Raw genomic sequence first — 63,046 nt, 5'->3', positions numbered from 1 at the left:
TATATATTCATATCTATCATGGAAAGCACAGCTACCTTGGTTATGAAATTCCCTCTGCAGCAGTAATGATAGGTGACATACATCAGTCTTCTCATAGGGATCCTTGCAGTTCCAGGCAAATGGCAGGCAGGCCACGGGGATTTGGTTCGTTGTGCTTCTCTTTCATGCCTTCACGCTGACGGGAAAAGTGTACTAAACAAACAAACAACACAACACAACAACAAAAAAAAACAATGAGAATTCATCGTATTAGTTTTCTGTGTGGACCTGCATACATGTCCCACTCCAGTTTTTGAAGCGATCTGGAGGTTTCCAAAGCTTCTCTACTATGTCTAGGCATACAAATGCATTTTACTGTATTTGTATATGTTTTAAAGTTTTTTATTTTTTGGTTTAATCTCTTTTTAGGACTCAATTGTTTTTATGTTAGGGGGGATTTTGGAATTTTAATGCTTTCTCTTTTAATTGTTGTTAATGAACTGCTGTAATCTGCTTGGATTCCCTGAGATTAAGCAGTATATAAATAATAATAATAATAATATTAATTATTATTATTATTATTTTGTTGGGCCTAATAATAAAAGTGTTCCTTGGCTTCGGTTTTTGTTTTTCAGAGAGCAGCCCCGAGAAAAAAGCCAGCCTGAGATAACCTTCGAATTTGCAATGAGTTAGTTATGTTATCCTCTTGCAACACAACCCACAAAGAATCTTGTGTGAGAAACCATGGCAAAAGCTCTCTGGATCCATGTTTTCTTTGCCACAGGGATGTAGCCAGGGGGGGGGGATCTGGGGGTCCGGACCCCCCTTCCATTAGAAAAATGAATGGTGTGTGCTGCTGCGCCACTGCACTCAAGCCCCATTATAATGGTGGCACTTAGTCTGGACCCCCCCCCTTCCTAAAATCCTAGCTATGTCCCTGTTTGCCAAATACACAACATCATCTAAAAGCCAGTGTGATGCAGTGATTTCAGTACTGGGCTATGGGAGACCAATGCTCGAATCTAAGGCATGGAAAACAACTGGATGGCTTTGGGCAAGTCACACTCTCTCAGCCACAGAGGACAGAAACCTTCTCTGCACCCGCACTGGAGATAATCCAGTTTGAGACCACTTTAACTGCCGGCTCAATGAAGGGACTCCTAGGAACTGGAGTATTGTGAGACATTTCGCTTTCTCTATCAGAGAACTCTGGTGCCACAATGTACTACAGTTCCCAGGATTCCCTAAGTGTCTCTTTCAAAGCGGTTTCAAACCGGATTAATGTGCAGGTGTTTTGGACCTTGGCTCTTCCAAAGCTGCCTCTGACTGAGGGTCAGTATTGGAGACATGCTAAAACAAATGACAATACTTGCCCACAGGGAAACATTAGAAAATATGTGCCCATAGGGAAGCATTGGGGAATACATGCCCATAAAGATAAATGGGGAAATACTTGCCATAGGAAGCCTAGGAGAATGTGCGTCATGGGGGATACATGGGGGAACACTTGGCCATAGTGAAACGTTGGGATGATAACTTGGCCTTAGGGAAATATAGAGGGAACCCTGCCCATGGGAAACTAGGAGAATACGTGCTCATAAGAATCACTGGAGAATACTTGCCCCTAGGGAATCATAGGTCAATCATATGAGTCACCTAGGTTTCTCTAGGGGCAAGTATTCTGTAATGATTCTCTAGGGGCAGTATTCTTCTATGTTTTTCTATTGTAAAGTATTCCCCAATGATTCTCTATGGGATGGAAAGCTATTCTGCAATGAATCTCTATGGGGAAATATCCCCCATGATTCCCTATGGGGCTAATATTCCCCCATGATTTCCCTATGGGGCTATATTCCCCATGATTCCCTATGGGGCCAATACCCCCATGATTTCCCTATGGGGCTAATATTCCCCATGATTCCCTCTGGGGCGGGGGCTAATATTCCCCAGATTCCCTTATGGGGCTATATTCCCATTGATTCCCTATGTGGCGAATATCCATGATTCCCTATGGGGCTAATATTCCCCATGATTCCCTATGGGGCCAATACCCCCATGATTCCCTATGGGGCTAATATTCCCCATGATTCCCTATGGGGCTAATATTCCCCATGATTCCCTATGGGGCTAATATTCCCCATGATTCCCTATGGGGCTAATATTCCCCATGATTCCCTATGGGGCCAATATCCTGTCATGATTCCCTCTAATGTTGTGGTGATTGTGTATTTTTGTGTCACTTTCTGAGGCCTCCCTTTCCTCCCTGAGGGCTGCTGCTACTCCTAGCTAGGCCCAGCCCCTCCCCTCCGCTCCGCTCCCCTCCGTCGCGGGTTGATGACGTCAAAAGGCCTGCGCCGCGCCGGGGGCGTGGAAGGATGGTGTCGGTCTGCCGGCGTCGGAGGCCTCAGAGTCAGTCTGAGAGCGAGAGCGAGGACGCGCTGAGGCAAAAGGAAGGCCCCGCTCGGGCTCTGAGGGCCGGAGGAGAAGAGAGGAAGAAGCGCCTTTCGTGGCCGCCATGTCGACGACGACGCCTGGCTCCCCGTGGAGCGCCGTGTCGGATCCCCAGCACCCTTCGCGGCTCCTGCGGGCCCTGAGCTCCTTCCGAGAAGAAGGGCGCTTCTGCGACGCTCACCTGGTCCTCGAAGGGCACGAAATCCCCGTCCAGACCAACATCCTCGCCGCAGCCAGCCCTTACATCAGGTACAGCAAGGCTAGCCTTAGCCTTAGCAGCAGCGTCTCAGTAGAGCCATTAAGGTTTTAGTATCAGCATCATCATCATCATCATCATCCCATTGTTGTTAGTAGGATCTCAGTTTTATTATTATTACTTTATTAACATCTCATTATTACTATCTTAATATTATTATTATCTCATTATTATTGTTATTGTTAACTCGTTATTATCATTATTATCTTATTAATCTTAACTTATTATTATCATCTCATTATTGTCACATTATTATTAACTCATGGCTATTACTATCTTATTATCTCATTATTATTGTTATTATCTTACTATCATGTCATTATTATTACTATCTTATTATTATTATTAAATTATTAATTGATGTTAATTAATTAATTCATTGTGTTTGTTTATATTTCCCCCCAAAACTGGGACTACGCAGCTTCGACTTTTGCAGTTTCCACGATTCACGGATTCAATTCCTCTCTAGGAATATCTAGGTCCTCCAGCGCAACTCTATGGTCCACTTGAACCCAAAGCCACACGGAAGGAGCTAGAGATTGATTCCTAGAGAGGACACTTCGCTAGGCCTTTGTAGCTCCTCCGGCACAACTCTATGGTCATTGTCTGGCAGATGTCAACCACAGAGTTGCACTGGAGGACCTAGAGATTCCTAGAGAGGACACTCCACTAGGCATTTGTTGCCACAGAGCAGGTCCAAGTGGTTCTGAAATCGGTTTCTAGGTACCTCAAGCTGGATTGCTCTGCTGTGTGTTTTGGATCATAGACTTCAGTCTGCTTCCTCGGATGCACTTGGATGTGCTTAAGTCTAGGAAAGCGCATGCTGCCAACTTCTTCCTTTCAGTCAGTCTCAAAGGTGCTGCTGCAAGATCTCCTCACATACTGGTTTTACAGACTGGCACGGCTATGTCTTTGAGTGCTCTCCTTAATAGAGTCCATTCATCTGGTGTGCGGTCTTCCTCTCTTTCTACTCCCCTCCGCCTTTCCCAGCGTCATCGTCTTTTCCGGTGTGTCCTTCCTTCTCGTGATGTGTCACGTTGGCTTCTTCCAGGGAGGTTTCCAGCTTGATCTGTTCAGGTACCCTTTTGTTTGTCCTTCTGGCTCTCCATGGGATCCTCAGCACTCTGCTCCAGCCCCATATCTGAAATGCATTGGTTTTCTTCCTATCTTCTTTCTTAACTGTCCATGATAACAGGGAATACAATGGCTTATATGGTTCTAACTTTTGTGCTCAGTTGTATATCTTGGCATTTTAAGAGCTTTTCTAGTCCTTTCGTAGCCCACCCTCCCCATTCTTGATCTTTCTCTGATTTCCTGCCTGCAGGAGCCCATTTCTATCAATGTTTGATCCCAAGTATAAGAGATCTTTTGCTATTTCTCCTCCCTCGTTGTCTAGGTTCACTTTGTTTAAATTCTCCTTGGTCCTCATTTTTGTTTTCTTTATGTTCACCGGTAAGACTGCCTTTACACTTTCTTCCTCGATCTTCCTTAGTCGCTCTTTGAGGCCTGTGACGTTTTCTGCTAGCATTGTGGTGTCGTCTTCATATCTTAGATTGTGGATATTCCTTCCTCCTATTTCCATTCCTCCTCCTTCTGTCTCCAAGCCTGCTATTCGTATAATACGTTCTGCATGCAAGTCGAACAGATAGCGTGAAAGGACACAGCCCTGTACAGTATATGTGTACCTCTTGTCCTTTTAAAGCAACGTGCATTTTAACGGATGTGTTTTAACTGATGTGGTGTGCCTGTTAATTGTTGTTGTACACCACATCAATCCATGGGGAGAGGCGGGTAAGAAATAAATGTTATTATTATTCTTTCATTTTTCCCAAGATATCTAATGCTGTGGCAAGCTAAGGCACCTTCTCTGGCGCAGACGGCTCCGCTCATGCCAGCGAGGACCAAGCACTTCCTCCTCATGCCAAGGAGGACAAAGCACATATGCCAAGGAGGACAGGCACTTCCTCCTCAATGCCAAGCAGGACAAGGCCAAAAAAACATAATTGCCAAGGGAACAAGGCACTTCCAATGCCAAGGAGGACAAGGCACTTCCTCCTCAATGCCAAGGAGGACAAGGCACATAATGCCAAGGAGAACAAGGCACTTCCTCCTCAATGCCAAGGAGGACAAGGCACTTCCTCCTTAATGCCAAGGAGGACAAGGCACCACAAAATAGAGGGCCTTCAAGGGAAATGAAGGACATGACCAAATATAAAACTATAAACACTCATAGAAACATGAAGTTCATGCTAGTGTTATATAATAGTTTGAGTGTTGGGCTGCGCCATGTACGGATCTGAGAGCTGGATGGTGAAGAAAACCAATTCATCTGAGATGTGGTGCTGGAGAAGAGTACTGAGGGTATCATGAATGGCCAAAAAGACAAACAGATGGGTCCCAGAACAGATCAAGTCTATGTCCCTCGAATCCAAGACAACTGAGGCTGTTGTGCTTTGATCGTATAAGAAGAAGACATGACTCATTAGAAAAGACAGTGATGCTAGGAAAGGTAAAGGATAGTAGAAGAAGAGGAAGATGACGCGCCAAATGGATGGAGTCAATCAGGGAGGCCATGGGCCTGAGTTTGTAGGGCTTGAGCAGAGCAGTGGAGGGCAGGGGTCTTGGAGATGTCTCATCCACAGGGTTGCCATGAATCAGGATTGACTTGAGGGCAGTTATGCTGGGCTACGCATATACATCTTGTGTCATCCAGTATCCATCATCAGATGTTTCTCATTAATGGTGCCTCTAGGCACCACTTCTGGTGACCAAGAAGGTCTACATCCTAGATAGGCTGTTTCTGTAGGATGACCTTCACCAACCAGCGACCATTAACTAGTTCCCTCCATCTCTAGCCACCATGGCAGTGCTACCCAAGGATGATGTAAAATGTGGTCCAACTTCAGAAAGGTGTCAGATTGAGGAAGATTGTTTATGCCAAGATCTGGCTTAGAAATTGTGCTCATCTTGCAGTTAAAAAATAAATGTCTTTCTGAATTGTACTGTACTACATTCAAGCATACTGAACTATATTGTCTATTTTAGGGTAAACCACTTTTAAATCCAAAGGTTAACCAGGTGTCATTCCTATTACAAACAAAAGGGAGCCTTGGCATCATCCAGCAGGGCCTTTAAAAATACATTCTTAGTCAAATTGCCTTAGACCCAACAGGTCAAGACTGGGATTTTAAAACGAGTTCTTACTTGTGAATTTCAGAGTCACAACAGAGCTTCTGTCTCTAAGATGAAATAGCAACAGCCATTCTTTATGGTTTGTCCTCAGCCTCTGGATATAAACTACCTTTGTAAACATGAAGAAAAGGTTTATACAACATGTGTAGGTTTGTGTCACAGTCCTGATAAATTGTGCCTCAGCCTCCTGGCCATCTTTAGGATTAAGGAACTGAGACTTCCAGTTAGGCCTGAGGCTTACCATCTTTCGTTGTACAAATTAAGCACTGTGTGCCATGACCAAAGCCCAGGATTTTTTGGCAGTACCAAGACTCATTCTTGAAGCTGGTTTACCACCTTGTTTTTATGGCAGGCGACCAATACCTTTCAGACTTGTGTGACAGGCGGATTGCTTTTCTTGGCTTCCTTCCCCACAAACAGTTCATGTCCAAGGCCCAAGGTTTAAATTGGAGACTGGGGAAACTGTATATCCCTCAAGATGTTGGTCTCCCGCAACTACTGAGTACAGCCAACATAAGAATTTAGGGGAAACCAAATCAGAAATGCATACAGGTGACTTTAAAAAGATAAAGCTTTATATTACAAGAGCAAGAATAGTGAATAGCAACCACATCTTGGATTCAGGTGTCTCTTCCTCTGCTTTCGTGAATTCTCTCATTTCTGGCTGGCCCAGTTGTTAAGCCAGATGTTTACCTTCTCCCTCCCTTTTCTCTTTTCTTTTCCCTGCCCCACCCTGCCCTGGCTGGCTGTTTTCCTTTCCTTACATATTTATTGAAACGTGTAAAGACAATAGATTTACAACATGCAGATGAGGCACACAACCCAAATGAGACTTCTAAGAAGACATAAAATAGGTCCACAGACAAAGAAACAGGGTTGGATGGCAAAAGCTGTATGCTGTCGTTACAGTGCTGGCTTGTATATATTATCTTTTGACTCCCTGAGCTCCTTAAAAGCACATTGTACTATGAGCAGGCAAAACCATATGTGTGATGATGATTCAGAGGCAAGAAGAAGCCAGACTAACATGTAGCGTCAGCGTGAGTGTTGTGCTGGCTAAGTTCCCTTCCTGCTCATGCTCCCAGCTCCCACACTGCCTGGGTTGCCTTTCCCTTTGCAAAGTGATCTAGGAAGTCTCATAATTTGTTTACCAACATTATGCACTGAGGTCACTGTCAGCAATTCCTAGCGCAATGGGACAAATGCAGGCTCATTTACAAAGATCAGAAGTGGCAGTTTTTATGGTGAGAGGAAAGTGTGAAATAGAATCGGCCACAGAGTTGGAAGAGACCCCAAAGGCCATCCAGTCCAACCCCAATCTGCCATGCAGGAACTCACAATTAAAGCATCCCTGACAGATGGCCATCCAGCCTCTGTTTAAAGACCTCCAAAGAAGGAGGCTCCACCAGAACTTCCTCTGTATCTGCTGCGGTTTGGGTCCAGGACCTGCTGTACATGCAAAAATCAGTGGATACTCAAGACCATTAGATACAATGGCACAGTAAAATGATGTCCCTTATATAAAATGGCAAAATCCAGGATTGCTTTTTTGGAATTTAAATATTTTTCCCCCCAATGTTTTCAAGCCGTGGATGCTTGAATCTGTGGATAAAGAATCCGTGGATATGGAGAGCGGGCTGAAATTGGCTGGCAATTAATTGAAAGAGTTGTGCTTTGTATACTATGATGTTTAGCCCACATTCAGGGAGGTGGGTCATTTCGGTCCCTGAGAGCCATGTTGTCTTGCAGAATCGAGCAGATCTAGAACTATAAAATAGGAATTATTTTATCCCCTGAAGAGCAGAGTTTCCAAATTTTAGCCAACAGATAGATAGATAGATTCTAAGAAAAAGTGGTTTTTTTATCTACATGGTATTTAGACGGAAGAAACATTTTGCTTTATGTGAATGTCTCTTCTGCCTCTCTGTGGAATACCATTAATCCCATACTTACAAACACTGCTGTTGACATGGGACATTCAATGGAATTCTCTTTGGTGTCAGAAGGTATCCAGATTCAGCCACTTCAGGCAGTTTTTTTAATCTGCCAAAATGAAGGTTAAGGAATGGTTGCAAACAGCTGAGATGGGAGTTTCACAACCTGTTGCATAAACATTGAAAAAATATCATTAAAATATGAAACGAAAGGAGCTGTGTAATTTTAATTCTGTACTTCCTCTCTAGCTCCTTGCTTCATATTAAATACATGTTTTAAATGTGCTTTAAACTAAAGCAAGGCAACCTACACCTATCTAAATGCTGAGTGGACATCTTAAGTTTTAAAAGATCCCCATTATTACAGGATGCAGTTTTGTGTTTGCTGTCACACCCGTGAGAAAAGAGTGATGGCTTGTTTCCTCCTTATGAGGAACTAAATGCATAAATTGAACTTATCATCACAGTAGGGAGGCCTGGCATCAACATTTCGGGATTTGTTTTCTTTCTGTTTTGATTGTAAGTCTCTGATTGCAGTCTGTGTGCGTTGATCTATCAGATAGTTTTGATAGTCAGTCTTTATTCATTGAATAACCTGCATTATAATGGACTTCGTCCCTTTCAAAGGTTTTATGACAAAGAAGCTCGGTTAAATATTGGTTGTTTGACAACTATCATTTCATCAGTTTATGGTTTTTGCAAGTTTGTAGGGTAGTTATTAACCACAAGTGCCTGGCTTTAAAATGGTTTTTAGGATTGTTTCAAGTACCTTTGATGTCCACTATTAGGCAACTACTTATGGATACGTAAAAGCTTGGAAAGGGCCTAGTCTTGGACATTATCAGGCCTCTTCTAAAACCTCAACTAAATTATAGCTTTAAGATTCAAAACTATCTTGTATCGTTCTTGTATATCATTTGGAGCCACTGGAAATAATCAAACTTTTTATTCCCATTATAGCTTCCCTTTAGTTAGTAGATAGTGGGTCCAACAGCACATAGAAATCAATATTGTTTATGACACCGCCACCTATATGTATGTAGAGAGAACATTTTCATTATAATTAGTATGAATTCAGAAAACGTAAATTGTCTAGTTTATCCAGTGGGATTTGACCGACCTTTGCCTTTGCCGTCTCATAATGAAGCTTAATGAGATAATGATCTTCCAAGTTCTCAGTTGGCAAAAAACATACAGTATAATCGATTTAGTCCACAAGAAGAACAAATGAAGTATTTTCAGATGATGTAGTCATAGGCTCTATTTCAGAGGCAGGAACTGGCAAAACCACCTCTGAGGATTCATTGCCTAAGCAAGCCCTATGAAAAGTTGCCCTTCCTCCAGTCCATCTGCCTTGGTCCAGGCCTCGGAGGTGGAGAAAAACTGCTGGACCTGATCCCCTTCCCCACAACCATTCCTTCTCCCTTTGTGTTGTGTCTTTTTAGATTGTAAGCCCGAGGGCAGGGAACCGTCTAACTAAAAGTTTGTATGGACAGCGCTGTGTAAATTTACAGCGCTTTATAAATAAAGGTTAATAATAATAATAATAATAATAATAATAATAATGAGGTCACCAAACTGACAGATAACTTGAAGGCATACACACACACACACACACACACACATTCAAATCTGGGACAGAGGTTTGTTTTACCATTTGTAGGACTAGACCTTAAATGCAGCTGGGTTGTAAAGCTGGTGGATCATATGATGAATGTTGCTAAATTGTGAGGAAGGTTTTGATTGAAATACTGAGTGAATTCTGGTAAGGCTGGTCTAGCAAGGTTAGCAGCCCATAATCTTACATTAAGTAAAGTAGCTTGAGACTGGAATCCGTTCTACATAAGCATCCTATTAATAGTATCCTATTAATATATCAGAATTCTGTATAAGGAGACTCCTCTTGCTGAAGGTATGCTTTATAATAGGGCAGTTTGCTAGTGTATGTAATGCACCCAGGATAGAATGGGGAAATGGAAATGCTGATGTAAAAGAATGTCAGCCCTCATGACTAATTACGAAAGGGAGAGGCCCGAACCAGACTAAAAAGCCTGTTGCCATAAGCAGCAAGGAAATGAGAAAGAGATTTAAAATGGCTGGACAATTCCTAGCTGAACAATTGTAGGAAATATAAACTCATTTGTGATGTCTGTTATATAATATTGTGATAGCTGTTACTCTCCATTGTCTTCCAGAGCAATCCTGGAATATTGTAGGTTTGCCAAGATGCTTATAACACATTGTTAAACTCCTCGCCGTTAAGAGTTCTGGAAATAATGCTGTGTTTGCTCTTAGTCTAATCTTTTAAAAATCTAATTTTAATCGAAACTGCATAGTGCAATATTCTTGATTTAATTTTTTTTTAAAAAAATTGTATCTTGTATAGCAAGGATGAAAAACTTTTTGTACCTTGGAAATGTTGGGCTATCGTTCTAAAAACCTACCACCCATGCTGTATACAGGTATACTGAATTTACTTCAATGTACATCTTCACTCTTTCAAATGGAGATTGAGGAAAGAAGATGAACTGAAGAGAGTCACCCATTTCTTCAACAGCAAACCATAGATTTTCATGACCTATAGAGTCAAAGGCTTTGCTATGATCCATAAAGCACAGATTTTCTTTTGCAATTCTGTGGCACACTCATATTCAACGTAGCCTCTTCCTTTCCTGAGCCCAGCTTCTACATCTGGTATTTCTTGCCCCATATATAGTTAACAAGTCTTGCTTGATTTCCATCTGGGCTCCAGCATGGTATCATTCAATTTCTTTTCCATCTGCCTCTGTAGTTGGAGCATAAACTTGGATTAAACCTATATTGACGGATTTCCCCTGGTCTTATTGACATCATTCAGTCAGACTTTGCATTATATTGTTTGACTGCTTTTGTTACATCTCTCCTCACTATAAAAGATAGAATAAAAATGGAAACTAGTATATAAATCATTGTAGCTGCTCTTATGGGATGGAGAAATAAGGATACAGTCCACTGGTTTTTATACAGGAGTGTTGCAATGATTTGTTTTTATTTCCTTTGAGTTCTGAGATTGCTCATTTTGTACAGAGCACCTGCAAATGAACATGTAAGCAGAACTCAGAAAATTGGCACCCAGAGGAGGGTGTGGTGAAAGCTCATATCTTTAATGTACATTGCTGAAGGGCTGAGGCGTGACCTGGAAGGAACGGGGGGAAAACAAAGCCTTGTGTCTTTCCAGAGAAAGGGTTTGATAGCAAAGTGCAGCATCGTGATTCTTTTTGTTGGTATGAAATACAATGCCCCTAACCTAAAATGCCACTGGCATTTTATCTGTCTTGCTGTGTCTGGATACTCAAATAAGTGTGAACGTTTGTGTGTGTGTGGTCTGGGTCCTGTCACTTTTTTTAAACCAACCATTTCTTCTAATTTCAGAACAAAATTGAACTATAATCCTCCAAAGATCGATGGCTCCACGTATAAAATCGAACTTGAGGGGATATCAGTTGACACTATGAAAGAGATACTAGACTACATCTTCAGTGGGCAGGTTTGTGTTAACCAGGGTAATCCCATATACCTCTGTACTTCAGGGATTATGGTCATATTTGCACTTTTAAATCTCGTATGAAAAAATGGGCAGAAAGTAGATTACAGCTGGCCAATGGATCACTGGTTGGGTTTTTTTCGTGGCCCTTTTCATGCAGCTGCTAGAATGCTTTGATCACTTCTTCAAGGCATTCTTGGTGTCCTTTAGCAAGGGTCTTGTAGTCAAGATCATTTAAAGTATATTATTTTGACAGCTTTGAGTAGCACACCAACTGTATTGTGGACTCATTTGTAACCAAAGCTTGTATTACACAGGCCTGCTTCTCTTGCTTAAATGAAAATATCAACCCCCTCTTCTTTTTGTGTGGCTGTAGATTCCTTAGAGATCTACCTAAAACTGGTTGGGAGAGTTTAATCTGCTTTGTACAGGAATTCAGAGCTGTTAGCATTCCTGTACAACTGTTCATATTCATTGTTAATGGCTCTACCCACCGTATAACTACAGTGTTTCTACTGTGGCTTATCACATTTCAAAAAGGAATGAAATCCCCCCCAAATAAAATATTGTAGTTTAAAGCAGAAAGGTGTGGTTGGATCTATTTGAACCAAACTCATCCAAGTCATTTCAAACACAAGTGATGTGTCCAGGGACACCTTGTAGGGCAGAAAATTCCATGAGAAGAAAGCAGTAACTCAAAGATGAGAAGTGTGTGGCCTTTCATGTGTTGGGAGACAACTCCCCTCATCCCTCACCATTGGCTGTACTGCCTAGTGCTGCTTGGATTTGTATTCCGACAGCATCTGGAGGCTCACATATTCCCATGCCCACAGTAGGAAGTACATGGCTCAAGTTGGGCACTTCTGATTTTTTGAAACACCTTATATTGTAGATAATGAATAGGAAGTGATATGGGTGCCACAGGTAATATAAGTAATGGTGAGCACACCTGGATAGGCAGAAGGGCATAGCTATGATTTAATCATGTATATGCTGCTACTTCCACTTTCAATGCTGTTTATGTATTTACCAGAGATGTTGCAAAATTGTACCATAGCAAAGAGGGTCACTCTCACGTTTGGGATTTGACTTTCAGAAAACTTCACCACTTCTCTAATTATAACTTTCTTTTTCTCAATAAACCTTTTGCAGATCAGGCTAAGTGAAGACACCATCCAAGATGTCGTACAAGCTGCTGATCTATTGTTGCTTACAGACCTAAAAACTCTGTGTTGTCAGTTCCTAGAGGGTTGTATTGCTGCTGAGAACTGCATTGGAATCCGGGACTTTGCTCTGCACTATTGCTTGCACCATGTCCATTATCTTGCCTCTGAATATCTCGAAACACACTTCAGGGATGTCAGTGGTACAGAGGAGTTCCTGGAACTAGGTCCTCAGAAACTAAAAGAAGTGCTGTCTTTGGAGAAATTGAATGTTGGGAATGAAAGACATGTTTTTGAAGCAGTCATTAGGTGGATTTCCCATGATGCTGAATTAAGAAAGGTACAGAGTTGAGACCATTCAAAAAACAGCTACAGAATGTTTTCTATGCATTTTGTCCTTCCTGGGCAGTTTGAATTTTAAAATGGGGTTTGAGGTTTGCTTCATGCTTCTGGGTTGAGAAGGTTAAAATCTTGTTCCCAGGCTATCCAAATTCTGCACTGAGAAAATCTGGTTTTGCACTGTGTATATGTAAATTAAGTAAATTGAGCATTACTTAATTTGTGTATTGTATCCTGTGTTCTACTAATGTTTATAATTGCTGATCATAAGAAGAAACAAGGAGCTATGCAGAGTTCTCCAGCCCTGCCCTCAACCACAGTTGTTCCTCTGCTTCTGAGATTCCATGAGTCAGTGACACTCATTTACAAGACTGCCTTTATTAAATATTAAGAGCTACAAATCTGCTTTTAAAAAATTGCCAGTAGGCTGAACTATGCACCTTATTCCTTATTTTGTGCAGGATACATAGAGCCATTACATTACCAAACTAATGCACATGCTATAGAGTTTTTCTTGTCAGTTATTTCTTTCACTCTGGCTTCACTTCCAAAGCTAACTTTTCTTGGGCTCATATAAGCAGTGCTTCTGAGACATACTCTTTGATTTATTTATTTAGTTGTTATTTTTATAACAGCCATATGCTAATGTGACTATTTTGTGATCTGCTTGTTTCATTTTGGAAATATCTCTCTGGCTCTCCAGGTTCACATGAAGGATGCAATGTCAGCTGTGTGGGTATCGGGACTAGATTCTGCCTACTTGCGTGAACAAATGATGAGTGAGCCTTTAGTACGGGAGATTGTCAAAGAATGCAACAACATTCCACTCACTCCACCCCAACAAGGGGAAGCAATGCTAGCTTCTTTCAAACCCAGAGGATATTCAGAGTGCATTGTGACCGTTGGGGGTGAAGAAAGAGGGTGAGTGGCTCAGGGGAACTCACTGGTAGATGGATATATTTAGGATTAAAGTATAGCACATTTTAAGAAATGGCATAATTGGATTGTATCCATTTCCACGCATGAAAGTTTTCTTCTGCTCACCAGAAGGGTAATCTTAATCTTTGTACTAGACAGAATATGGGACAAGAAAAATTACACTAAATACATAGCTCTTCGCACAAGTGGAAATGTGAACACATGTCATAGAGCAGGGGTGGGGCATATTTAGGTCCAGTTATTTTTTGTAGACCCCACAAACTACCCCACATCAGAAGCCAGTACCATTGGTGTCTCTAGTTCCAATTTTGAAAATGCAGCAATGCAGACCACCAGAAGGAACAAAATTGGCCCTTGCTGCAATTGCCATCCCTTTTGAGGTTGTTTCTTAATAGTATTATGTGAAACCTTGCACAAATTCCTGTGTAAACATATGTGAGACAACAATAATAGCCATTTATTTATTTAGGTATTTATAGCCCGCCCTTCAGCCCTAATGGCTCTCAGGGCGGCTTTCCATTCTGCTCACGGTTCTTTGAATCTTACCCTTTAGCAATGGTGTTGATGCCAAGAAAGAGGCATACTTTTTCCCTTTTGGAAGCCAAGGGATTTGCCCCTTTTCGCATGGATTCTACACAAGTCCATTTAATTGTTTGTAAGATTGGCTTAACGTGACAGGATCTGTAAACTGTCTTGAGAAATAGGTGTTCCTTATAATTTCTAATATGCAGAATATCACAGACTATCCCAGGGTCCTGTTTCTTGTATAAATGTTTCTCATTTTGTACCCTCACATATATGCAAATCCTCTTCAAATTCTTCTCCCATATCACTACACTGATAGAAATAATGGTTTATTTCTCTAGAAAAACTGTATAGACCATAACACAACTTCATTCTGTACTGTTCTATATTGTGTTAAAACGTTCATTAAAGTATTGCCTGTAAACCAGCCTTGCAGCTGTTTCTGCAGAAACTACTGTTTGCTGGTTGCCCAAATATACCACTTGCACTCCTACGCAGCTATAAAATCCCTGTACCTGTTTCCAAGCATCCGATTTATGGGTTGTATTTGAGGATCAGAATGCACAAACTGTACATGGTATGAGCATATATTAGCAATTTAGAAAAGTAACTTATCATGACAGCTTCTCCCTTTTTACCTACACACTCAAGTAAAGAATCTAAATAGAATATTTTTAATCCAAAGTAGTAGAGTCTTTTTCTTGTTTTCTTTCTCTTCCCCCAGCCCCTTGCCAACCTGGCATTTTAGGTTTCTGATCAGTGCTTGTTGTATGAGCAAGAAACAAGTGGCATCATCTTCCAAATAAAGGAAATATTGTTTGATAGGTCGTTTGCCCACCCTGTATATGGATTAGCTGGTGTAGCTTCTCCAACTAATACAGTTTTGACTTCTAGATTTCTTTAACTTCAAATTTGAAATATGAAGTCTAGTCCTACATTGATGAATTAATGTTTGCCCTCTCACCTGTTCAGATCCCGGAAGCCATCAGCAGCCATGCGGTGTATGTGCCCTTTGTATGATCCTAACAGACAACTCTGGATAGAACTAGCCTCTCTGAGTATGCCCAGGATAAATCATGGGGTACTTTCTGCAGGTAGGAAGGAATATTACTGGTTTCTTATGCAAAATGAAGTGTACCTAATGCTTTTAACTATTTGCAAAAGTACCTGGCTTTTAAAAGCTTCTTTGGATCACAGCCTTGGAGAATATTTGAATAATTAAGTGAGTGGCTTATATTTTAGAAGAAAACCTTTATATTTTTGAAGAAAACCAAATTTAAAAGTTGGGTGAAGTGTTCTTAGTGCTACATGAATTATAGAGAAAGGGGGATGGATGAATGGATGCATAGTATGTATACAGAGCAAGAGAGAGGCTGTGAATGTGTATGTATAAGAAAACTGAGATCTAGCATGGTGTTGTGGTTTGAACATTGGACTATGACTCTGGTCCAGGATTCAAATCCCTGCTCAGCCATAGAAACTCCACTGGCTGACCATGGGCAAGTCACACACTCCCAGCCTAAGAGGACGACAAAGATAAACTCCCTCTGAGCCCATCTTGCCAAGAAAACTCTGTGATAGGTTTACCTTAGGGTCGCCATAAGTTGAAACGACTTCAATGCTAACAATGCTACCTGCATTTTGAAATTTTTATATGATTACTATTTTCAGAGGGATTCCTGTTTGTGCTTGGAGGTCAAGATGAAAATAAAGTCACTTTAAGTTCTGGAGAAAAGTATGATCCAGATACCAATTCATGGAGCTCTTTGCCACCAATGAATGAAGTGAGTTTGCCTTTCAATTAACAGTGGCCCCCACCAGCTCTTCCACTGACCAGATTGCACTGATCAGGTCTCTTCCAGAACACCTTATGCCATATAATTATGTTGGCTTTTGTGGTGCCATAACACGTTGCTTATTTGTAAATGTGTATTAAAACCTGGAAAGATTACTTATGTTAAAATTAAAGAGTTGGAGTTAATACATCTTACTTCTTTCTGACAGGCACGGCACAACTTTGGTTTAGTAGAGATTGATGGGGTATTATATGTTCTGGGAGGTGAGGATGGAGAACGGGAACTCATCTCCATGGAGTCCTATGACATTTACAATAAGACATGGACAAAGCAACCAGACCTGACCATGATTCGAAAGGTATGAGCTGAGCTGAGCTAAGCTAAGCTATGGTAAATAAAATGGAGTAATATCTTCTAAAGCCATTTCTCAAACACTTCACTTAATTTAATAATGCTTATAGTCCTTTGTTGCTCATTTTCATAGTGTTTAAAATACCTAATATATATATGTTATCATATCTTTGACTGTACAATGCCAGCCTGCCATTCTGATGAATGTGATATAAGATGAAAAAGAGGATGGAGTGGAAAGAGGAGAAAATAAACTTTGGGGACTAATTGTTAAACATACATATTTATTCTTAGAGACATATAGTTATTCCCATTGAGTCTTATTTTCAGTGGTGCTCCAGCAGTGCAAGATATGTTAAAGATAATTTGTTGAAATAAACTCTTCACCAGGAGAGCAGATAAGTGGATAAATCTCAAGCTGATAGAGAGCAAGGCTGAATTCCAGAATAGTTCCAGTTGACACAATACTTTCTAGTCACAATCTGTTCTTAAAGCACTTACTTAACTGACTCATGTATTTTCTGTTTGCAGTGTATTAGCAATGTTATTTTCTAACAATCCACTGGTTCATGTATGAGGGAATCTCTGCTCTTCCCTACAGATATACATTAATTTTAAATGAATTGTAGTTCATTTGCAATGCAGTTGTTTTACATTGCTATATTACATGTACATAATTTTGCTATCAGATTGGTGTTATTGTGTATAATAGGTTGGATTTTTTTTTTAATTTTTAAGATTGGTTGCTATGCAGCTATGAAAAAGAAGATCTATGCAATGGGTGGCGGTTCATATGGCAAGCTGTTTGAGTCTGTTGAATGTTATGACCTGAGGACCCAGCAGTGGACAGCCATTTGCCCGCTAAAAGAAAGAAGGTTTGTAAAGTCTCTAAATAATTTGCCCAGATTTCTAGAAATGTATATCATCATTTGAATCCTGCATACCATCCACAGATGAAAGATAATATCACAGAAGGTACAATGAAGAGAAAAAGAAAAGGCCGATAGTGTTGGAACAGAGTGTGTGAGAGAGATGTGTGAGATATACAGAATTAATAAAAGTGGGAAAGGAAAGCCAACTAATACCTAGTAACTTAAAGCTCTAGTAAAATTAACGTCTTCACTTTCAGTTCAAGTGCCGTTTTTACTTCACCTTACTTTTATTTTATGAGTGAAGGTTCTTTGGAGTAGCACGTGTTTCATTATACCAGATGACTACTTTAAAAATCATATTTCAGTGATAATGTTTAGAATTAATGCTGATTATAAATATCAGTAGGCTTTCAAATTCTGTTTAGTTTCAGAAAGCTAGCCTACTGAGATAATATGCAACATAAATGTTTCATCTTTTACATTGTTTTTCAGGTTTGGGGCTGTAGCCTGTGGAGTTGCTTCAGAGCTCTATGTCTTTGGCGGGGTAAGAAGTCGTGATGATAACCAAACTAGTGAGATGGTGACATGTAAATCAGAATTCTATCATGATGAATTTAAAAGGTAACCACTTTTTCAACAGCTCACCAGTATGATCTTTTAATTTGCGACATGGTTGTTACTCTTCAACACATGCACTTTAATTGAATAGTATTAATGCAGCTGAACATAATAGTTTCTGCACAGAGGCAGACCATTGGGTTATTGATATAATTTATAGATTTCTCCTTATTTAAGAACATGAAGTGGTGTAGAATAGATGTAAAATAAACAAATGGGGGGATGTTTCAGTTAAAGAAGTACATTTCTAAATGGCAACTGGAATTTATCAGTCAGGAAATGCTTATCTGCAAAAAGAAATCTTCAATAAAGACTGAGAACAAGAAAAGGGTAGGTCATGCCTAATCTCAGTTGAAAGGTATTTGCCAGTATGAAAACCAATGCACTACAAGTCTTACGTTTGGTGGGGTCTTGGCAGATCTCACACCAATGTCTTCACTTTGTACCTCCTCAGAAGACCTCTGGGATTGGGCAGGAAGACAGGGGAGAAGACATGTTTCGAGTAGCTTTGTCTTTTCTGTTACAGTGACCTTGAGTATGGTCCCTCACATTCAAAAAAGTAAAGAAAAACTTTATTGCATTGGTGAATTTGATCCACAATATTTTTTATGACTAATGGAAGAGATTAGTTTAATTTAAACGTAAATGAAACAGCTCGCAGGTTTGGTTTTTCATCTAAATCTAACGTGATCTGTATAAGCACACAAGAACTGCTTTACACTGCTTTCCTTGGTGCCTTGTACTTGAACTGATAAGGACAGGACCACAATTAGTAATTCACCCATGCCAAATTTGACCATCATTTAAGAGTTTCAGGTTGACACTGCATAACTGGAAAGTAATTAGGCTTGAGAAAAATTAAATATTAATTCCAGCAAATGTTTTGAGGTGACCAAGTGATGCCATATATGCCAGAATCATGTTTGTGTGCAGTGGTGGTCTGTGCATGTGGTATGGAATTATAGAGTTGGAAGAGACCACAAAGGCCACCGGGGGGGATCTTGGGGTCCGGACCCCCCCCCCCCCCCCCCCCCAACACAACATTCGAGGGATGCCGGGCGTCCCCCCCCCTGCCGCCCCCCCCAAGCCCCATCATAATGGTGGCACCCACCCCGGCCCCCCCCTTCCTAAAATTCTGGCTATGTCCCTGAAGGCCATCAAGTCCAAGCCCCTGCCATGCAGGAATGTGTGGTCAAGGCACTCCGATAGCCTCTGTTTAAAGACCTCCCACAAAGGAGACTCCTTCAGTTTCCAAGGGAGTGTGTTCCACTATCGAACAGCTTTATACTCTCAGGACGTTCCTCCTAATGTTTGGATGGAATCTCTTTTCCGGTGGTTTGAATCCATTGCTCTGTGTACTTTCTCTGGAGCAGCAGAAAACAAGGTGCAACTGCCCAGCTCTCCACAGTGGAGTTAACAGTTGTAACTATTGCTTACATTTCTGTCAACCAGAAGAGGGTGCTGTTCTATAAAGTTAATTGATTCCTCCAGTAATCCTTGTCATACAGTATGGAGCAGTCTGTTGGTACTCAATAAGAGCCATCAAATAATTAGACTATTTTATTTAAAACTGAGTCTGTTTACTAGAGTGTATTAGTCGGCCAGTTTAGTTTTTTGCTTCTAGATGTTGGGATTGTAGTCAGATTTTAAATCTTGCCTTTTGTTGCAGGTGGATCTACCTGAATGATCAGAACTTGTGCATCCCAGCTAGTTCTTCATTTGTGTATGGAGCTGTGCCCATTGGTGCTAGCATTTATGTGATTGGGGATCTGGATACAGGTCAGACGCTAAACAATAAATGTATTTCTGTTTTTTCCTTATTGTATGCATATGTATTTTTGCCTGGCCAAACATAGGTTCTAAAAAGATTTTACCCAGCAGGTTCTGTGGCCAAGCAGTTGTTATCTGACACTCAAACCACTGATCACTGGCTCTGAGTTTTACCTTTCATTTTTAATAGTAGGGGGACCAATTGGGCAACATGTTTCTATTGCAAATAGTGGGAGAGTAAGAACAAATAAAAGGGTGTGCTTCTTTGTACACTATGTGTATACTTCATCAGCTGTGGAATTAAATGCCACAAGAGGCCAACTTGGATAACATTTAAAAAGATCTAAATAAATGAATTGGTGGCTACTAGTTGGAATGGCTATGCGTCATCTTCAGTATCTGAAGCAGTATACCTCTGTGTTATCAGTTACCAGGAATGTGAGACATTCATTTACCAAGAATGTGAGACCAAAACTACAACTGGAACTAGGTCCTGCTGGTTGGCTTCTCATACAGAGCTGATGTGCTATTGTGTGAATAGAGGCCTAGACAGGCCTTCAGTCTGATTCCCTCATTGCTCTTATGCTTTTAAGGTCCTACAAAATTGTATTGAATGAATTGGGTAAAGTTGTTTCCTAATGTCTATCTTACTAGGTACCAGTTACGATTACGTTCGAGAATTTAAAAGAAGCACTGGAACATGGCACCATACTAAGCCCCTGTCTCCATCAGATCTTCGCCGGACGGGATGTGCAGCTTTGCGGATTGCAAACTGCAAGCTTTTCCGTCTACAGCTTCAACAAGGATTGTTCCGCATCCGTGTTCCTTCACCTTGAGATACATTCAGAAAGCCGAGGAGACAGAAAGAGCTTAAGAATGGAGGACCACCATAACAATTTAGCTTTATATACAGGAGAAACAAACACCTTGCAGCAGAAACAAACTGTATGCTCGGCTTCAGTATGGTAAAAGTTCTAACTTTTATTTTAGCTGCTTAAGTGCTTAAGCCTCAGCGTTTGATTTGAGGCAAGTCATTGTACAGTGATAAATGGTCAAGGTGGGTCACCTTTGAGTCACCTTATCTAAAAATGTTAAACCATACTATCGAAGCAATTCCTTCGCTTCAGATAAGGAGCAGAGGATTTTGAAAGGAAGCCTACTGAAATAGGGGTGGGAAAGGGTGGGAGAACCAGCAAGGTACAGTTTCACCAAGAGGAATTGTTATGAATAACTGTGCTATATTGACCTTGGATAGTGTTGATAACATAAGAAATGACATGCATGAAAACCAATTTCACTCCTATGCCAAAAGAGACTGTTAACTCCACTGTGGAGAGAGATGGGTAGTTGCACCTTTACTTCGAGGCCTTCCTCACAATTTTAAGGCCTGTGCCTGAAAGGATAGCATTGTATACATGTCATATTTTTTTAGTGTGTCTCATTCCTAAAAACTTTATAAAAACATATTTAAAATGGTCTAAACTAAACTGAGCTAAGGATTACACTCCAATAGAGGATGGATGATTGCACAGGTGATCTAAAGGCGTTATTCTGGACCAGCGCACAGCTATTGTGTGGGTGTCAGATGCTGCAATAGCCACTCATTCAACGCAGGCACAGGAAGGCTGGGCTTTCCACAGTTGAAATATCAATGCAGTGAATGGAGTGTGCAGCATTTTCTTTTTAATCTTCTTTGCAAATGTTACTACAAGTATCCAAACAACTTGAAAGTTGCTGCAGGTTTACAGGACTGATAATGTTCATAATTATATCCAAGTACAGAAAAGTGAGGAAGGTACAATATTAGTTTTTGGAGTACTGTGGGATGGAACTGTTAAATAGTAATACTGTAAAACATTTCAGACTCTGTCTGGAGAACTGTTAGGGATCAAAAGCTGGTATACAGACGACCTCTTTCTAAAGTATAGTTTTACTGTGTACTGATGAACTTTCAAATGTAGTTATAGTGAAGTTTATTTTTATTTCTTCCAAGATTTTTTTTAAAGTTTTGTTTTCTCACAGATGTTAATATTTAATTGCATTGTACATGAATAACTTTTTCTGGTAGAACATTATTTACCTCACTTCTTAAAACTTTTATTTTGTTACTTTGTTAGTGAAACACTCCAATAATAATAATACTAATAAAAAGAATACAAGTGTGGGGTTGCACAGTTGAAAAGGTCCATAGTCGGCAACTTTAGAACACACATAGTGTTACAAGACAGTGTTTTCCGCTCTGCAAAGTTGTAGAATCTCAACAGTGTCTATTATTAGCCCAGATGTTGCTCTTGTTTACATTAACATGACTCCAGAGGTGTTTCTGTTGTTGTCTTGGAGGACACTGATAAGGGAGGCCACCAGTAGGACCAAATAAAAAAGACTGCTGTGCCTGAATTGGAAGAGGTTTCCCAAAATCTGTGATCCAGCCAAAGGTGATTTCACATTTGAAGTACTAGTCCTGCTGAAGGAAGAGACTTCTGGTACAATCCTTTAGGACTTAGACCAAGTCCTGATAGGTTCACAGCGCCTTTTTAGGTGTGCACAGAATTGCAGTCTTGAGCTACTTCGTATTGACTGGATGGTGGTTTTCCTTTTTAATACCACACAGTGTAACTCTTATACAAAACTGTGTTCCATGCATATGTGTGTGCACATACATATGGAATGCCTTCCTAATTCAAAACTCAGAATTGTACACTCCAGAACAAATGGCTTGGCTCATGCAAACAGTCGAGCTACAACTCCTGAGAGTGAAAGTCCCTCATGAGAGTTCCTGTGTGCTATTGTATGAATAGATCTTTTTTTCAGCTTCAGAAGTTTCAGAAAAAGTAAAGGCCACTCCTTGAAGCATTTCATCCTCTCTTGCAGTCTCCTCCTTTCTCTGCTTCAGCTGCAAATGGCTGACTACTCCATAGCAAATAATCAGAGTCATCTCTTTCCTTTCCAACACTCCTGGGATTTGGACAATTCTTAGTTTTACATTTCCACGATGATAAAGAGAGGGAGAGGGCTCCCCTGATTGATTTATACCCTCTTGATAACAGTATAGGTAACCTAGAAAACAGCTCACACTTCTGTTCAGTTGACTCTTCTTGGTCAAAGAAATACTACAAGTGTACAAAAAAGCACAAACGTATCAAAGGGAAAGCCTTTACCTTTACAAAAGTAAGGACAGGAAAAGCTGTCAAGAGAAGATAATTATGAGTAGTTGGCTGCATTTGGGACAAAATGAGAGCTCCTAATAGACTACCATTAGAATCACAATAGCAATGGAGTAGAGAAATATTTATATCTCTAGCACATTTGGGGTCTTTTTTAATTGTTACGATCCATTATCAGGAGAATTTTGAATAAAGATCTTACTTGATTTTGCAGTTCTCATATTTAGTTCTACAGATTTATTAATTTACAAGATTCTGAATGCGTTGGAATAACGAATACACTTGTCTGCCCCGTTTATTTTTGTTTTTTCATATTTTAGGGGTCCTGGTCCACTGGAGATGGTTATGCATACTTCTCTCCCACTTTCTTAGTTATATAAGTTAATGGAGTCAAAGCTCATAGTTCCTTTTCTGAGCTTCTCGCTCCTTTGGAAGTTTTCATCTATTAAGACTGCATGGTTGGACCATTCCAAGGAGGCCACCCTCTTTACTTTCTCTGACACAAGGCTGCCTAACTTGCAATATAACTGAGGATTTCCCAGTTGTTTGTAGTGACTTCTGAAGGCACTGCATTACACTTCCACTGAGCTTTTAATGGTAAAGGTTAGCATCCATTATCCAGAAACAAAATTCCATACTGTGAGTCTAATGATGCTAGGAGGAATCTTATTTTCACTCCATTGAAACTTTGAAAGAGCTTTGGTGTTGTTGGTTTAAATACGAAAGGCAAGGTTAACAAAGAAGATGACAACAACTGCAGTTTGTAACAAAGTAGAATAGTTTTCTTCTTTTTCCTCTGCAGAATCATCCTTTGAGCTTCTGTTCAGGAAATACTTAGTATGTGACGCAGCTGCTGTTCTGGAGTGGCATAGCATTGCTGGGTTGTTAGAAGCACACTTATTGCCAAATGCATCCCACCAATGTGGCAAAATATGGTTGGGTGCACATAGTTGGACAGAGGGCCAGTGTGTAGCTAGGATGTGGCTGGTAATTACTTGCCAGTGTGGGGAAAGATCATCCATTTTAGCCATCAAAGAATGATCAAAGTTGCTGTGATTTGGTAAAAATAAGATCTGTTTCTGAGTGTTCATAGAGGAGTGGACATGTAACATAGTAGGACTAACTGACTTCAGCTCGTACTTCTGGGATACTGCTGTAGAAAAAGATTTCTGCGTGTATCAAGGTTATGTAAGTTTGTAGAATCACTTGGCTAACTTTTGGATTTGTGGCAATGCTGCCAGTCCTTTATGGCTGCATCTGCATGGCAGAAATAATCCAGTTTGACACCACATTTTAGCTGCCATGGCTCAATGCTATAGAAATTCTAGGAATTGTAGTTTTGGGGGGCATTTAGCCTTCTTTGTCAGAGAGCTCTGGTGCTGCAACAAACTACAGTTCCCAAAATTCCATTGCATTAAATCATGACAGTTAAATCAGATTATTTCTGTAGTGTGGATGTAGTTTATCTAAATCCAACATAGTGCCGCTGCTTATGACAACAGGGCAGTTCCCTTCCCTATCTGCAACCTTCAGAGCTATCTGAAAATCAGCTCTGGAGGGTTTCCCAACCCTCTGGAGCAAGTATTTGGGCCATATAGAGAAGTGGGTCAGAAATATCGCCCCAATCCTTTTCCACTGGATTCTTCTGCTCCATCAGCAGAAATCCACGGTAAGGTCCTCTGTTGTGTTGAACTTGAATTCCTGTCTGATTCCTGACTTCATTAGCATTGTATAATAAATGTTCGCTAGGATGCAAGTCAAAACTACTTGTGTACTTATGCAAACTCTCATTTTATATTCCACATGAAAGGTTAGAAATCAAAGCTTGTTGGAAATGGAAATGGAATCACCTTGGAGATAGTGGTTGAAAATTCAGTCACTGTTAATTTTATTGTTCAGAAATGGAGGTTAAGAGTGAGGGGGCAATAAGTTCCATTCTTTTCAAAATGTATTGTAAATTCTTAGAACAACTTTTAATGGTACAGATAGGAGGATTTGTTTTGTCTTAAAGGAATGTCTCTACTCAGTATTTGGGTCAAATTCGCATCCAAAAGCACAGAGCCTCTATTTGTCAGACATAATGCAGTATGCAATAAGAAAAATCTGCTATAAGTGCCAACCATTTCTTTTCTATGCAGGTACTTCAAATCTCATCCATTGGAGCAGAGAATTTAGGGGGGGGGGAATAGAGCTGCAAAATGGATAGATATTTCTTTTGTAGGTAAACATCTTACATCTCAGAATTTTTTAAATGAAGAAGGTACTGCAAGGTACTTACAGTTTTTTCTTAATTTATATTCCAAAATTGCCTTGGAAGACATCACTACTTGTGGTGCTTATGGACACTACTGTCCCAATAGTTTTGCATGCTCTGGTTGTTACATAGTACTTTGGTGCTGATGGATAGGAAGCCGACTGGGATATGTAGTGCAGAGGACACCCAGAAAAAATGTTTTGGTCTTGCTGCACCAATTTTACAAAGTACAGAGATCTAATCACTCCTGATTCCCTCTTAGACTCCATCACCTCCATGTTGCTCTGCGAAAGAACTGAAGACAGCAAAACCCCTTCTGTTGTTAACCATGCGAGATTTTTTGTTCAAAGGGAGGAAGTATATTAATCTGATGAGCTCCATGTAGAATTAAAGTTAGTCCATCAATGTAGAAATGACGTTCAACATTCTGTTCCCCGTTTTGCTTGATTTCAGTTATGTTCAAGTAAAATAAAAACAATAGGGTTTAGCCAGAGAATAAATGCACGTTAAACTGGGAACGTCCAGCTTTTTGCTTCTCAGGAAAGGCAGAATAATCATTTAACATATGTGCAAGCAACCTTTGCTTGTTCAGTTTCACTCCATATTTTATTCTGCTTTGATACCAACAGCCTTGTTCTTTTCATTCTTAAAGGTGCTATTTTGATGTAAAGTCTGAATTCTTGACAACTGTGGTTGTAAGATTTGAATTTATCATTACTTGAATGATAACTCTTGGCAAGTGGTGACCAGTTTCTTCATTCCTCAGTCCATTGTTGGTTGAGGAAAGGAAAATGGTCCATATTCAATTACTCTGTTTTTATCTATGCTTTTCATAGAATCATAGACTTAGAAGAGAACCCAAGAGGCATCCAGTCCAACCCCACTCTGTCATGCAGGAATACACAATAAAGGCAGCCCCAGATGGCCATCCAGCCTCTGCTTAAAGACCTCCAAAGAAGGAGGCCCCATCACATTCGGAGGGAGCATGTTTCACTGCTGAACAGCTCTTACTGTCAGGAAGTTCTTTCTAATGTTGAAGTGGAATCTTTTCCTTCTCATTCAATGTAATAACCACACTTTACTGAAGTTTCCCCCATCCCTACCTCCTTTTTCCAGTTTGTACATTACTGTAAAATGAAGTATTTCACATACATGAAGACTCATTCCTCAAAATAGTCCTTCATGAAATTGTTCAGATCCCTTTTGTCAAGTTGCATTTTAATTCTCAAGGAGAATTAGCAGCTAAAATATGATGGGGTACATTTAGTTGTATGTTCCATCCAGAGTCGACAGAAGCTCCCGTTGAGATTAACTAGATCTGGTTGGAATTTGGCCAAACCAATTAGGTGACTGGGTTGTTGTTGTTTTTAATGACTTTGAATGTTTGCTGATACTCTTACCATTTTGAAAAGTCCTAAACCATGGGAAGGCAGGCTGCCTCTCCCCACATTTCCAATTAAAGCAGGAGGTTAATGAATAACAAACCGAAAATTTGTCAAGCTACTCCGAAGTCTTTGAAGAAGGAAGGGAAATAGCCAAACTAAACATAGCTTTAAATAACGTCGCTGTGTCTCTTGTTTGTCTCCTCCTTCATTATTAAAACTGCAGCGGCAACTCTAGTTTGTACGGGGGCCACAAAGATAGAAATTCAATCCTTCCTCATGCTTTCTTCCCATCTGAAACATCCACCCCCACAAAATTTATTTATCTCTGTAGTAGCAGATTAAGTAGAGTGCTTCAAGTCGAGTAGTTCTCTGCTTTCCTTCTCTGCTTCAGATTGCCCTCCCACGTCTCATGGCCGCGGCATGTTTGAGACATGTGTCCTAGGTACAACTAATACTGCATATCTCTTTTTCCTGTTAGAGGTTAAATTCCTGCTCAGACTTTTGAATTGCCCTATTCTTATTTTCACCACAAATGCAAGGCTGTAGAAGATTCAGGTAAATATCAGCTTCTGTATAAATCCATAGTTGGCAAAGCTATTACAAGAACATGTACTTCTGTGAAAAGGAAGTTTCCAGCCCTTTGTCCAGCTGTTTGCTTGCCTCCCCAGCTATGCAACTTTGCTTTGTGTGCACTTTTGAAAAGGGCTATGTAAATGAGAGGCAATATTCTCTGAATTCTCTTCAAATATGTTTGCTTTCTGCCATTGCACCCTGCAAGGCAGTAGTGAATTTCTTGCAATTACCTGAAGACAATAAAGCCTTTCACATCATAGAGTTGGAACAGACCACAAGGGCCATCCAGTCCAACCCCCTGCCATGCAGGAAATCCAAATCAAAGCATCCCTGACAGATGGCCATCCAGCCTCTGCTTAAAGACCTCCAAGGAAGGAGACTCCACTACACTACACACCTCATTTTGGTTATGTTTTGCTGGCCATTCAGCATTCCAGCCAGGATGTCTACCTGAGGCTTATCTGTTTCAGGAAAAAGGACAAAGTTAGGTTTGTGTAGGCAGGCAGGCTGACTAATAGTCATTTGTGTCTGGGTAATAATCCTTTTGGATTTATTTGCAAGACTGCCACATTGTTGGGCAAGTCTTTCATGCCTTTTGTCCTATTTGCACATTTGTGTTTCACTTAACAAGAATAAATGTGTGGTCTTTAGTTAATATAAAAGTTACAAGCCAGAGAAAGTTACATGGATATGATCTTTGTTGAAGTAAATGAGAGAGTACGGTTTTTGAACTGTGTTTATCAACACTGGCTTTATTGGGATTTAAATGCACATAATTTACTTTGGATTATGTTTCCAAATTTCCTTAGATGGAATCAAAAAGGACTCGGATTGAAATATCTTGTTTCTTTTATTAGCCAAACAATGTTTTAGAGTTTAGTGTTCTTTAGCGTTGTATGACTTTGTTCGTATGTAGCCACGTCAAACAGCAATTGTATGTTTCTTGTGTTTCCAACACATCCACAGTGTTTATTTACAGAAATGTATAGTTTTTTTTACTCTTCAAAGTGGCCTTTTAGGGAAGCACACACTATATAAAATTAGCATTGTGTAGCTGTGCAATTTCAAAGGTGTTTTTTTTTTTTTTTTTGTATTGACAATTTCTATGCCTCTTTCAAATAAATGCACTCCTTTTGTTAGATGTGTGCAGGGGTATTGGGCAAACAACCCACATTTTCCATCATTATACATTTTGCTGTATATATTAAAGACAAGTTCTTTAGTGTTGAGAAATGCACACAGGGTCCTAAATCCAATTGCTAGTTCCAGCTGGAGTAAGCACACAGAGTCGATTGCCGAATGGTAAATCAACACTTAAATAAACCCAGGTCATTCAGTGGGTCTACTTAGTTGGGACTACGGATAGCACTGAGTCAGAAAGGCATTCTCTAACAGGGAAGATTATGTACTAGCTCTCCCTCCCATGGGACCTACAGTCATAAAGTGTTGGATTGGGGCTAATATGCTATTTATAGGGTTATTAATCAAGTTATTTTTGTTATATATTAATGATATCAAGTTAGACATAAAGTGCAGCTTTAAGAGGATAGCGGTAAAGAACAATCACAGAAGTGTACAACATATTACCACTAGTCTAGAGGGAGAGACTCATAGCAATGAGCCTGTCTGAAGCTATTAATGAAAATAAATGATCACTTTATATGTCACATAATCATAAGACCCGGTTCTTTCCATCGCAGTTGAAGTGCTGAATTTTAGGAAATGGTCTTTCCTTTCCATAGCTGCTGTTATGATTGCCGTTTTAAAGATTAACATGAAAGGTCCAGAATCATGAATGGGATGGGAACCAGATCAGATGGCCTAAGCATAAAGGAGTCCCACATAAAGCATATCTTTTACTAGTTAGTACCCAATTAATTTTAGTCTCTGGGTTCCACTAGATATTGTTTGAGAAAATATTTGAATTGCAGACCAAATGACTGAAAGGAGTATGTTTTAGATATTTGGAACAGACATTTATCTTAAGTCGTAGTGCCACAAGGGGTGTTCAGAATGCTAAATCCTGTAGATTGCCAATACTAGTGATAATACACTTGATGCTGCCAATGCTAACACACAGTTCTGTGCAAAACGTAAGGTACATGGTAACTAGTGGACCTCCAAGATCATGTTTCGTTCCTTCAACTCGGTCAACAGAGTTTGTTCAGATGCCATACCTCTTCATAAGATGCCCTGAAGACATTTCCCCACATCCCCACCTATTATAGTGCTGAATGAATGTTGCAGAAGGTAAAAGCAAACTGATGGAAATCATGGTACTACATGGAAAGCTGTCTTGTGTGGAGCAATTCGTGGGGTAGAGGCCCAGAGGTCTGCCTACTTTGTTTGCCATCCAGGGAGTAGCCAAATGTGATCCCATTCCCTTAGCTCAGGTGGGTCTCTTTTCTTAGTGTTTTGGTGCAACTCCCATCATCCCTAGCCAACATAACAAAAGTTAAAGGGACACAATTGCTCATCCTTCCATAACTGTGTTTGTCCTCCCCCATGATAAAAAATGGTTTTCAGCTAGAACTCTGCTAAAGGATTGTCCATAGCGAAGGGCTTGTTGAACCTCTCTTTTTATGGCATCTGAACAAATCCATAGTTAAGTAAGTGTTGTATTGTTGGGTTTCCCCCCTGATTTTATTGTGTATGGGATGCTGTATCTTACTGGCTCGGACTTAAAAACAAAATCTATGTAAGAAAAACTAAAGTTGAGTTTGTTTCAGTGTTGTGCATGCTAACTCATACGGTTATATTTGAAGAAAAAAAATGTGCAATTTCAATGGCACTTTGTGATTGATTAGTGAAAACTGGGCTTTGCAATGGAATATATGATATTGATGCATAATGAGTAGAGTGTACTGTTTGTGCTCTTTGTACACTATTTTGTCAGTGGCTGGTGTTTTGACTTTTTTTTTTCCAATGTTGTGATCCTGAAGAATTGTGTTGGGGGGAAAAAGTTGTAACGCTGAAAATTCATGTTTTGTTAATTAATTAAGAGAAACAGGGGCTGTGATCTAGCATCTCCGATAAACACACAGAACTCTGAAAAGAGGGATTTCCCAGTTCTGTGACCAATAGAAATGCCATTTGCTCTCTGTGGGAGAAATTCTACAGACAGTCAACTCTCCTTATCTATGGATTCTGTATCCATGGATTCAACCTTTCACAGCTTGAAAATATTCAAAGAATTGCACAAAGTGGACCTTGATCTTGTGTTACATGAGGGACACCATTTTACTATCCCATTGAATATAATGGGATTTGAACATCCACGGATTTTGGTATCCATGGGAAGGGTGGGTACTGGAACCCAAACCCCAGCGGATGCCAAACACAGGTTACAAAAGGTGCAACATCCATGTACAGTGGGCCCTTGGTATCTGCTGTGGTTTGGTTCCAGGAAACCCCCCCCCCCTGTGAATACCAAAATCAGTAGATGCTCAAGTCTCATTATGTACAATGATATGGTAACATGGTTCCCTTATATAAAATGGAAAAGACAATGTTGACTTTTGGGATTTGTTGTGTCGGGGTGGGGGGTGTATTTTCAAGTCGTAGATGCTTGAATCCATGGATACTGAATCTGTGGATACAGAGAGCCGAAATAAGTCTGTTACTTCTTTCAAAATAAAACCAGTTATTTTACAACCAGTTACAGTACCCCTTCAAAGGATTTTTGAGGACTCTGTTGGTGATGTTTCAAACAGTTGCCAGTTCACGCTTGCTGCCATTTCAAACTCAAACACTTACAGATTTGCAGATCTGCTTCCTGGGCTGCCAACAATCCTTCCCTCTTGAAACAGGTATGTACTACCCAGCAAAAGTTGTATCAGTCTTCACTCTTGGAAGAGATCAAAGCTCTTTGTCCATTAGAGTTTTAGGGGAGCTGGATCAAGCCCAGCCGATCTGAACGCTTGCTTCGGGATCATTTCTCATGCTTTTTGTCCACTAGTCTATTTTCATTAAATGTCTTGCATCTCAGTGATGGGGAAAAATTGAATTCCTTTACTTTTCTTGGTCTACTTTTGAGGTTTACATATTTTAAAAATGCAAAAATGGTTCTTGGCACTTTGTTTACATATTCCGTATACCTTTGGGAGCACGTAAGGGTTTTTGTTCATGGGTTCTTGTTTTGTTCTGTTTTAATTTAAAGCACATGGACTGTGCTCTAGGGCTCTGCAGCCACTGTGCAAATTGTGGCGTAATATTGTACTAAGGATCAGTGAAAGTGTGTTACTTTTTTTTAATGTAGTTTGTATTGACCGGGTTTTATAAAACGTAAGAAAAAAGAATGCTGTATTTTGATCTGAAATTTGTGTATGGTAAAGTCACTTTACTTTATGTATTGGAGGTTTGTCGAAAACTTGAATTATTTTGTAGAAGGGTACCAGACCAACATTGAATTATCTTAAACAATGTTTAATGAACTAACCAAATAAACATTTTATGGTTTGCATACATTTACTGTCTCTTGTATGAAGTGTTTTCTGGGGGGGGGGGGTGGGAGTTATTACTCCTTGAGAAATGAAAGGATACAATTGGAAATGTTCTGGAAAGCAAGTTGAGATAAATGAGATGTTGTGATCATGAAAGGGGGCTTGTAGAACAAACTGGGTTTGTGCTTTGGTACAGATAGTGAACAAGTGTATTCACAAGAGATCTGGTCAACAAATGCTGGTGTAGAAACCAAAAGTATGTTTCACTCTCAACATCCTCAAGTCTGTGTTATGAAGCTAATGTCACTGGTAGGGATTTCATAGTTGTGCACAACATATGTGCTTATAGGCCTGGTCACAGCATTACATACATGCAAAGCATATAGATTAATCAACTTATTACAAAGAACAAATGGATTATACAGAATACATGACTCACTTCAACTGATCCACTGACTATCAGTCTGTTTGAGGGCAGACTTAAATGTGCTGGTTATGACTTCTGAAGCCTTACACAGCTTAAGTCCAAGCTATCTGAAGGATCTTATTCTCCCATGGAAACCTGCCTAGACTGTGAGATCTATGGGGGAGATGTTCCTTTTTCTTCAGGCACTCTCTTGGACATTTTTGGAGGGGAAAGGAGAGAGGGACTTCTGCAAATCACTTCCCAGAGATGCTAAACTTCAATATGTTGAATTCTTCTATTTGTTGTGCTGGTGTGGGTGTTTTTAATGATTTCTTGTTTAACTGTTGGGGTTTTTTTTAATACTTGTTTTTAAACTAGTGCATTTTGCTGTGTGTTATCTATAGTAAATTGCTTTGAGTTCCAAACTGGGAAAAAGATGGGACATAAAAATCATCATCATCATCATCACCACCACCATCATCCTTCCCTTCCTTTGTTGTTCTATCAGCCAGCAAATATTGTTATAAAAATTCCAACAGCTACCTTTAATAATGGGCTTTTAATAGTGTGCAGCTTTACGGCTGATTTTTGTATGTTAATTTCTGATGGAATGTTTTAACTTCTTTAAAATTACAGCTATTTTAATTCTATTTTAATAGTTCTGTATTATCTGTATTGTATATTGTATATTTTATAGGAAGGAAAGACTGAATAAGGCAGATATATTTTGGAAAAGGGCAAAATTGTCACACTGAGTTTTGGCACCGAGGAGTAGGAAATGGCATTTCCCCAAATCTAGAATTCTTTCTCGCATGATTTTCCTGTTGTACAGCTGGGTTTGTTTTAACAAAATGTATGAAAGGGCCTGTGTCTGCAAAGTAAAGCCATCCATGTGGACTATTTTGGAGTATTTAGGATATTGGGATAATGGATACTTGACCTGCATTACTTTGGGTGTGATCGCTTCTGCTCCTTCTACAGTTGCAATCTGTTCATCTTTCAAGGAACATGTCTCCTTGACCTGGAACCTCTGGACTACCTAATTTTGCAGGAGTCAGCCATATATGTATTAGGTGAGTGCAAGGGTCCCTCGATTCAGAGCCTGATTCGGGATTTCAGATCTAATCTTAATTTGGACCAGGTCAATTTAGACCTGTTCCAAACTTGAAGAGTTGGAAGGGACCACAAGGGCCATCAAATCCAACCTCCTGTCCTACAGGAAGACACAACTAAAGCACATACAACCTCTTTTTAATGACTTCCAAAGATGGAGAATCCACCTCCCTCTGAGACACTCAAATAGCTCAAATAGAGTCAAGAAGCTTTTCCTACTGTTTAGGTGGAATCTGGTTTCTTGTAATTTGAATCCATTATTTCATATTCTCGTTTCTGGAGCAGCAGTAAACAAGGTTGTTCCATCTTCTACATGACATCCCTTTAGATAGTTAAAGATAGCTATCATGTCACCTCTCGGTCTTTTCTTCTCCAGGCTGAACATACCCAGCTCCCTCGGTCAGTCACCCTTTCTCTGACACATTCCAGGTTGTCAATATCTTTTTTGCACTGTGATGCCCTGAACTGGACACAGGATTTCAGGTGAAATCTGACCAAAGCAGAATAGAATTGCACTACTAGTTTCTCAAATCTGGATGTAATTCCCCTGTTGATGTAGCCCAGAATTATATTGGTGGGTTTTTTGGGCCACTGCACCATACTGTTTACTCATGCTTAGCTTGTAGGCTACTAAAACCCTTAGATGCTTTTTCCACTGTGTTCATTTTTGCTCCTGAAATTGGAAATGTAAGAGATCCAAGAGCACAACTCAGCTGGCTAAATTTGAGCCAAGACCTGCCAGTTTCTGAAGCCTCTTATGAGACTTTTGGGCCAGCACAAAACATATTGGCCCCAAGTCTTACCTGAAATCAATTTCTTTTCCCATATATTCAGATATCCTGTTTCAGATTGCCGTATCCCAAAATGACAAAAATCCTTCCATAAAATCCAGAGGTCAAAGTGGGATGTATGGATCATTGCATGCTTTTGCAAATCACGCCTACATCAGCTCTATTTACCACGAATATTTAGAGCAAGCGATGCACATAGGAAAATATGCTTTAATCACAGAGCTTCTTTTGGATCTCCAGATGCTCTAGGCTGCTACAAATTCAAGATCCAAAGTGATTTGATTCAAACAAGAAACGCTATATTCTTTTGTTTCCTCAAAGGCAAATACCAATAGTAATCAAAGTGTGGCAACAGCCATTTTAAAATGCAGTGAAAATGTTCTGAATGCACTTTCTGTGTATTGAAACTAATGCAGCAGACAGATGTCCTCTATATCTCCGAATGCACACCTTGCGTGGTTCCAAACCAAAAGCCATGAGTTAAAGCACAATGTTCTTCTTTTCCCCTTCAGAAACAGCAGTGTCTTTCGCACACAATAACATGTGAGCTGAAGTAGCAGGACCCTGACAACCTGGAGAAATGTCATCTGGCCAAGGAGAGCTTCGTGAAACTGCTGGAGTGGAAAAATGGCCTTTGGGTAAAACTCTGAAATAATGGTCTTTCTCTCCATGTGTGTGTGTGTGTCTTCCCCTCCCCTTCTCTACTTCTTTGAGAAAAGCAGAGGAAAAAACGTGAATGAAGCAAATGAATGGGAAGAAACGAGGCGAGCTGCTTTTTGACATGAATGAGAGAGATGCTGGAGTTGTCTAAGGCCAGGCGGGATGCGTCTCGGCTCCTTTTCGACATGTGAGGAAATAGGCTGCTGCAGTCCTTCTCACGTGGAGGTAGGGCATGTCTAGTTATGTGCTCCCTGGAGCCTGGATCCCCTTCATTCTGACAGGATTTAGCATTTCAAGGCAACATCGCTGCTTTCCAACTCCCGCCACAGGCTTAAAAATAGCTCTGCAGTTATTTATAGAAGCTGCAGAAGCTATTCTACTTGGGTATCCTGATAGGGATCATATGGCAAGGCAGGGCGAAGGGGGGGACACCCATTTCCCCCCTTCTTCTCACAGTTCCAGCAGTCTGTAGCAAAAGCACAGGAAAGGATGAAACGGTTTTCAGCTTTTCCATAGTTCCAAGATTTCTGAGAGGTCTGCTATTTCATTTACATTTTTCAAGGGGATAGGGAAGATGGCAAAGTATGAAATACTTTGCTGTCCTTCTCGCTGGCTGTTGTGACATTCCTTGGAGAGAGAACATCAAAAGCCATCATAAGGTCCTAAATTTTTTCAGTGCGGTGCCTCTTTTGTAAATGGATGCACCATTTTTTTTAAAAAAAGAAAATCTTCAGAAATAACCTTCTTTGACAAATAGGTGTCATTTTGGAACAAGCAGTCTGATGAATTTGGGATGAGGATGTGGGGCGGCTACTGCTTCGCTGGCTAAAGAGATGCCCCCCGTGTTTCATGTTTGGGAAAGTTTTGCATTTGCGGAAAGTTCTTCTCCAGGTTCAAACATGGAGGGGAAAAAGTTGGGAAGAGATTCTGTAGTCAGTGGTGCCACTGGGCTTGGAGTCACAAGGTGAGAGTTCCTGAAGCTCCCGTGTGGTCCTTGTAGTGCCAATGGTTTGCCAGGGCAAGTTGCAGAAGGAAAGTCCAGGATGGCTCTACTTCTCCCAGCTTCTCTTCCTCTTTGCTTTTTTGGAGAGGTTCTCACATGCAAACCCAGAGCTGGCTTTTCATGATGATGTAGGAAAATGGACTGGTTGATCTGGTTCCTCTAGGAAGAACATTGAAGCCCACCTTCTGTCCCAGAGCAGTGGAAGACTTCCAAGGATGGAAGCCTCTCCCTCCTGATCCGATGTGCTGTATTTCTCTTTTAGTAATAGTCACTATTTCTAAATTTGGTGGTTGGTTCCAGCCAGGCTGACAGAGTGGGTCTCACTGTCCCAACCATCCCTCTTCTGCCTCCAGATAGAATGGAATTTATCCATCCCTTCTGTTAAGAAATGCAAGTCTAGACGTTGTTCCCCACCCTTTTTAGTTTCACAATAGCCTTATGAAATAGCACTATCTTTTAGGACAGTGACTGGATCAAGGTCCTCAATTGAGATTTATGATTGAGTGATAATTTAGAAATGGAGTCCGCTATCTTAAGAGTAATGCTGTAGATATACACTGCACTGGCTCATTGGTTTAGGGGTCGACTCTGCGTTATCACCGTCTGACACATTCCAGGATCAATACCTGCAATTCAAACCAGTTCTCTGACCTTAGGCTCCAAAGCTGTAAGGCTTAGAGGTTCGCGTAATACACAGCACTGCCTTCCTTCTTACCTCATCTGAAATCATCAGGCTAATAAAATTTTAAGAGGAGAGGTAAACCTAAGAAAGGACACCACCCATTATTGCTGATCAAGGATTATGGCGTTGCCGTCTTAATTTCCACTGATAAGATAAATAACTGGCAAGGTCTCAAAGATACTTTGAGATTAGACCATGTCCGTGTCATTCATCTGGTTCTGAAACTGAGAAAACCTTGCATATGTGGGGACAGAAAAACAGTACATGTAAAATGTCATACATCCAGTTTGTAAAAGGTTTCAGGGCTGATGCAACGGTCTGACTTGTGCCGGAACATACAGAGCGAGGATAGTACATTTCCCTCAATGGAAAAACGTTCAGTCCTTAACCAACATCCTATACTTGTTTCAGAATTTCTTTTCTTTACCTATAAGCTGTTACACAACATGATTCAGCTGCAATTCATTTGTTTGTTTTCATTTAACTTGTCCAACTGCCCTCAACATTTAGGCGTCTGTATTTTTTATTTCTGCAAAATAGCCAGGGACACCCTGAGATCTTTGCTCTTTATCTCGGATTCTCTTTTCCCTTTCCTTTTCCTTTCTGAGATGGTCGAAGGTGCAACATGGTAGGAAAAGTATCCTATTACAGACATACTCCACAAGCTACAACTATTCATCATCATCAATATTTGTTCTGTATCCCAAAGAAAAGGTATCTGTACTTTCTCCCTCACTGTTTTGTTTTTGGGTTTTTTGTTAGTCTGTGCCAGAGGATAGGTAAAGGTAGTCCCTTGACATGTATGTCTAGTAGTATCTGATTGTTGGGTCCCATCTCCATTTCTAAGCCAAAGAGCCAGTGTTGTCCGAGGTCTGCTCTTGTGGTCATGTGGCCAGCACTGAATGCTGTTACCTTCCCACCAAAGTGGTACCTATTTATCTACTTGCATTTCCATGGTTTCAAACTGCTCGGTTGGCAGAAGCTGAGACTAGTGATCACCCCATCATGCGGCACTCGGGCCTTGAACTGTCAAACGTCCGATCTTCCGATCATCAGAATTGGCGTCTTAACCACAAAGCCACCACATCCACAGGATAAATGGACATAAATCAGACATTAGGAATGGGAATACACAAATACTAGTTGCAGAACGCTTCAGCCTTCCTGGGCACAAAAGGAGTTGTTTTTGACAGATATATCCAGCTGGTCTCAGGGCCTCTGATACACAGTCCTGCCTTTTTTTTGCTGATTTCCAAAGTCTTATGTGTGTGTGTGTGTGTGTGAGAGAGAGAGAGAGGAAGAGTATAGAATATAAACACACTTGTACACAATTGTATGCTATAATTTGAATGGCCGAGATTCTACATCACGGTCTATGTTTCGTAACTTTACCAATCTACAGCCAAGTTGCAGAAACACACCCAAACCCTGTGAGTTGTGAAGATGGGCAAGAGTGACCCAATGTCCATTGGTACCTGTTGTGCATTGAGCCGTTGCATATCAGTAATTCCATACATAGTAACATCATGGCAGCTCCCACACCACCACCCATGATTATGGACATTACAAAAATAGTCCATTCTGTTTCATGCAAAGGTAAGTCCCCTTATAAAGGCATGAGACCATACTAAATTGTAGCCAGTCTGCTTTGTTTTTTTGATCCTCTACTCTTAAGCAGTTTGAGAATTTCTTCATCTTCCTGAGAAAGGATGTGGTCTGTACATAGATTAAATAAATAAATATTGATAATCCTCCACCTTGAAATGGGTGAGTTGAGATACAAACCTGGCTTGTTCCAATGTACCATTTCATATTTTCCACGCTCTTATCATGCCACACCTGGGAATATATTGTAGGATTGCACAAAGGGTTTCTGACACTATGTTAGCCCAGCTCTTTTTAATTTTGTTGCCTGTTTTGCCTTCAGAGGCTTGTTCTGTGGTTGTTTTTGTCGAGGGGAAACGGCTTTAGTTCCAGCCGAGCGATCTGTATTTGCTGCTGTCTTGTGCCATCAGGAACCATGGAAGCTTGCAGGCCTCTGTGACTTCCATCACGACTTTGACATGTTTACTCCCCTTACAAGTCAAAACAAGTTTGCCTTCCTTTCAGATCTGGTACACAGTTATCAACCTGGCCGGACTAGTTGCCATTGGGATGTTTACACTTAGGTTAGGCTAAACAAAGCGTAAAACCCCCATGATCCTGATAAGGCTGGGTTGCCTGAAGATAGTTCTCAATGAAAACTCTTCTCCACGCACGTGGACAGAGGTCCAGGGTTGGTTTAATGGTGCCTCGGGGTCAAGCTAAACTATCAGGGTTTAAGGCCAGGCCTAGCAGGAGCCAAAGTGAGCGACTTTCCAAGGCAACAAATGCTAGGGACATTTTCCTCCTAAACCTCTGGACCTTTTCCTTCTCTGGAGGAACATGTTCTATCCTGAACGCCCCAAACTCGGCTGAACTGGTGGAGGATGCTATCCCATACCCAGCATTGAAGAAAGGTCCAGCTGCCAATCCAGAGTTTCTGTACATGAAATGTAGTTGGTGAGGTTGGCATCTTTGCCTCAGGCAGCAAAATGTCTTCAGCAATTTCTCAGGAAGCTCAAAAATCCACCATCATCATCCCTGTTATTCGAAAGCCTGGTGACATAGAAATGTCCTTTTTAACAAAGCCTTTTCCTGTCCGATCAGTCTACTTTCCTGAATAAATATGTTTCAGCCACTTTTCACAGAGGTCATAGATACTAAATACGACAGTTGTCTTTAATCTCTGATCTTTATGGGATTCCCACCACGCTGTTCAACCTTTTGCAAAACATTGGATTTGCTTTCTGTTTCATTTCCAGTTCCTTCCAGCCAACATTCATGTCCGCTGGAGTTGCATTTGGCTTAACGGAAACCATTAATGTATTTGTTAAAAGTGGGAAACCATAGAAATTATCTACGATGTTTGGATACTTTGCCAAAGCTGCTCTCAGATATTATCAGCAAAGGGGTAAAAAAAAATAATTGGCCAAGTCTCCAGACAGTTAAACGTTCATGGCGATTAATGGCTATGAGAGCATTCAATGCTAAGGTAATCGTTGTAAATAGTTACAAATGAGATGCGTACTTTTGAATCACATCAGCGAAACTTATAAAGAGACAACAGTTGAAACGTGTACAGACCCTTTGCTTTGAGATGTTTGTATCACTGTTGTGTTCATCACAGCCACACAAACACATGTATCCATGTACCTTTCCAAAACAAACTTACCTGAAGTGGCATATAATGAATGAAATGTTGCAGGTTGTGTTAGTGTCTTGCAAAGTAAAAAAAAAAAAAAAAGGATGGAGGAAGAGAGGGGAGAAATGTAGTAAGTTTAAGACAAACTGGTTTTTATTTTTGCATGTGCTTGCATGGATATAAACCAACTTATTCAGACGTAGTACAAAGTGGTATGTAATCTTTAGATCATAAAGCATAGTTATACAGTTGTGGGAGTTGGAGAGAAGGTAACAGGATCCAGAAAGATGCAAATAATGTCCTTCGCCCTAAATTTGTTGGTTAAATATACACAGGTCTCTCTTCACAGGGATCATTCAGATGTTGTTATTTTTTAGCATGACTATGCGCATAATCTTACGCATTCCTGTTCATGCTATGGAACCACATCTCTGTGAGTTTGGTTGCTCACACATGTCATCGCTGCAAATAAATGACGTAGATGTATTCAAAACACATTCATGGCATGCAGAGGTTTATCTGTTTGCATCGGTTAGTCACACAACCAAGAATGCAAAGCTTTTAGAAAATCTCAGAGGGAAAAACTGAGATCGATTATCCTGGATTAAGTGAGTATTTGGGCAGCCCCCACAAAAACTTGGGTGCATTCGAAATACATGTGTACAACAAAGATTCAGCCTGGATTTTTTGGGTAAGATGCCACAATATAGTACAATTGTGCAGAGCATATAGAATCCTCTAAAGGTGGCTTCTGTGTGTAGAAGTTTGCTTGGGCAGCCATTATAGGGACTCCATCTGCTGCCTGCCTTTATCTAGCTGTGATAAGATGGCAGAGAAAATGACTTCCAAGAAAGGAGGAAGGAAGAAAGTAGAACGTAAGCGCAGCAATCTGTGCATAGATATTAGAAAAAGACATGGGAAATGTTGGAGGGTTGGAGAACGGCCAAACGATAGAGGTAACTGAACCGAACGTTGAGTTTCGATCAACTGCAACTGGACTTGTAGGTGTCTGGAGAGACTTCGCTCCATGCATCTGATGAAGTAGGTTCAGTCTCCATAAGCTTATGCTGCAAATTTCTTTCTCTCAGTCTCAGATGTGCTACAAGGTCCCTTCGCGCACTGATCCAGCAGCTATGTCTTTGGTGCATTCATAGACTGAGAAGAAAAGAGTTTGGAGGCTGCTCCTGGGCTCTAGAAATCCCTTACAAAGGAAGTTAAGCTTTGTTAAAGGAGGTAGGAACTCTTGTCGTTCACTGAGATGTTTTCTACACTTGTTAGTACCATATTTAAGCAACAACAAAGTCTAAAGCTTACGCTAAAGAGACGATGGTGTTAATAGAGTTGGGGTAATAACTCACTTTCCAGCATTGCAGTGCGCTCATGTTTAGAGGAAGAGCAGTGGTCAGAAGGTGCACCACAGATGCAGCCAGCTTGCTACTGACTTCCCATAGCTTTCTTCCACAAAGCATTGCAACATGGCCCTGACGCAAAAGCGAAGCCAAGCAACCCGAGGCTAGGTCATGCTCTCCTGGTGCAAATGCAGTGAGAAAAATCTGCGATGAGATCCATTGGTTGAAATAAGCCGGCTATCATGCCCAGGCAAAGAGGAGATAACTTGAGCCTAGGTTGTTCCAAGAACTGAGTGAGCCTCTGAGTCACTTGGAAAGATGGAGCAAAAAGAGATACTTGACGGATGGAAACATGCTGAGATTTATTTCTGTACAAACAGATGCAAATTATCCGGCTATGAAGGAGTCGGGGAAGCCAAGCATGGAAGCGAATCTCGTCATATTTCACTTTGTTCATCGTTATCATCACTATCTTCAGTAAAAAGCAAAGTGCTTTGAGCCATAAATGGCCAAGAAGGTTGTCCCAATTGACAATAAAATGTTTAATTCTTCAGGGATAGAGACTGTGGCCGTGTTCTAGAAGAGTTTATTGCTGACGTTTCGCCAGCATCTGTGGCTGGGACTGAGTTCGAGTCAATGTAGACAGAAGTGCACTGACTCTGGACTAAACAATAAACACAGTTGGCTTTCTAGCTGAAATATTTCCAGTTCAAAATGGGATTATTTTTGTCATTGCCTATGAAAACAGTTTCCCAGAAAAGCCTCTTTTAGAGTGACGAATGCCCCATTCCTCTTGATTTTGGTCTCTGTCACCTGCTATGGAAATGGCCTCACTACACCTTTGGAATACATCCCTGATAAAAATCACATTTTAGTCCTATCTTTGTAGCATGGAGATAATCACTAAAACTGAAATGGAGTTTACTGATCCGGTCAACAGATCTTACCAGAGAATGAATTCAAATTGATATTCACATTGGCCCTATAGCAAACCCAATAAGATCCCAAATCCACCAAATAGCGATACCTTTATGGGGCCAACCAAAATGCACAACATACATGTTGCAAGCTTTCGAAGCTCCACTGAGAAAACATTGAAGATGTTAGTCATAGGCTATTAATAACAACAATAATAATATAGGATGCTTAATTATCACCTTCTATTATTGTTGTTGTTGTTGTTGTTATTGGGTGCCTTCCTGTTCCCTTCCAAAGCACTAGCCCTCACTGATTATCACCATTATCACCATTATCACCATTATCACCATTATTATTATTATTATTATTATTATTATTATTATTATTATTATTATTTCATGCTGCTTAATTATTACTCCTATTTATAATAATAATAATAATAATAATAAATATAGGATGCTTAATTACCGCCCCTATTATAATTACTATTACTGTTATTATTTTGCTACCTCCCTCTTACCTTCCAAAGCATTAGCCCTCACTGATTATTACCCCTATTATTATTATTATTATTATTAATTTAGGCTGCATATATATATATATTAAATAGGGGTGATAATTAAGCAGCCTATATTAATGATAATAATAATAGCAATAACAGGCTGCTTAATTATCACCCCTAAATAATAATAATAATAATAATAATAATAATAATAATAATAATTTAGGCTGTTTAATTATCACTCCATATTTTTTATTATTATTATTATTATTATTATTATTATTACCACTCCCTAATTTTATATATATACAGTGTGTGTGTGTGTGTATATATATATATATATATATATATTAAAAATAGGGTTTTAAATAATGAAGCAGCCTAAATTAATGACAATAAATAATAATAACAACAACAATTTAGACTGCTTCATTATCACCCCCTATTTATTATTATTATTAATAATAATATAGGATGCTTAATAATAATAATATTTATTAATCACCCCATTATTATTATTACTATTCTGATTTGTCTGCCTCCATGTTCTCTTCCAAAGCATTAGTCCTCACTGAGTATCACCCCTAATAATAATAATATAGGATGCTTAATTATCACCCCTATTATTATTATTATTATTATTATTATTGATATTATTAAATGATTTGTCTGCCTCCCTCTTCCCTTCCAAAGCAGTCTCCTTGACAGAGGAGGACCCTTTGCAACATCCCTCCATCCTTCCCTTTGTGCCCCATCCCTTCCTCCTTTAAAAGAGAGAGAGAGAGAGAGAGCCCTGCAAAGCTTGCATTGACGTCAGAGGCAGGCCCCACGTGACCCCCAGCAGCCAATCCGGAAACTCCATTGCAACAATCTTGCCTCTCTCTTTCTTCTTCTTCTTCTTCTTTCCTGGGAAGAGGAGCAGCTGGAGCAGCAGCAGAAGGAGCAGCAGCAGAGACACGCGTCTGCACCGCCTTCAGACGTGCACCAAGAGAGGGAAGGAGGAGGAGGAGGGGAGAGCCTCCTGGGCTTGCCTTGGCTTTTCCCCTCCCTTTCCCCTTTCCCTTTCCCTCCTTCTTCTTCCCCTTTTTTTGCATTTTGGAACAAAGTCTCAACCTAAAAAAGGAGGCATATCCTTCCCCACTCCCTTTGCAGCAGCAGCAGCAACAGCATCTGGATCTTCCTTTTTCAATTTGAATTTTTTTGCATATATATATATATATATGGACCATTATGGATTTGGGAAGCTGAGCCCCTCTTTGCATTTTTTCCCCTTCCTTTTTTTTTTTGCTCCCCCAAATTTTAGGAAACAAAAGGAGACCCAAGGAACCAGCAGCAAGAAAAGCCTCCTGAAATCTTCATCATAAGGAGTCCTGGTTATTATTATTATTATTATTATTACTATTATTATTATTTGTCAATTGCTTCCTTTCCTTCTCTTTCTTTTTTTGGGGTGTATTTCTATATGTGTGTGTGTATATATATATATATATATATGGATTTGGGGAGATTGCTTCCCCTTTTGCCTTTTCCTTGCAAAGACTTCCTCCATTTAATTTTTAATTAATGTTGTATTTTTCCTGCATGCAAGGAGAAAATTTTGTATGTTTTGATTTTTTGGGGTGCAAAAGAAGAAGGGAATATATATATATAGAGAGAGAAAGAGATTTTTTCCCCTTCCAACAAGCCAACCAGTAAAGGATCCTGGTTTCCATAGACAGATTTTATTTTCCCAGTAACCAATCAGGGATCCCAGTCTCCATAGGGAATTTTTCTCCAGTCCAACCAGTAAGGGATCCTGCTCTCCAGAGACAGAGATATTGGTTTCTATAGCCGGAGAAACTTTCCCAAGCCAACCAGTCAGGGACCTTGGCCTCCAGAGACAGACAGACAGACAGACAGACAGACAGACACACACACACACACACACACACACACATATATATATATATATATATTCCCCCAAGCCAACCAGTCAAGGATCCTGCTCTTCACAGACTAGAGATTTCCTCCCAAAGTCAGGGATCCTGGTCTCTATAGACAAGATATATATATATATATATATATATATATATATATTCTAAGCCAACCAGTCAGGGATCCTGGTCTCCATAGACAAGAATTTTCTTTCCCAAGACAACCAAGCAGGGATCCCAGTCTCCATAGACAATTGTTTTCCCGAAGCCAACCAGTCAGGGATCGTACTCTCCATAGTGATTTTTTCCTCCAGTCCAACCAGTCAGGGATCCCGATCTCTACAGACAAGACTTTTCTTTCCAATCCAAATCAGTTTGGGATCCCGGTCTCCGCAGAATATTTCTTCTCCAGTCCAACCAGTCAGGGATCCTGGTCTCCAGAGACAAGACTTTTCTTTCCAGTCCAACCAGTCAAGGATCTTGATCTCCGCAGAATGTTTTCCTCCTGAGCCGACCAGTGAGGGACCCTGGTCTCCACGGTCAAGACTTTTCTTTCCAAGCCAAACCAGTCAGGGATCCTACTAGTCTCCATAGGATTTTGTTTTCCTCCCAGTCCAACCAGTCAAGGACCCTGTTGCCCACCAGTGATGGATTTCAAGAGCAATTCGGGCGGCGGAGGGGGCGACCCCCGCCAGATCGAGGAGAGCAAGCCCCTTTTGGGGGAGATGTCCATCCCGTCGGAAGGGCCCAAGGTGCCGGGGGCCGTGGCGCTCTGCCGCCGGGGGGTCCACTGCCCTGGGATGCGCTACAAGCTCCTCCAGGAGGGCGACATCCAGGTCTGCGTCGTCCGGCACCCACGCACTTTCCTCAGCAAGATCCTCACCTCCAAGTTCCTCCGACGCTGGGAGCCCCACCATCTGACCCTGGCCGACCACAGCCTCGCTTCTGCCACGGTGAGTCCGCACCACTGCTAGGATCACCGGACTGGTCCTTTCCGGGCCTCATTCCCACTACCTTTTAAACCAGATCGCAATTCAGTTTGAACCGATTCAAACGGCCCTGGTTCCCACTTAAATCGTTTCGCTGAAGCAGTTCGGCAAGGGGGGCCATGCGCCAGATCCATTTAACCCGCAGCTGATTTTTCCTGGATCTTTTTCACCAAACCGGTTCAACGCAAGTGCGAACCGCAAGCGGATCGGAATCAATTCAAATTTGCTGGAGCCGAATCGTGTTGAATCGATTCATTTGTGAATGCGAACCACAAGTGGGTTATTTTGATGACAGAAAATGTGATCAGAGCAAATGTAGTGTAAACCACGATCTGATGTCGAATTGATCCATCGACTCGGATCACACACCAATTTATCTGTCAGTGGGAATGAGGCCCTGGGGTCATTTATGCTCTTGTTGGGTACCTTCGGGTCCTTTCCGACTCTTGACCCTGTGGAGGGTCTTCTTGGCCACTTTCTTCAGAGGGGTCCTTTTGGCTTTGCTTTCCTCTGAAGCTGAGAGAGTGTGTCTTGGCCACTTTCTATGGCTAAGAAGGATAGGGATTAATTAATCCTTTCTAAATACTTTGTTGCATATCTACAAGTTATTCCTGCATTACAACAACCCTGTTAGGGGTTTTCTAGGCCAGTTGCTTCACAGGAAGTGTGGTTTGGCCTTCCTCTGAGGCTGAGATAGTGTGACTTGGCCCCAAGTGGATTTTCATGGCTGGGCAGGATAGGGATGAATTCAGAGCTTTCCCTTCCTAAATTCATTGTTGCATACCTGCAAGTTATCCCTCCTTTATGACAACCCTATTATGGGGAGGGGTCAAATTGCGTTAATTCAACAGTGTAGATGCACCCAGAAGAAGGAGTCTGTTGCAGAAACTCACAAATGCACAACACCAAGACTGCATCCGTACTGCAGAAATAATCCGGTTTGACACCACTTTAACTGCCATGGCCTGGTGCTGTGGAATTCTGGGAACTGTGGTTTGTTGTGGCACCACAGAATTACATAGGATTGAGCAATGGCGGTTAAAATGGGGCCAATCTGGATTATTTCTGAAGTGCGGGTGCAGCCTTGGGGTTGTGCGTTTGTGAGTTTCTGTGAATATGAATTGGTGGTGCATGATAATATTTTCTTTTGGAGGGGAAAGGGTTTAATTTTCCTTTTGAAATAATCTTCCTCTGCTTTGACGAAGGACTGTGGATGTGGGATTTAAAGAGAGAAATGTAAAAGCAAAATGCATCCTGCATTGTATTGTATTGTGTTTGCTATGCAAAGCGCTGAGCAAACTTTACAGTGCTCTATAAATAAATGTTAATAATAATATTAATATTGCAGGAAGTGGAGGAGAATCACACCTTTTGGCTTGGGCTGCATTGACACTGCAGGATTAATCCGGTGTGACACCGCTTTAACTGCCAGGGTTCCATGCTATGGAATTCTGGGAATTGTTGTTTGTTGTGGAGTCACACCGGATCATTCCTGCAGTGTGGATGCAGCTTACGAGTAAATAAAATGGAGAGCTTTTAACGACAACAGCAACAACAACAGTGATAGTAATGATAATACAGTGGGCCCTTGGTGTCCATTGGGGAAACCCCCTCCCATAGATACCAAAATCCAGGGATGCTCAATTCCTATTAAATACAATGGCACAGTAAAATGATGTCCCTTCTATAAAATGGCAAAATCAAGGTTTGCTTTTTGGAATTCATATACAGTCAGCCCTCCGTTTTTGCAGAGGATCTGTTCTGGACCCCTCCGTGAAAATGGAGACTCATTGATATTCAAGCTCCATAGGCATGAATGGGGTGCATGCCCACGAGTGTGTGCAGGGTGTGCGCCACAGTGGCGCACCCCATTGAAATTAATGGAGGTCGCCTCTCTGAAGATCTCAAGTCTGTGAGAATGGAGAGGCGACTGTATTTTTAAAATATCTTTGGTCCATGGACGGTTGGATCTGTGGATAAAGGATCCATGGATATGGAGGGTAACAAAAATACAGCTCAGCTCTGGGGTCACATTTATTTAGAGCATGGTGTAGTGGTATAGAAAGGATGCTAGGAGTGGAATCGACACTCAGAAAGGAGGGTGATCTTGGGTAAGTCACATTCTCTCAGCCTCAAAAGAAAAGCAAAGACAAACCCCTCTGAAGAAATTCTGCAAGAAAACACAGTGATGGAGTCGCCATAAGTCATAAATGACCTGAAAGCACCCAACAACAGCAATATCCTGGATAAGTAAAATGAAAGGTCTGGAGATCTCTCTTGGCCCAGGAGATGGAGAGGAACAGAATTTGAAGAACCTTTTCCGAAACCTATAAGATCTTGTCTTTAGCCAAAAGAATATCCATGGGATGCTTGGAGCAGAAAATCATTGAGTGTCTTTCTTCCTACACTTCCGGCATCAATTATTATATCCTTCCAAAGAAGCTTTTGGGTTGATAATGAGAAATCTATCAGTCTGTAGTTGTGCAAATTTAGTAATTTGTTGCTCGATTATTGACTTGTTCATATTTGCAGAGAGGCTTTGAATCTGGTTTTCATGGAGAAATTGGCTTTTGGGAAGGGATTTGAAAGGAATGACATTGCATGACAGATTTTGTATGGGGTTTGAAATATATGTTTGTGAAACTAGGTGCTGCAGCAGTTCTGTTTTTAATATCTTAACGTTTGTTTTTAACTGTACTGGAAAAGGTCAAGTGGCGGGAGGGGGGAAATAGCAAAAGACAACTTTGTGGAAATGTGGGATCCGTTTACATCCCACGTTCCAGACTTAAGAGTGGGATTGTGGGATGCTTTGAGCCGCAGTTCTCAGAGAAAGGCAGGATGCACATCAAATGAATGCATAGAAAATACTGAGTTGGGTAGGCCAAGGGTCTGAGTCAGTATAAAGTCAACTTATAGCCAAGTATATACAGTACTTGTTTAATGGTGTCACAGCATTGTAAAGCATTGCATTTTTATTTATTTGAATTTCTTACTGAAATCTGGCTGTGGGATGCTTTGAGTCTCAGTGCTCAGAAAAATGCAGGATGCAGATCAAATGGATGCATATTAAATACTGAGTTGCGTAGGTCAAGGGTCTGAGTCAGTATAAAGCAGCTTCCAATTGCAGAAAGGCTGTTGGAAGAATACAGATCTTGCCTGTAGAAAGTCTCAGTTGCTGAAACTCGAAGGCTAATATCAATATCAATCACAGTAGACAGCACCGGTCTAGAAAAATGAACGGTTCGGCTTGTTCCAAGGTAGAAGCCTTCATTCTTTAATTTAAGAAATCCTCAAATTTAAGGCATACTGGAGGCTGTTCAGTTCTGTTAGGATCCAAGGTAGTTTTGCCACTGGTTTAGGAGGCTATGGCTTGTGCTTTTCCAATGGAGCTGTTTTTTGTAACGCTGTTGTCAGTGTGGCATATATAAATCATGGCACTACATAGTTTCCTGATCTGCTTTATTGTTGTGGCTGTTCTTTCTCATAATACCAAGAGGCTTGGAAAAAAGGTCACACACAGCACACGTGTGGGATGTTCCATTCCTCTGCAAGGGCAAATTAATAATAATAATAATAATAATAATAATAGACTTTGTAACCATGAGCTGCTGCTGTTTCTGTTTTGTTTTTGTTTCAGTGCCGGATGTCTCAATAGAACAAGGTAATGTTTGCAAACTTTGGTCTCGGAGATAACTGCTTGCAGAGGGACATACCTTCATTTCTCCCTCTGGGTTAACTGAAGTTTTGTAAAGTGAATACACAGGAGGCTAGACATTGGTTTATTTGTAAAGGACGAATTACAGTCTGCATCTGAAGTTGCGTATCAAACTAATAAACACTAACCTATAGCAACATTTAAAAAAAATATGTGTGTGTGTTGCAATTTGTAGATTTTATTTTGCTATACAGTACTGTATGTGGTTCACCTCTTCCCCTTTTTGTGCTCACAATTCCATGAAGCCAGGCTGAGAAAGAATGGTTAGCATTAAGTAGTCTAATGTATTTCAGTGTATGGTTCAGTAAGGACTCGAACCTGGTTCCTCCATGTCTCATTGTACCCTTTAAGTCTGGACCTTGCTACCAAAGTATTCCTTGTATACCTAAATCTGAACCTCAAGTTTCACTTACTTCATGGACAGCAACAGACATTTTCCACCCAAGGCACTTATTCTTTTAAAGAGTCTTGCAGATTGCCCTTAGGAAAATATTTTCAAGCCTGCTTTAAAATAAGAGGAGGAGATGGAGCTATCTGGGATTGAATTCGGGGCCTTCTGCACGCCAAGTATGACTTCTACTGTACTTTGGCTTCTGTATACAAAATATGACCTATACTACAGAGCTGCGGTTGTCTTCTAGAGCCATGGATGTCTCTGGATGAACTCAGGATTTTGTGAAAGACAGCCAGCTGAAGGCTGGTTTCTTTGCGCCAGGCCACCACTTGATGGACTTCAAACCTTGAAGATGAAAAATTGTATGTATGTACAGTATGTATGCCCCTTCAAGTCACCTCTTGACTTATGGTGACCCCATAAATTTCATAGGGTTACCTTAGGCAAGAAAGGCTCGGAGGTGGTTTGGCCAGTTCCTTCCTCTGAAACGAAGCCCACAGCATTGGTAGTAGACATTGGTAGTCTACTGTTAGAGACTACTAACCAGGGCTGACCTTGCGTAGCTTCCAAGATCAGACATGATCTGGTGCATTTAGGGTAGTTCGACCCTGTAGTTGGACATTAATTCTACCTTAAACATGATGGCTTTCAACAAAATTAGTACCTACATCCTACTGTGACTCTTCCTATTTTGAGCACTCAAAGGCTGATAAATCACCAGAAGTTGATACCTGTGTGGTATGAAGTAAGGGATGACTTCAATGAAAAGTATTGCTTGAGTCACCATTGGGTGATGATACATACTTTCCAACATGATACAGATTTAAACAAAAAAAGAACAGGTGTGTGTTTGTGACTGTGTATAGACACATAGGATGGATTAGTGGACTCCATCTGGTAATGCACATGGCTGGAAAGTCTGCATTGTTTGCTCTAGACTGCATTCATTTTCTCAGCAGTGATGCTATCCTTCAGTGGATTCAACAAAACAAGATAGTGATTGTTTTGTGTGTGTGGTGTGTGTGTGTTTGGGTAAAGATATTAAAGAAGACAATTGCAGTTTTCTTGCCTAAGTTGCCAACTGTTCAAAGCATACCTCAGCAGCAGCGGTGTGTGGAATGGCACGGTGTGTTGGCATTCAAGTGTTTGCATGGCAGTGGCAAAATGCTCTCACCCAGAGAGTTGATCGCTAGGGTTGAGAGCCAGTGTGATGTAGTGGTTGGAGTGTTGTTGTGTGCCTTCAGGTTGTTTCGGATTTATGGGAACCCTAAGGCGTTCTATTTATCATGGGGCTTTCTGGGACTGAGAGTGTGTGATTTCCATGGCCAAGTAGAGAACTGAGCCCGGACCTACAGAGCCATAGTTCAAACCACTGTTTCACACTAGTTCTCCTATACAAGGCTTACCTGATGTGCTTGTTTAAATTCTCATGTGCATCTTGTTAGTTTTGGATGAAATGTTTGCTGAAACATATTGAGCTGCTCTTATTTTTTTGTGGTGCAGAAACCTATGCTTAATTTCCTCATGTTATTTCTACCTCTGGTGCCACATTTTCTGTAACAAAAAAAAGGTCCTGCCCAAGGATGTATCTGTTTCCTTGACTGAGATATACCTGTACATTGAGAGCCTGGGAAAAAAGCATAGATAGGGTGAAAGTATGCTTTCGCTAGCAATAATCTGGAAGACCCTGTATCTGTGATTACTGAGGACATGACATGCTTTCGCAGTCACGGCAAAGTTATCCATTAACCTCCCCCAAGGAAGCAAAAAGTGGACATTGATACAGTGTTTTTAGTTTCACTTCTGCAGCGTTATGGGAAATGAAGCTCGGAGATAGCAGGGGAAGCTGGTGAAATCAGAGTAATACTACTCTACAATCCAAAAAGCAAACCTGGATTTTGCTATTTTATATAAAGGGCACCATTTTACTCTGCTGTTGTAATGAGTGGGACTTGAGCATCCATGGATTTGGGTATCCATGGGTTGCTGAGCCAAACTCCAGCGGATACCAAGGGCACACTGTATGTCTATTTGGTAGAAAATGTGACTGGTAAAATTTCACAGACACTTGTGATGTAGTGATTACAAATTTGATATCAGCTGCAAGTAAATACAGATTCAAAGTCTTGGCTAGCATAACCAATGGTGATGGGTTACTTGGAGTTACAGTCTCCAAACGTTTCAGTGGCACCAGTTGCCTATGCCTTTTCTACACCTTTGGTCCTTGTAGAAGAACATCTCCAGCGACTTTTTGGAAAGGCCGATCGGAAACAGACCTCCTCAAAACTGCATGAAAACACTTCCAGGAAGAAACCCTAAGAGCTGCAAGTGCAACTTGCTCTCAAAAGTATACAAATTCGGTCAGTTTAGCTACACGATGTCCTGTGTGAGCAACATTTAGAAATTCTGTTCTCCTCATTTGACGCAAGCATCCAGGCTGAGATTCGAAAGGGCTGTGATGGTTTACGCACCATCGTCTTGTGCGTCTGCCAAGATGGAGGGAGCAGAGATCCAGCTGCACCATCCAGAATTTGTCCCTTAAAGAGCATGAGCTCATTTGTTTGCTGTCTCTAGAAGCCAAGCACCAAGGATGGAGCATATTAGCTTGCTGAATCTGAGATACAAATAGATTGCCCAGGACCGTGTGAAGTAGACTAGAGTTTCTAGTAGTTTAAAGTATTAATTTGAGGAATTGTAGTGTTCACTGCCTTGTCATCCCTGCTGGGTTTGCAAATAATTTGGATTATTTGGGAGCAAGGGAACATAGCTCAGAGCATTGTGTACTGCATGTTGTTGTTGTTGATGACGATGATGAATCTCAGCAGGTATCTCCAGTTAAAAAGGTCAGAGTTACAACCACCTTTATAGTGCTGGTTCCCAAACTTTGGTCCCCCAGATGTGTGTGTGTGTGCGTGTGCGCATGAGTGTGTGCGCGCTGATGTTTGTTTTTACTGGAATCCAAAGATCCATCTACTAGCGTCTGATACAAAACATGAATTCTGAATCCAGGAATTGGCTTTGAATGCCAACTGAATGGGTGTGTTTTTTGTTTGTTTGTTTAAAACCACTTAATCCCAAAATAGAGATTGCAGACTGAGCATGGAAGTTAGAACTAGAGTAGAGCACACTCTCCAATATTTCACAGATGAAAATGGGACGTTTGTGCCCAAGACTGTGGTCAAGATGGCGAAAGTTATCCACAAGGAAGAACACAACAGTCAAGAGAAGCTGCAGCAGTCTGCTTTTGCCTGAACCTACTGGGAAAGGCAAGATTCTCCTCCTCTTTCTACTTTCAGTTGAGCGCAAACTACTTTTGCACCTTGAACTCTGTTTGCAACAACTGAAGTAAGCTGGGGACAAAAGTGGAAACTGGGAAGAAAAGAGAGAAACGGGGACTTTTAAAAAGCAGCTGAAAAGGTGAGATAGGAAGGATTAAATGGACAACGGAAAAGTATTTTAGAGTGCAGATCCATTCCAGGTTCAGCCTAAATGATCTACATTTCAGTAGTACAGCTGGCTCTCAGTATCCGATGATTCAAGCAGCCACGGCTTGAATATATTGTATAAATATATTAAATTCCAAAAAGCAAAGCTTGATTTCCCCCATTTTATATAAGGGACGCCATTTTACTATCCGTTGTATTCAATGGGACTTGAGCATCCGTGGATTTTGGTATCCATGGGGGGGTCCTGGAACCAAATCCTCGTAGATACCAAGGGCCCACTGTATATTTTAGGATTGAGGAGTCATTACTATTATTAAAACAATTGAGTATCAATAATCCTTACAAATCTACTGAAGATCATCTAGAGATCTACTACCTGTGCCTGGAGCATTGTCCGAGAGTCTGGTATGCGCGTATGTACAAGCTGTTACACAGGACAACAAAGTCTGACTAAATGGGAAAAGAGTGGCTGGTTCTCCTGTATTATTCACCGGTGGAATATTAGCTTTGTGTTTCGTTCTGTTCATATTACGACACTCGAACAGGTTAGTTTGCTTTCCTGGTTCAGTATACCCGCCCAGCACCCATAGCTGAGAATATAGTCTCCCTGTTTTCATGCTGCAACAAAAGGTGGTGTGTAACAGAAGAAAGCAAATCAAAGCTTTCTTTCAAACTGGAAAATTAAACCCCTTGAACTGTTTCTCTAGGAATTAAGGTTTGTAAAACCTGGTGTACTGGAACATCACACGCGATAACAACGAAAAATGCTTGAAGGTAGTGGCGACTAGAGACGAGACACTGTGTTCTCTTACTAAATATATGGTAGGAAGTGTACTGTAATTTTCCAAGATTTCGTATGGTTTTGTTTTGTTTTTTGCCAAGCTGCTGTAAGTGAGTCAACTCAAACTGAACCCTCAAATGGAGGAGCGAAGTTTGAAATACAGTGATCCCTTGCTATCTGTTAGGGTTTGGTTCCAGGATGCCAAAATCTGTGGATGCTCAAGTCCAATTAAATACAATGGCATCGTAAAATGGTGCCCCTTATATCAAATGGCAAAATAAAGGTTTGCATTTTGGAATTTGGAATATATTCAAGACATAGATGGTTGAATCCGTGGATAAAGAATCCATGGATATGAAGGGCCAACTGTATTTGAAGGATGATTGGGTAAACGCTTACAGTAACACTGGTGATAAATCAAAATAGGGATGACGCCACTGTTTACCAATTGCCACTTGAAGCCACTGCCTCACTGTCCTAACAGTAGACCCAGCCCAGCACTAGTCTATCCAATAAATTCATAAAGGCTTGCATCTGTATTTGTTTTATCCTGATGCCATTTCTCCACTGTAAAGATCAATTTACAGCTTTCCCCCCCGCACACAGCAGCTATAAAATGTAGGTTCAGGAAGGTCCTATGTTCCAAACAGTGTTCTTCGAAACGATCAAAGGATCACTCGAATCAATTCAACTCTGAATTTGTTCCAAATTTTGCAATATTTATTTATTTTATTATTTAGGTTTATTTATAATTTCTATGCCACTCCCGATCACATTAAGTCTTACACTGAAATGCAATGATAAAATTAAATAGTTGCAGTTTAAAAACAGACACCCCCCCCCCAAAAAAAATCTTGACGGTTGTTGAAAAAGAAAAGCCTATGTAGGATAAGAGTAAATCAGATTGGAAGCAAAGAGAATTTCACAACTTGGGTGCTACTACCAAGAAGGTCCTTTCACATGTTTTGGATTTTGTAAAACTCCAAAGCAGATTTGCCCATAAAAAAAGAAGCAGGAGCATTATTGCAGTTGTGTTGATCTTTGCTCCGGATGGTATTATCTTCCAATAGTGCAAATGCAAAAGGGACCAATATACCTCTGGTTTGTCTATCCCCGGAACAGGAAACATATAGTTCCAACAGGTATTATTGGAAGGCATCATCCACAGCCAGCATAGCTAGTGATGAGAATGATATGAGATGTGGCGCCTTTTGCCTAATTTGGGACTTTGAGTGGCTTACAGCAAAACATAGGCATGGTTAAAATACACGATGTACTTAAACTTAAAAAGAAATTTAACTATCAGTAAAATAAAATAAAAACCAGCCACAACAACAACAAAAAATTAAATCAGCAAATAAAAACCCAGCACATTAAACCTAAAAAATTCACCTTAAAAAGAATTCATCTTACTTCTGGGATAAAAAGGTTGTTAACTGGATTCAGAAAGATAAGAAGGAGGATGCCACATTAAATTCTCTGGGAAGGGAGTTTATTGATATTATTATTATTTATTGTTTTAGAGCGTGGGAACAGTCACATTCCCATAAAGTGTACCAGGGTAATGGAAGAGACAGAAGGGCCTCCCCAAAAGATCTTAAAACATGGGTAGGTTAATGTTGGAGAACATGTCCTGCATTCCTGATGCAGCCTCTTGAGATTCTGACCCTATGCAAGAATTAGTCAACCTTTTCAGCATCTTCCTTTTAGAGAGAGCAAGACTCGGTGCAAGAGAGACAGAGATCCTGTGGGTTGTATGTTTAGGAAGATTGTGTTCAGTCCCTGGCATCTGTTGCCTTTCACCCAACAAGTTTAGACAGAAGTTCTGCTTGAGAGCTGGCTCTGAGATGGCAGGGTTAATCATGGGCAACAACGCCGTGCCAGATGTGTCACTGGATTGACTCAGGTGAGCATCTCTCTTTCCATTCCCTGTCTTGCTTGTAAAGTTCAAATGATAACAAGTGTTTGCAAAGGGCACGGCAGAAGTATATAACAATAAGTAGTGTTTGCACATTGCAACCAGATGTACGTGGCGTGAGACACTTAATGATGTGAGTGAACACCTTGGCACATTCAGCACTGTGAGCAATCACAATGTAGGGTGAGGCCGTGAGCGCTGCGCACTGCAGGTAACCCTTGGAATGAAATGATAAGCAACTTGATAAGCAAAGCCAGAGAATGCTCCTTTTGTTTATTTGTTTGTTTGTTTGAAAGAAAACTCTTTCCCCAGTCAACATGGCCAGTGTCTCTTTCCAAGGTCTGAGCTAGCGTCATTCTGCCCTGGACAATTGGTGGCTCATTGGAAGAGCGCATGATTAGCATCCAGAAAAATCTCCGATTCAATCTCCAACATCTTTCGTTGATATATTTGCTATTTATTTGCCAATATGGGGCAGAATTCAACATGCACTGCTTAGTTGTGCAACTGTAGTGTATGACGGAGCAAACCAGAGGTCATTTTTGGATTTAGAATGCCAAATCCTTATAAAACCAGCATACATTTAAGTTTTTTATGACCCTCAGTTTTGCAGGCCCTCCTCTCCCTATAGACTGAGGCAGGGAACAACAACGGATTAAAATACAACATATGACATGGTGGAAATCACATAAATCATGTAAAAACACATGGGATCAGTTGAAACAACATATAAAACCAATGCTTATTAAAACAATCAATCCATATTTTAAAATCCATAAGTGAGTTGGTTAAAAAAACCCGATGGCATTGTCCTGTGATTCTTTGTCGCATCCAGTAAGTTGTACAGATGATATGTGGCTGTGTATGTGTGTGTTTGTGAGCATGGCAGAGGGGGCTATGTTTGCTTTGGTTCCCATTTGGTTTCTGTGGAACGGCTGCAGGGAGCAGCAGCTAGTTTGCTTTTGTTGGGATTTTCCGGCCGTCTTCATAGCCGACATGGGCCTCCTTTTCCAGAAACCAAATCTAATCCACTTCCTTTAAGTCAGCCGTGGGGAGTCTTGGCATCCAGAGTGCGTGGGGCTGCGTGGGTGGGAGAGTAAGCATTCTGGATTTGCAAGTAAATAAAGGGAGCAAGGCAAAGGGGCGAAGAGGGACAGGGGGAACAGAAACCGTAGTGTGAGTGATGGGTTTGGCTTCGTTTTATGTTTTCGCTTTCCGGCAACAGAGCCTCGGAGTGGAATGCGGGGCCTTGTCAAAGTTTGAGAAACTTCTTGGGCAACAGTGGGGCAAGAGAGCTGTTCAGATTCGGGTTCTTTGCTTGCACAGACATGTGCGGCACTGGAGAGCAGAAGGTTTATAAAGTTCTTTGAATGCGCAAGCTCTTAATGTTGACAGTTGTTGTTGCAGTGTGCCTTCAAGTTGTTTCTGATGTATGGAAGACAAGGTTTGAATCCCTGCTTGGCCACAGAAATCCCTAGGATGACATTGGGCAAGTCACACTCTCTCAGCATGAGAGGGCTGCAATGGCAAATCCCCTCTGATGAAACTTGCCATGAAAATCCCATGATGGGTTTGCCTTAGGGTTGGCATAAGTCCGAAATGACTTGAGGGCAAACGGCAACAACATATGCTGGTCTATGACCACAATAAAGAGTCTATTCTAAAGAACAACAACAACAAGGTGAACCTATAATGGAGTTTTATGAAGCTGAGAGTGTGTGACTAACCCAACGTCACCCAGTGGGTTTCCAAGGTTGAGCGGGGAATGAAACCCTGATCTCCAGAGTCATAGTCCAGTGTTGAAACCATTACACTATATTGGCTAACAGTTGGCTTCCCTTTAAAAAAGTGTGTGTGTGTGTGTGTGTGTGTGTGTTTAAATGATACAATCAAAAAGAAAAAAAACAGCAACCCAGGCTTCTCTAATCCCTTGTTTTTGGATGACTTTAGGCATTCCACCCAAATTTGCAAGTGGTATTGTTGTGTTACTCTGAGATGTGAGCGGAGGACTGCATATTTGAGTCCCATTCAAGAGAAAAGCAGGGATATAAATCAAATAAGCGAATAAACTAAAAATAGTGTTTCTCCCCTCCTGCACCCTTCTACGTAGAAAAACAGCATGTTCAAAGTGAGTCGCAATAAAAATAACCGGTAGTTTATTAGCGTTTGTCATTAATGCTGCACTGCCTCCACTGCTCAAAATGTGTGTCAAAGTAATTTGGATAAATTTTGTTAATCAAAAAACAAAACAAAAAAAACCACTCTTGTCTGTTCTCACCCCCATATTTCCAAAAATATACAATACAGGGCAAGCTGCACATGCTCAGCCCCAGAAAACCCTTGGATAGGTTCACCTTTAGGATCACCATAAGTCAGAAACAACTTGAAGGCACCCAACAGCAACAAGCAATAGCTCTCCTCTGAGGATCCAAGTGCCTTTCTTGCCTTTCTTTTTCTTTCAAGGGCAGAAAAAGTTTGGGAAGCAGGACCTCCAAGTCTGGAGCAACTTTTGCACACACACCCCAAGTGACCCAACAATTTGACAACCACTGCTCTAGCTGGAAAGTATTAATTTAAATGGGATTTGGTGAAGGAGGAATGGTGAAACTTCTATTTCAGGTTGCATTGAGTGAAACCCTATTTGTGGACCCTGCTGTGGTCACTTCTCCCTTACTGCAGAGCATCATGATGTATACGATGAAGCTGGTTTGTATACTGTCTTCTCCTTGGTCCATTTAGTCCAGTTTTGCCTGCTCTGATTGGCAGGGGCTCTCAAGAAGAGAAAATACTTGTGTAACCCTAGTGTGACAAAACCTCCGAACAAATCTTGCCAAGAAAAACCCATGTTAGGTTCACCTTACGTTTGTCATAAGTCAGAAACAACTTGAAGGCACACAACAACAACCCTTGCTATTTTTCAGCTACGTGCCAAAGTCTTGAATATTGGAGAGCATGCACCCTTTGACTAAACCAGATGATCCCTAAATTTGGTTCCTCTGATCTTGCTGGACTTCACCTCCTAGAATCCTTGGCCATTGGTGATGCCGGCTGGGACTTCTAGCGGTTGAAACAAATGATGTCTGGAGGCCCGAGTTTGGGAACCACTGAAGAACTTTGTCCTTCCAACCCTGTAACCATTTCCATGTGTTTAAAGATTAAGTAATTATTACCATATAACTATCCTTGCCCTTCCCAACTCAAAGAAATCCCACATTCATTGAAATCCAGTCCATATGTTTATTTGGCCTTTATCTGTGACTTAGGGAAGGCTGATGGATGCAAACCAAGTTGCCCAAGTTGCTCCAGCATGTAGGGGGGGGGGGGGGAAATGCCTCCATCTGATTTTGAACCCTAAAATTCATAAAAACAACACACTTGCTGTTTAAAAAGGACATGTCAAAATACATCAGCATGAAACACCCTTTTTGAGAAGGTGCCTGAGACTGTCAAACTCCAGGGAAGGAGCCAAAACAAACTGGATGCTGTGGAGCACTGGACTCTGCTGATGCTCTGGGGATTTCAGTGTGTTTTTATTTTGTTGATTCTTTTTTTGGCACGCATACAAAAGAAGAAGAAGAAGAAATCCCACTTGCACTTTTGCCTCTTTGAGGGTGTTTTCTTATTTCCGTAGCCACATGGTGTATCTCCCATCGCAAACACAAAGCAAAGTGCGGAAAGGTCAGTGCGGGGGTGCTAAACTTGGCAAAGTTTGAAGTTTAACTCCGAAAAAGCAGGATGGTGGGGAGGGGGAATGGGATTGGAAAAACGAGTGGGAACAGATGGCTAAAAATATGGATCTGGCAGCCCTTGTGGGTTGGCAAGCCCTTTCCTTGTTTTTTGCTGACAGCATCTATCACTTTTCTGTCTTTTTTGGGGTAGGAATTCATAGGCACCGCTGTTTATCTTATGTCTTAACCCCAGTAATAAACCCCTTGTTCCCCTTTGCCCCCGTTAACAAAATGTAAGTTAATGCATCTTGGAGCTGGATGGTGTGGATCTGAAATGGTGGAACCTCAGATTTGAAGAAACCTGGGAAGATTGCATTTGTTGGCTCCGTGTGTGATGGGAACAGAGACCTCTGTGTGTATATGTCTGTCCATCTGTTTATGTTTCTAAAGAATAAAACCCAGGGACAGGTTCATTCTTTCAGTTACTGCATGGCTGTGCATAAATAAAATGAACGCCATTAAAAGTTTGAATGCTTTCATGTTTTAAAAATGTAGAGAGACGAAGGCTTTCATGGCCGGCACCCATAGTTTTTTGTGGGTTTCTCGGGCCATGTGGCCATGTTCTAGAAGAGTTTATTCCTGATGCTTCGCCAGCATCTGTGGCTTTGGCATCTCCAGAGAAAAACAAACTTCCTCATTAGAGGCTGTTACACAAGTTGGATGGCCACTGGTTACTAGTTTTGACTTTGTTGTGTACGGAGCCAAAATTTCCACCGAACCAATGGGAATCAATGGTACATCAATGCTTATGTACGTATCCCATTGATTCCATGGGTCCGCTCTAATTTGGACTATCCATTGCTTTTAGATTGTTGCGTTTCATGCTGGTTGCCTGGTTGGTTGGTTGCAGATTAGATGCAGTACTATTTATGGCTGCATCTGCACTGCAGAAATAATCCAGTTTGACACCCCTTTAGCTGCCTTTGCTCAATGCTATGCGATTCTGGGAATTGTCTGTCTGTGAAACATTTAGCCTTCTCTGTGAGAGAAGTCTGGTGCCAAAACAAATTACAGTTTCCAGAATTCCCTAGCATTGAGCCATGGCAGTTAAAAGTGGCGTCAAACTGGACTATTTCTGCAGTGCGGATGCAGCCTAACTCTTAGCTCCCTGCCCTCTTAGAATCAGATGCACAAATCTGTTTTGCTTCAAATGGCAAATCCTGCCTTTTGGAAAGGAGTCCAGCTGTGTTTCAAAAATGCTGGTGAAATCTCTGTATGAGAGAAAGTGAAGCCTTCTTCCAAGTTGGGGGGGAATGAGGGAGACATCAGGAAATCCTATTGCTTTATACAGAGTTTTTTCTTCCCTCCCTTTCGCCTCTTCACTTTCCCCGTCGGTTGTCATAGAAATGTACCAGTCTGTGTCTCTCGCAGATGGATTCGAGACAAAGGGTAGCTGGGCGCGGTTGGGTCTTGTTTCAACAGCACTGTTTATGCTTGAACAGAGCCTCTGCAAAACCAGGATGCCTTGGAAGCCAGGCTAGCTATGGCCCTTAATGGTTTGCTCCTATATCAAAGTTAATACCATCATCAAAATATACTGCCCTTGCCCAAATCTTTATTTCAGGGGGAACAATACTGCTACTATCCTGTGGAATGACAACATCTGCAATTGTTATTCTCTATTCCTGAACCATCTGTATTGTGCTGCTGTTGCTGGATTTTCTCTACATGATCATAGAGTTGGAATCGTAGAGTTGAAAGAGACCCCAAAGGATCTTCCAGTCCAACCCCATTCCGCCATGCAGGAACTCACAATCAAAGCATCCCTGACAGATGGCCATCCAGCCTCTGTTTAAAAACCTCCAAAGAAGGAGATTCCAATGCTCTCCAAGGCAGTGCTTTCCACTTTCAGACAGCTCTTACTGTCAAGACGTTCCTCCCAATGTTGAACTGGAATCTCTTTCCCTGTAGTTTGCACCTATTGCGTTGTGTCCTATTCTCTGGAGCAGCAGAAAACAAGCTTGCTCCATCCTCAACATGACATCCCTTCAAATATAAAAACAGGGCTATCATGTCACCCCTTAACCTTCTCTCCTCCAGGCTAAACAAGTTCAGCTCCCTAGGTTGCTTCTCATAGGGCTTTATGGTTTTCAGACCTGATGACCCCTCCTGTTATTCTGAGCCTTCAAATAGTTTCCGACTTATGGTGACCATAAGGTGACCCTATCCTATTCTTGGCAAGATTTGTGCAGAGGAGGCTTGCCAATGCCTTTCTCCAAGGCTCGATGTGTTCAAAGATATTTATTAAAACCACAGACCCGCATGGGAAGGCCAAAATGCAATCAGTTTTGGAGTCACAAATACTTTATCCTATCTAGTGCGTTATGTGAAGGGAAGGGGTTAAAGGTTTTATATAAATGCTGTTGACATTTCTGCATCTAAAGGGAAGTGAGGCCTTCTCCCTGGTTAAAATGAGGAAGACTTCAGGAAGGGAACTGTCAGTGCTGAAGAGCACAAAAGTGCAACTTGTTGAGTTTGTTTCATGTTCTGCCTGCGTATTTCGAGCTTGCAGTTGCTAATGTTTATTTCAGGACTGAGCAAAGTCCAGTGACAAAAGCAAAATAAAATGCACCCTTCCTTTTTGCACTTCCATGCCTCCCATCACCCCAAAGTCCCGGGTCCCCTAAAATGCTTTTAAAAAGTTAAACAAACAAGTAACAATTCAGAATGTGATATAATGCCTTCTGGTTCCTATAAAAGCAGACCCTTGATGCCCCTGCAAGATGGGCCAAAAATCAAATTAAAAAGTCTAAACCAGAAGTAAACATCTGTTCACTTCCAGAACATATTTTTGGTGAAAATATGGTGATGGAGCTTGATAGGAAAGTGTAATAAGAAATAGCCCCACCACAACTGTTCTCCCCATTTTATTGTTTTATAATGAGGAGGGAATTTGTGGGGTTGTTTCTTTGTTGTGGGCCAGAAAATAAATGTATGTTGGTGTCAAGTAAACTTTGACTTAAGAGCCAGCATAGTACAGTTGTTTGAGTGTTGGAGTATAACCCTGGAGATCAGCGTTTGAATCCTAGCTTGGCCATGTAAACCCACTGGGAGATCTTGGGAAAGTCTTGGTCTCTCAAGAAATTTGCCAAGGAAATCCCATGATAAGGCCGCTCTAAGTCAGAAATGACTTGAAGGCACACAACAACAACAGACTTTGACTTACTGTGGCTCTATGAACGAGAGACTCCTAGAGATCTTGTTATTATAAATTCAGAGCTGTGGGCTTCTTGGTTGCATCAATCCATCTGAAATGTGGTCTTTTTCTAATGCCTTCCACTTTATTGGGCATTATCATCTTTTGCATTGAGTCGTCTTATTTCAGAGTCCAAAATACAATAGATTCAGTTAAGTCATTTTGGCTTCAGGCGTGGTTTGCTCTCAGATTCATTGATTTGTCTGTTGGAAACCAATGGTATCTATAGACTTCTCCTCCCGCACCAACTTTCCAATGAGATTATTCCCTTTCTATCAGTTTCCTTCACTGTTCAGCTTTCGTAGCCATGCAGAGAAATCAGAAATATTATGGCATGAATAATCCTGATTTTAATATCCACTGATGCATCTTCACTCATGAGAATCTTACCTAGGTCCTACATAGCTGCCCTTTGAATCCTAGTCTTCTTCTGATATCTTGATTACCGTTTCCATTTTGATTTATGACTGAGCCAAAGTATAGGACATGCGTTGATTTTACTATTCCCTCTCATCTTTTGGTAACTTTTGAAAAACAACAACAACCCTGAAATTGAATTATTATTCATCTTTACGGTTGGGCAAATGTGCCAATTTTGTTTTCTCTTGGGTTCGGATTCTGCACACAGATTTTGCAGATCCCTGTATAAAATAAAGTCGATTTCTGTGCCACTTGTAGGAAATGTTGGGATGAGTGTTGAGAGATAGCTGCTTTTTCCTGACCTGAACGGTGCGTGTAACAGGTGGCTAAAGAATATTAAGAGATCGGTGTTTTGTGATTTCTGCTATGTAAA

At 41.0% G+C, this 63,046-nt stretch overlaps 2 protein-coding genes across 4 annotated transcripts in view; both read left to right on the top strand.

Moving 5' to 3' along the window:
• The first annotated feature begins 2,352 nt into the window (after positions 1-2,352).
• Positions 2,353-31,550, top strand: GAN (gigaxonin). The gene is made up of 11 exons (XM_042438242.1): positions 2,353-2,679; positions 11,224-11,338; positions 12,488-12,838; positions 13,541-13,758; positions 15,274-15,395; positions 15,973-16,085; positions 16,306-16,455; positions 17,187-17,323; positions 17,813-17,941; positions 19,608-19,717; positions 20,363-31,550. The coding sequence occupies exons 1-11, from the start codon at positions 2,495-2,497 to the stop codon at positions 20,542-20,544; spliced, it is 1,812 nt and encodes a 603-aa protein (XP_042294176.1). The 5' UTR covers positions 2,353-2,494; the 3' UTR covers positions 20,545-31,550.
• Positions 31,551-43,070: 11,520 nt separating this feature from the next.
• LOC121937511 (c-Maf inducing protein) overlaps positions 43,071-63,046 on the top strand; it is a 117,231-nt gene continuing 97,255 nt past the window's right edge. The window contains exons 1-2 of one of the 3 annotated variants that reach the window (XM_042480749.1): positions 43,071-43,546; positions 44,461-45,039. In XM_042480749.1, the coding sequence (XP_042336683.1) occupies positions 44,734-45,039 (306 nt within the window). In that variant the 5' untranslated portion in view covers positions 43,071-43,546; positions 44,461-44,733. Of the gene's footprint in view, positions 45,040-48,293; positions 48,333-63,046 lie in introns of those variants that run through there. The other 2 variants (XM_042480748.1, XM_042480751.1) reach the window with 2 other exon arrangements.

Source organism: Sceloporus undulatus, chromosome 8 (genome assembly GCF_019175285.1).
Source record: "Sceloporus undulatus isolate JIND9_A2432 ecotype Alabama chromosome 8, SceUnd_v1.1, whole genome shotgun sequence".
NCBI classification, from domain to species: Eukaryota; Metazoa; Chordata; class Lepidosauria; order Squamata; family Phrynosomatidae; genus Sceloporus; species Sceloporus undulatus.
Note: the sequence above shows the minus strand (reverse complement) of the source record. Positions and strands in the feature narration are given on the sequence as shown.

Coding starts and splice junctions, on each gene's coding strand:
- GAN (XM_042438242.1), top strand. CDS start 2,495: ATGTCGACGACGACGCCTGGCTCCCCGTGGAGCGCCGTGTCGGATCCC. Junction 11,339..12,487: donor ACTACATCTTCAGTGGGCAG/GTTTGTGTTAAC, acceptor AACCTTTTGCAG/ATCAGGCTAAGTGAAGACAC. Junction 12,839..13,540: donor ATGATGCTGAATTAAGAAAG/GTACAGAGTTGA, acceptor CTGGCTCTCCAG/GTTCACATGAAGGATGCAAT.